This window comes from Parus major, chromosome 3 (assembly GCF_001522545.3).
Source record: "Parus major isolate Abel chromosome 3, Parus_major1.1, whole genome shotgun sequence".
Lineage (NCBI taxonomy): Eukaryota > Metazoa > Chordata > Aves > Passeriformes > Paridae > Parus > Parus major.
Window position 1 is genome coordinate 107,197,263 of NC_031770.1, and position 70,694 is coordinate 107,267,956.

The window sequence follows — 70,694 nt, forward strand, 5'->3', positions numbered from 1 at the left end:
CCAGGGAAAGGCCATCAAGACAGAGTTGGAGCTCACACAGCCCTGTGGGATCACACAGCCTGGGAGGGGAGGCTGAGCATGCAGAACTGGAGAAGAGAAGCTCTGGTGTACCTGCAAGGAGGACATGGAGATGATGAAGCCAAGCTGTACACAGAGGTGCACAAGGGAAACACAACAGGCACTCCACATAAGCTGAAGCCAGGGAGGCTCAGACTGGATATGAGAAAAAATGTTCCCACTATGAGGAGGGCAGTTCAGCACTGATACAGGATGTCCAGAAAGGCCGTGCTGCCTCTAGCCTTGGAGGTTTCCAAGATTCAACTCACTAGAGCCCTGAGCAACCTGGTCTGACCCCAGAGCTGTCAGGATGAAGAGGTTGGGCTGAGGACCTCCTGCAGTCCCTTCTCACATCAGCTATCCTGTCATCCTACAGTGCCCAAGGCCATCCCATGCCCAAGACACACAGTGCATCTGTGGCTCAGCAGTGCCAAAGGCTGGCTTTCCTCTCTAGGAACAGCACTGGTGACTGCATCTCCTCCCCTGCTGGGAGACCTCCACCAAACCCACAACTACCAGATGGCCAAAAGCTGCCTCCCTGAGCACTAGCAGGGAGAGGGGGAGCAGGAGCCTCCCAGCGCTCTCCCAGGCATCCTTAACCACAGCACATTGTTCTGGGCATCACACAATACCCCCAGACAGAGCAGGGCGTCGTGGGGGTGTGGGATCCACAGTCACGTCCGGGCTGCTGCGCGTCACCCCCAGGAACAAAGCCTCGCTGGAGGGCAGGGGGCTGAGTGCCTGGTGTGGGGTGCAGGAGAGAAGAGGAGGGCAGCTCTTCTTCCTCTGTCCCAATCAGAATTTGATTATCCAAACACAGCGATCGTAAAAGTCCCCCACTCATCTGGTAACAATAACGAGCCAGGGAACAGCTTGTCCTCGCCAGGCACCACATCACTCACCAGGCCATGCAGCCAGAGAACACCTCCCCATGCTCCTGATCCTCACCCAAGCTCTCTGCAGCTACCTGCAAGGGCTGCAGCAAGGTGGGGTCAGCCTCTTCTCCCAGGTAACTAACAAGAGGATTAGCCTCCAGCTGCACCAGGGGAGGACCAGGTTGGACATCAGGAGGAAATTCTTCATGAAAGGGTTGTTAAACATTGGAGTGGATTGCCCAGGGAGGTGGTGGAGTCACTGTCCCTGGAGGTGTTTAAGGAAAGATGGGACATGGCACTGAGTGCCATGGTCTGGTTGACAAGGTGCTGATTGGTCACGGGTTGGAGTCAATGGTCTCAGAGGCATTTTCCAACCCAACTGATTCTGTGAGTCTGAGTCACTCATCTTCCACTCCTGTGTGAGCACAAGGCGAGCCTGGTGATGGAAACCGAAGGTCTACAAATTCCTGGGTCAAACTCCTCTCACTCCATGACCTGGAGACCTGGGCTCAACACAACCAGTACCAGAAACTGTGCACAAAAAATGGCTGCCCTTGGGTTTTGACTCTTTTAGTGAGCCTTATTCTGAGAAAGAGCAAGATGGGATTCCTGCTAAGGGTGTCACTGATGGGTAGTGGCTAGTGGGGATGGATGGATGGATGGATGGATGGATGGATGGATGGATGGATGGATGGATGGATGGATGGAAGGAAGGAAGAATAGCTGATGCCTGGGAGAAAGGCACAGTCTGCATCTTGAGACCAGTGAACTGGCACAGTGGGAGGCTGCAGGATGGAGGCAGTAGCCAGTTTTCCTAGGGGCCATGGAAAAGCAAAGAGAAAGGGAAAGATGAACACGCTTCTGTGTACTTTGGATGGGGATGCTGTTTGTTGTTATATTATCTGCTTTCCTGTTTCCCTTGCCTCCCTTCCCTCCAGTGGAGCACTGTTTTGTTAAGTTTCTTTGTTTATGAGTGGGGAAGGGTAGCTGTGGAGGGAAGCAGGGGAAGGACAGCTGAGGCACGGTGTGAGGGAAGGAGGGCAGAAGCAGACATGGAAGGCTTCTTGGGCAGGGGTGTCCCTTGAGTATCCAGGCTGGTTTGACTAAATTTTCCCATGTTTCTGGCTAGAAATCAGTGATGTGTTTTTGAGAACCCTTAAAAATTAAGGGTTCCTTAATTGCTCTCTTGTGCTGCCAGAAAGGTTACATTTATTACAGAATTACCTCGTAATGGTAATTCTCGTGATGGTTGCAGCATCCAGAGCTTTTAGGGCTGTGTCCTGGCTCATTTTCAAGGGCAATTTGCTCCATAGACACTTCAGGACTTGAAGAGAAGGTTTCCAAAGATGAAATGGCAAAAACTGTGCTAAGAGCAGGAATGAGGTCCAGCCCTCTGCTACCTCTCACCTGGCTTATCCCAGAGCCGTGGCGTTGGGATCCCACCATCCCACTGCCACTCAGCCAGCAAGTTCCCTGCAGTGATGGGGCAGGGCTCAGGGTGAAATGAGCTGCAAGCAAGGCCTGCTGCAACCACAGTGCTCCCAAGGCACTTCCCAGCCACCACCATGTCATAGTAGTCATTCCCAAACTGCTGTTGGGGTTGTCCCAGGAGCTGCTCAGCTGCCTTGCCCAGTTCCCTCAGTCTCAGGCCTTCAAGCCCAGTTGTCATTGTAACCACAAATGACACCTCTGCTTTTCCTCTGACCTCATGTGACCTTGTGATCAGCTCTGCTGCTGCTTTTGTATCCATATTGAGTATCTTTCACGCACAGGCTGCCTGGAACCATCCCTCACCCCCACCCTATCCCTCTCCCTTGCATCAACTTTGGTGTTGCGCAGCCTCCACACACCTAAACTACTAATCTGGCACAAAAATAACAGAGTGAAAAAAGGGAATAGGTTTCTCCTAAGTCAGGGTTGAGTTACCCAGCACAAGAACTAAGATAAAGGGCAGGATGGGCAGGTAGTCTGGAGCTGAAGGAGACAGGACAGGAATGAGCCTTCCGTGTTGGCAAGCTCTTAGGCTGGTTCAAGCTGATGTGTTTAAATCATGGCTGAAAGTGATTTGAGCTCAGGGTGTGGGACTCATCCTTCCTTCTCTCTCACATCCAGCTGGAGTATAACTGGTGGCAAACAGAGCAGAAACAATCACAGAGAGGGTCTGAAAAGCTGCCAAGGGAACAGAAAAACTGCCCAGTTTATAGCAAGGACCTGGAGGCTGGTGAGATGGGAGCGATGTGTCCCTCCCAGGAGCTGGCATGTGACCTCTTCATTGCTTTACACAACCAGCCCTGTTATTCTTTCCAGCAAGAGGCCCCACTAAGGATCCTCTCTTCCGAAGACATTTAGCACCGGGGCTAATTCTCAGTTTCCTGGAGGAGGATTTGCAGGCAGTTAAAATGTGTGAAGGCAGGAGAGTGCCAGACTGCAGGGAGCTTCCTACAGACTCCTCTTGCCTCCTAAACTGGTGTGTAATGCAAGGCTGGAGCTCTCCTGCTGGAAGTCTTGCTTCCTGGGTCTTCATCTCCACCGAAAGCTTCTTATGGCATAACCAGCTCCTTATGCAACCCACTGGGGTTACTCTAACCAGTGTAAAGTCTATAAATTAGTCCTTAAGCTCGTGATAATAAATAAGTCCTTGAGATTATGTGATGATTAAATGGCCTGAAGTGATTTAAATCAGCCAAGCTTGGGCGAGGCTTTTAAAGCGCTGGGGTGCAGGAGCCCAGGGGAGGTGAGAACACCTCGCTACCTCCAAGTCACTTTGCCCTGCTCCCCGCGGAGCTGAGGACACCCAGGCACTGCTTCCTACAGCCACACCAGGCTGCTCCGTGCCCATTTTCCAGCGCTGGCCGCCCCGCAGGAAAGGGATGCCCGGGCACCCTCGGCCGACGGGAACAGCCTGCGCTGCGGTTCCACAAATCCCGGTGACTCACAGCCCCGGCATGTCCCAGGCTCCGGCACCTACCTACGCTGAGGCTCATGCCTTACCAATTTCCCCGATGGTTTTCTCTGCCATCTGGGACTTCAGCCTCATGTTTCTCCCCGCTACTTGCCTCCTGAGCTATCCCTATCCTATCCCCATCCAGGGTCTCATCCATCCCCCTCATCATCGTCACCGACGCAGGGCAGGCTTTGCCTTCCTCGCCCACCGCTGTGCTGTAACCTGATACCCGTGGGAGCCTACGAAAGGCTCTTGGTCTTGGTTTTGGAAGGCACTAACCCACACGGAGGCAGCCCTTGTCCCTTCTCAAGGACGCTTGAGTTTTATGTGTGCTTTTATCGCCCGGTCAGGCACTATTTTAAGCTCTTTGCATCTCTTTGCTGTCACCCTTAACTGCCCTGAATAACTCTGTATCCCATATACATCAAATACGCTATGTAAGGACAATAGAACCCCATGTGAGCTACTTGTCACCCAGACCATGTTCCCCCCATGAACACCACTAGCTGCTGGCTGTGACCCCTTTGGCACAGCCCTGTGTGCCCTCAGCCCCGGGGCAACGGAGCTGTGGCATCCCCCTTACATCAGGGGAGTAGGAAAAGTCCTTAAACTGTGACTAAGATTATCTGTGACCACCCAGCAATGAGATCCGCCCTGCTGGCTGCAGCTGGGGTGCTGAGCATGGTCACTCGGGAAGTGACATTCTCCTGGGGCTCCAAGTGAGAGCCCAAGGCTGCATAGCTGGCCTTGCAAAGAAAGCAGTGTGCTGTGCTGAGTGGAATGAAGCCTGTTGGGTTAGAGGTGGTGAGAGTTATTTGCTGGTTCCCCTCCGTACCAGGAGGATATAGGCTGGATTAGGAGCGGCTGCCCGTGCCGCTCCAGTGGTCCTGCAGGTGACACGAGGCACAAAGCTGGCAGGGTCACATGTGCTGGGCAATCTGACACAGAAGGGATCTTGCATCCACAGCCGACATGAGTAACAGATTTGCAGTGGGGGTTGTTTGGTATCTGTATTTGATGCTGAACCTGCAAGAGTGCACAGTCCCTCCTGGAGAGCAGCTGGCTTTGGGAAACTCATACTGAGCTTTGCAGTGTTCTCCAAAAGCTCTGCAAACCATCCCGTCACCTTGTCACCTCCCTGTCCCACTCAGGACATGCTGGCCAGAGGAGCAAGACAACACATGATTGATTATCTGCTTAGCATGAAGCTCTGAGCTTTGCTGCCAATGCTCTATCCATGGCTAGACCACTCTTAATCTGCTGCTTCACTTCTTCCAGTGTAAACCCAGGGTTTAAACATGGCAAGTAAACACTGCAAGGCTTTCAGGTTCATCCATAAAAATGTTCTTCATTGTTTTTAATTTCCAGCTTCATCATTTTTCATTTCAGCTTCATGACCATCAAGATACCCCAGCTGAGAGCTTGGCTCAGCTTTGTTAGGCACTGTTCAAGCCTCAGTCCCAGAGCACTTGCACCAAGGAGAAGGAAAGGGATGAGGAAGGGAGGAAGGAGGTGAATGAGGGCACTGGATGAGGTGCACAGAGTCCCAGTGCTTTTATTGAAGTTAAGCATTCAGACTTCTGTATCCAGACCTCACTCTTCAGCTGAGCCTTAGGACCTCCTGCAAAACAAGAATCCAAAGGGATAAAACACTCAAACAAGAAGCTTTAAATGCCTCCATCATTTTAACTTGGAGAGGTGCAGATGTGACTGCTGGGCTTGTTCCACATGCACCAAACCAGGCGTCCAGGCAAGCTGTGGCTTTCAGTCAGATAAAAGTTGTCCTGCTTGACAGCACTTGCATGACACGAGGGACAGGAAGGAAACTTCTTCACAGCGAGTCACTGACCTGGGAAGGATGTGAGATGCCAGCCTCATGAGCCTCACTCCCTGATCTCACCAGGGGAGAAGATGCAGGGCCACCTGTGCTCCACCTGCAGCCTCACCTCCCCATCTCATCTGCTGGCTATCTCACAGCCCTGGGCACAGGGCTAAGGCAGTGTTCATGCACTTAGCCTGGCCATCAGATGCTCCTTCTCCTTTCTCAAAGTCCTCTGGGAAAATAGGCTCTCCAGTTGTGCACCCACCATTTCCAGAGGAGAGATCAGCTCAGGTGTGATGGCAATCAAACCTCCATCCAACAGTGCCACATTTAACTTCCCATCTGCCATCCCTGTCTCAGCCCTGAAATCCCATGGGGTTCTTGAGGTGGGAAATCCATCAGTGCTAGCACACCTGGCTTAAATGACTGTGTTTGTGTATATATATATGTGTGCATGTATCTATATATTCCTGCTGGGAACATCTGCTCTTGGTAGACATTTCCCTTCCCAGTTTCCTGGAGATCACAGGGAGGGTCAGAAGGGTGAGAACGCCCACCCAAACTCTCCTTTCCCTCACCCAAGGAAGTCTAGGGGCTTTGTTGATTTAACTTCCCAATTCATGTTAATGCAAATTATGACTGTGGTTTCTATATGAACTGGACTCACAAATTTTCCCATGCAGCAGCTACTTTCCCATAACAACACCAACACAGAAATGTTCTGTTTGTATGGGAGATGTAGAAGCAATGGTCCATGTACAGAGAATGAGAGAGTCTGAAAGGAAATGATGTCTGCCCCATTAGCCTGGTGTCTTTTAGTGCAAGTCAGGGATGAGAAATCACTTCCTGGAATGTTTCTGGTTTCTACAGGGTGAATCAAGTGATGGTGCTCCATCCCCAGAAGTGTTCCAGATGTGGTTGGATAGGCTCCTGAGAAATCTGGTCTAGTGGAAGCTGTTCCTGCCCATGGCAGGGGATTGGAACAAGATGATTTTTAAGGTCCCTTCCAACCCAAACCATTCTGTGATTCCATGGTTCTGGGGCATATTCTTCAAAATTTCCCAAATAGCTTCTTTTGGCAAAACAATTCCTCCCATTTCATGAATAGACTTGAATAAGGCTCAGGTGACTAAGCAGGAGCACTGGCTTTCCTCACAAGACAAGAGATCTTGCGGTTGGGAGAGATGATAAATTCTGGTGGCAAACGAGGTCAGTGGATGCCTACTTGGACTCCTACCACCAGCTTAGTGAAGACCCAGCAGTCTTTGATCAACATGAGCAGTGAGTTTCACCTACTCTGATTAAAAAAGCCCTTCTTGTTTTTCAGTTACCAGTTCACTGACCGGGGTGTACTTGCATGACTCATGGGGTTGTACAAGGGGGAAAAAGGAACTGAAGGCAGGGAGGCAAGGAGGAACTTCTTGAACTGCTGCTGCTTCCAACAAAAACACTTAACACATAACTCCAACCTCAGTCACCTGTTCCCTATTTTCCTTTTGAAGAGTGACAAAAGTGGAGAAGCAGCAAGTTGGTCACTAATAAGCAATTTATGTCTCAGCCAGTATGAACTAGTCCAGGCAGCGTGACTGGGGTTTGTCATTGCATGTGCTGTGAGGGGGGAGGCACGGGGGATTTACAGATCAGCCCGTGCATTTTTGGATAATCTGTGGACTGCCTTTAGGTTCTGTATAAATAATAATAATTAAAAGTGGATGTAACTAAGTGGAATCCATTCCAAAGCAGTAACATGATCCATCTCATTGCCAATCCCCTGAGTCACTACGTTCTCCAGATGATTATTTTTCTGCTTTTCCCTAATACAATCTGAACGCTGCCCTTCACACTGCTGATGGACCCAGCATGGCTTGGTACTGTTGGGGCATTTCAAACCCTCTTCTAGCCCAGACACAACCCGGCCACTCAGTTCTGCGGCAAGATCTGCCCTGTATTTCATCAGAGAGCTACACATTTTTAAACCTAAAATTCACTCCACCATCCACAAGCCTGGTGTTAACCCAGTTGTGTTATTGCCTATTATTTGCCCAATTTATTTTGAATTAAAAGCAGCGATGGGCATCCCATTTCTTTTGAACAACCTTACTGTGTCTTGGTTTGCATTTTGATCTCTCCTTGGGACAAAACTCCCCTTTGTTGACCTCCTGGGAAAAGCTTGTTGTTCCTGGGTTCGGGAGCCCCAAGGGAAGGCAAAGCCCAAAACCAGGGCTCTGCAGCACTTGCACAGCAGCACAGCCAGCTGTGGAGGAACATCTTCTCCCTGCACATGTGACAGACTCGGTCTTATTCCCCCCTTGGGAACAGCAGTCCTGCCACTGCCACCCCAGGTCTGGGAGGGAAGCTCTCCAGACTCATTCCCAGGCTCCCAAGGGTCATTACTCCTCTCCAGATCCCTTCCAGCATTAGAGATGGAGAAAGTCTCCCACTTTGTCTGGGAGAGGAGCTTTCTAGCTAGACTCAAAACTCCCTGGAATCAGCGTGAAGCTTCTTGTGTGCTTCAGAAGGGCTTGGACAAAATGCACATCTCTTTAGAGCAAGAGCACCGCATTTCCCCCACCCCTCCCCTTCTTCAGATGGGATTTTATAAGTTCAGTGCTCTTTCCTTTGGCATGGCACTGAAACCCTCTCTTGGTTCATCTGACTTCAGGGCATCTCCAGAAGGTGACTGCTGGATTTCTGCATGCTCTGGAATTCAGGTGTTTGAGGTTTTTTCTCAATAAACTACCAGCAATGTAGAGAGTCATAAATAGCCTTGATTTGCTGCACTCACAAACCTTGAAGGTCCTGATCAGCCGTATCTGGGGGTGCTCTGGTCTCCTGGTCAGAATTTGGAACAATGATGAAGTCTCACCACAGCTCCCGTTTCCTGTAAGAACCTTGGACACGTCTTGCATCCTTTCCAGTCCTGACTCTGACCCCATCTCCTGTTTCCCCTGACTCTCTGGACAAACCTGGATCTGTTTCCATCACTTGCCACAGCTATCGATGGACACTGTGACCGTCACCCTGCTCTGCCCACCCTGCTCAGGTGCTGCAAGATGGGCAGTGAGGGCACTGTCTAGGCTGTGGCCACCCTCAGCATCCAGCTAATCCTCTTCATTGGAGGGATGTGTCTGCTTCCTAGTGAATTCCTCCACCACAGGGAATGTGCTACATGTTCATAGAGTCATCAAATGGTTTGGGTTAGAATGGACATTTAAAGGCTGTCTGTTCCAACTCCTGTTCCAAAGGCAGGGATGCCACCCACTAGACCATGCTGCTCCGAGGATGCCACCCACTAGACCTGGTCTTGGGATGTGGCAGGGATGGGGCTGCCACAGCTTTTCTGGACAACCTGTGCCAGCGCCTCACCACCCCTTTTGCGAAAAAATTCTTCCCTGTATGTTTGACATTGGAGAACACCAAAAACAAAACCAACAAAAATCTCCTCCCCGAAGATTTCACGGTGCCGAACACCCACCCCCGCTGCGATTTCTCCGCGGCCGCCACCCTGGGACGCCGGAGTCCCAACCCAACCCGAACCACGAGGGGGACCGGAGCCACCGCTGCCCCACGGACGGGGGAGACGCGTCCCCGCCGTGTCTCCTCCTTCTATCCTCCGTGTTCCCGCCGTGTCCCCTCCTTGTATCCTCCGTGTCCCCGCCGTGTCCCCGCCGTGTCCCCGCGCGGGGCCGGTGTCGCGTGGGGGCGCCCTGGCGCGCGGGCGGGTGACGCCACCGCCGGGCCCCGCCCCGGCCCCGCGCGCCGCCCCCGCTCGCGCCCCGCCCCCGCGGCAGAGCGCGCGGCGGCCCCTCAGCAGGGCAGGGCAGGGCAGGTGGGAGCGCGGCAGGGCCCCCGCCCCGCCCGGCCCGGCCCCCGCCATGGGCGCCCGGCCGCCGCCGGCCCCGCGCCCCGCCGCCTGAGGCAGCGCGGCCGCACGGGCAGCGCCTCGCCCGCAGCCCCGGCCCCGCCACCATGGGGGCCGCCGCGGCCAGCCGGAGCTCCGCCGGGTTCGCCGGCATCCTTGCGGTGAGTGCGCGCGTGTGCGCGGAGCGACGGGATCGGTCCGTGCCCGCGCAGCATCCGCGTGTCCGCGGCGTGGGTGGGGATGTGCTGCAGTGCGGGGCTGCCCGCCCGCGCGTCCTGCCCCGCCTGGGGCAGCCTGGCAGCGGGGAGGGTGTTTGGGCATCCTGCTGACCCCGCTCCGCGTGTCGGCTGTGCGGAGCTCCCCTGCGCCCTCGCCGAGTGCTGCTGTCCGCCCCAGCCCCGGGTCCCGGTAGGGGACGCCGGCTGGGTGCGATATTCCTTCCCTGCGATATCCATCCTCCCCGTGCCTGTGTTAGCGCAGGCGGCGGCATCCCCCGGCGAGGGCTGTGCCGCACCGCCAGAGTGAGCGGATCCTTGCTCTGCTCTCTACACTGCTTCGGGAGCTCGGCACTGGACAGGGATCCATCCATCCATCCATCCATCCATCCATCCATCCATCCATCCATCCATCCATCCATCGCCCCCGCGGCTGCTTTTTTTGCCACCCTTTGGGCAGGCAGTAAAACTCTCCGCTACGAGTGGCAGGCAGCTGCCCTGACTTATCGCCGAAATGTTTTCCGGCAGCTTTATCTCCCCATTTACCTTCCCAGGTAGGGCACTTCCCGATCAGCGCTTTAGGGCTACATCCCGTCTGTTTGGGGAGAGACAGTAATTCGGTGTGTCAGGCAGACGCCGCAGCTGCTGCGGCTGGGTTGTGTAACAGAGGAGAGCACTTGCTCTTGAACTCAAGGTGGATCTGAGCAAGCTGGCGCTGGCTCGACAGGAATCCGAGTAAACAACAAACAGTCTAAGGCTGGAAGGGCATTAGCGGGGAAACAGCCTCGTTGCACTGCAGGCGAAGGGGAGCTTGGCGCAGCGGTGGAGCAGACGGTGCTCGGTGCTGGCTGGGCGCTCCCGAGTGCCGGCTTCCCTCTGGGAGAAGAGAGCCGAGGGAAGCCGGTGCTGCTGCACGTCTGGAAGATGAGATGCTGATGGGGAGTTTGAGATATGCAGCTCCAGCTGGGATCCTGGAGGTCAGTTGGGAATGGTGGGTGTAGAGGGGAGAGGTGGGAATAAAAGAGTGATTTAAAGGTGTGGGGCAATACTACAGCAGTTTTGGGGCATGAAGCAAGACTGAGCAAATACACACGTGTATGTTACTTGTGCATGTGTGTTCTCAGAACTCTGTGTGTGATCATACAAGAAAGCAAGGCAAAATTCCTGTTTGCTTGTGAGCTGGCAGGATCCTCCCTGAGTTTTCATCTGATACCTTCAACGTTTTGGATATCTCCCTTTGGTCATATAAGGACTTCATGTCTCCAACCCGAGGGAAGTAAGTTCAAATTGATAGCTGGTGGGTCTTTTACTAGTACAGCAAACCCAAATCTGCCTGGCTGCTGGGTTTTGGAGCAGTTTCTGGAGCAGTAGAAGCAGTTTTTGCAGGGGTGATGTTGGCAGTGATTTCATTTGCTTGGTGGATTTTTTGGGACCCCACGAACTGCTGCAAAGTAGTTTCCACCATCTCCCCCATTGCCCTTGCCTGGAACCAGCACAATATCACCTCACTTCAGCTTGGGGCTTTTTGAAAGCTGGGGGATTCCATCTGTTTGGAGCAAAACCATGGCTGGCAGGGATGTTTCCGAGCTCTGGTGCGCACTGGCTGCAGGGTTGGCTGCTGGGTTTCCCTTCATGGGGACCAGATGTTGTGGTGCTGCTGTTCTGGCTCGCTCCACTCCCTGTGTTTTGCTCTTGAGATGGAGTAAAGGAACTGCTGATCAGTGAGTCCCGGACTCTCATTTCACAAACCCCAAACCAGCTGAAATAACTGGTCATGTTGCAAGAAGCAGAAATTTGCCTTGCTCTTCAGTAGTCTCCTCTCAGGCAACTTTTTTCAGACTGAGTAATTTGATTCTTTTTAAAGTGATCAGGGCAGGACTTTTGCTTTTCCTGTCTGCCAAGTTACCGTAAAACTTCCAGACTAATTTATTTGTCTTTCTGGTGTTTTTCTGTGTTTATTTCTTTTACTTTATTGTTGCAAGCACTTTCCCAGTAGTGTCGGCGAAGGGTGCAGCTGACCTCTGGGAAGTGCAGCAGGCAGTGCTGCTCATCCCCAGTCTGTGCCAAGATATTGCCCAGAGCCAGCTGCCGTTTCTACCAAATTCTGCTGGTTCTGCTTGGAAACCATTCCCAGAGTATCAGTTTAGCACTATAGGTCCCTGCTCACTTGCAGATCTCTGTTCCTGCTCTTCTCTACCAGAATCAAGTGTCCTGTGTTTAGCTGCCATTTATGTTTTGGGGTTTTTTTATTTTAATTTATTTTAATTTTCACTTTAGTTTTAGGTTTATTTCTGTGTCCCCACAAGTCTGGCAGCAGGGCAGCACTGTACACAACCTGAGATTATGACAGTCTTGGTGTTGCAGTATTTTAGGACACAAATTTCAGGACAGAAAGTTTGATTCACCAACTTTCTGCTGGTGTTTTGACTCACTTTGCAGGTTTGGGTCCCTTAACGAGATGCTGTATTCATAGAATCATAGAATGGCTTTGGGTTGGAAGGGACCTTAAAGATCATGTAGTTCCAACACCCCTGCCATGGGCAGGTGTGCCAACCACTGGACCAGGTTTCTCAGGTGTTTGCAGCTGCATCCTCTGAGCACATGCCAGTGTGGCTCGTGATCCCCTAAGAGCTGTTCCTGTGCAGATTGTCCCTCAGGTCTCCCTGCAGCACACTTATGGAAAAAGGGTGATGGGAGCACGGCACAGAGGCAGCTCTGGGATGGAGTCATCAGGCTGGGTGGTGCTGAGGTGCCTGGTGCCCACACCAGCTGTGGGGTGCTGCTGCCTCAAGGGTTTGTTTGCAGCTGAATGTGAAGGTTCCCTTGTCTGCGTGTTTCCTGGTGTGGGGAGGTCGGAATGATGGTGTCCCCCAGCCTGATCTGATTTCCTCACACCATAAAGCTTTCATGTGCTGAAATAGGTGAAGGTGACTGGGAGGTGCCTTTGCCCGTGTGGCGCAGGGTATCGGTGCTGCGTTGGGGATGCTCTTTGAGCTTGTGGCCACCCTGTTCTGCTTTGGCCCCTTTTGGAAAGGGACCCCATCCCATTAAAAACCCTTCTTTGTTCCTGCATTGAGCACAGAGAGCATTGCTGAAACTGCTGAAACCAAGTTTGCTCTTTAGCGTTGTCTTGCACCCGTTCTGTTTTTTTCTGTTTTTTTTTTTACCCTGTACACTTCCTTTGGTACCAGTGTAATGAAATTAAATGCAGTGGCTCAGCAGAACTCACTTCATTACTTGGTTGATTTTTCCATGGGAACTGGAAGTGTCAGCCAAAAAAGTCCAGGTCTGTGTGCTGCTGGGCAGCCCTGAGGGTGAGAGACCAAACCAGCAGACACTCCTTTTTGCTGAAGATGTCCTCCTGCTCCTGGCCTTCACTTTCAGAGATCTGAGTGCTGCAAAACCTGAGCGGTTGGATTATTTCAGGGAGCAGAAGTGCCAGTCTGAATAAATAGCAGATGCTCAATGCTGCTTAGCCATCCCCCACTGGAACTTGCTGTTCTCCTTGGAAGTGCATGTGCAGCTGAAGATCTTGAGATGTTCAAAAATACCAGCACTGCTTTTCTGAGACAGGGTTTAAAAAAAACAGCTCAAAAAAGCCAACTCAAACCTAGTGCTATTACAGGCTTTGGTTACCCGGGAGAGGGATGGGAAGATGCTAGAATGGGAAGAACAGGAGGGAACCCAAGGCACATGTTTGTAGCGGGGCTGTCCATGGGTTTCCTAAGGTCTAGCGTGATGCAGAGCGAGAAATCGGGATCTGAGACAGCGGGACACAGCTCAGTCCTGATGAGGCAGGAGATCCACCGCCTGTCCTGCCTATCCTGTCACCCTGTCCTGCTGGCACTGGCACGGGAGCAGGGTGAGTAACACAGGTGACCCCTGCTGCCACCTTAAGAGACCAGTTCGCTAATTCAGGGATGCGTCACGGAGATTACAGGGGAGGGTGGCAGGTTTCCTTAGAGCCAGTTAAGCGCTTTGTTAAATCATGTCTTAGGGGAGGGGAAAAGTAAAATGCATCCTGTAAGCCTTTGCTGCCTGCCAGGGCAGCCCCACTTTTTAATTTGACGTGCCGTAATTAGTCTAGCCGCTGCAGGATCCTCGTCAGCTCCTGCGGGCTTGCCTGCTTCTGCCTGCTCTGTAATTGCTGCTTCAGGGGGAGAAAACTAAATAAACTAAAATAAAAAAAATAAAAATGTGAAGTGTTTTGTACAAATCCCAAGCTGTAAATTATTTAGCAGGTGAAACAGAAATGAGCTGTGTGTTTCCAGGAAGCAAGAGACTGCACCAAAAATGACGCGGCGCAGCTTGCGGCTCTGCTGCGATGTGCCTTCTGCAGAGTCATGTTGTTGGGAGCCTTTTTTTTTTTCCTCTTATTTTTTTTTCTTTTTTTTTTTATTCTGAATATATTCTTGTTGGCTGATAGCCCAGAATAGGTAGCAGAGCAAGAGGCGAGGGATTGTATAACACAGCCAAGTGATTTTATGTCCTTGGCTCTGCAGCTGAGCAGCATTAGGGTCTCTGGTCTTTCTACCTTCAGTGTAGAAAATGTTTGAAAATTCAGGGTAACACTGACTTGTTCCCTCTCTCCCTCTGAACTTAGCCTGTGGCTGTGTGGAAATGTGTTTCCTGTTGTTTTGCATGCTGTGTGAGGTTGTGTCCGCCTTTCTTTTGATATGCCTTTTGTTCCTGGGGACTTATCTCCGCTGCCATAACTGACATTAAATCCATGGACCAGAAGTCTTCTGGAGGAAGCAGAGGTACTTCTTGGTAGATGGAGCTTCTCCTGGAGATGGAGAAGCATCACTGCAAAGGAATTAAGGGAATAAAGCTTTGGGATTGGAAGTCTGTAGAGACAGACAGATTTATATAGCAAAGCCCAGTTGTTTCCAGTTCAGTGTCTAAAAACTGGTGTCCTTTTACCTATGTCTGATGCAATGAGGAGCTGAGTTACAGCAGAGTTCCTTGAAGAGCGTAAAAATAGCACCAGGTTTTTTCTCCTGTTGCTAATGCAGCTGGTTTAGAGTGGATTCAGATGTGGTTGGAGGCTCAAAGCAGAACATCCCTTGTGGTCTCGCCAAACCCAACACTTGCACCGGGTCATAAAAAATAGTGAAAAGGCAGAGGAGCTGAGAAATAGCCCAGAAACAGCTGCTAGCCTGGATTTCATCCTGGTTTGTGTTACTCAGAAAGGTAACTATTTGAACAAGTGCAGATTAACAAATAGAGAAGGAAAGTTTTACAGGTCAGAGCTGCCATCTGCATGTGTTTTTTGCCTTGTCAGTGAGTGCCTGCCTCGTGCTGGAGCCTCTCAGCCTTGAAATGCAAAGCTGGTCTGAATTCTCCTGGGGTGGCCAGGTAGCACGTACTGCTGAAACACAATTAGCAGTATTTACCACCCTGGCAGGGTTGCAGTGTAAATGATGCTTAGTTTCACTGAGAAGTGTGGTGTCAAATGTAAGCAATTATAATCGTAGCTGGGGATGTGTCTGCAGAATGTGCTGCCACCTGCACCGGTTCCATTCCGCTCCAGCCTCACTGAGGTCCCTCCCGTGGGCGTAGCAACTTGTCCGTGGTCCCACAGCTCTGGGACATCCCTTGTGATCCTACAGGGGGTCGTTGACAGAGAGGGCTCCGTTTGCACGCTGTTGTTGGCTGATACCTCCTGTTTGTTTTCCAGCTGCTCATGCTCCTTGGCACCGCTGATGGTCAGTCGAAGCTGACCTCTGAGCAGAATGCCATCAGCCTCTCCCCTGGCAAGTACCGCCACCTCGACCGTGCCACCAATGAAGAACTGACCTGTGACAAATGTCCTGCAGGAACCTACGTGTCTAAGCACTGTACGAAGAGTACCCTAAGGGAGTGCAGCCCTTGTCCAGACGGGACCTTTACCAAGCATGAGAATGGCATAGAGCGGTGCCACCCTTGTAGGAAACCCTGTGAACTGCCAATGATTGAGAAAACTCATTGTACTGCCTTGACTGACCGCGAGTGCACTTGCCTGTCTGGCACGTTTCAGACAAACGATACCTGCGTCCCTTACACGGTGTGCCCGGTCGGCTGGGGCGTCCGCAAGAAAGGAACCGAGACCGAAGACGTCAGGTGCAAGCCGTGCCCTCGTGGTACCTTTTCTGATGTGCCTTCTAGTGTGATGAAGTGCAAACCCTACACTGACTGCTTTGGGAAAAACATGGTGGTCATCAAGCCGGGGACGAAGGAGAGTGACAACGTCTGTGGTTCTCCGGCATCCCTTCCCAACACGGCTTTGACTTCATCAAGCACCGAAGCGGGTGAGCAGCCCTATGAAGTTCCACCAACCACTGATCTTCCCAAAGGTAATGCCCATCCCTGAAACACAGGTGTGGTTTTGACTGAGGGTTTGTGTTCCTTCCTTGGTCAGGGTTGGTGTTAGGCTGCTAAAAAGCAACTTGGTCTAAAGCCCGGGTGGTGCTTCTGCTTCGTGTCATCGGGTTCCCCTCACTTGTATTAAACCACATTCAGTAACTCTGTCACTGAGTCTGCAGTCCTGATCAGACTTCTGGCTGTCCTGTTGTTTGGGCTGGAAGGACATGACTTTCGCCAGCCTCTTTTCCTGTCTCTGTGATGTGCTGGCACAAGCCTTTGTGCCGTTGTGGTGAACCTGGTTTGGGATGCAGCAGGAAAACCCCTGCAGTGTCCCTGCAGCAGGGAAATTACTCCTCTGATGGTTTCACTTCTTTTGTGCCTGTGCTTTCCATGCTGCATTTCACTCTGTACTGTGTCACAGTATTGGCTGAATGAGAACCATTGCTGAAACTGCTCTGCAGGAGCCTGGGCTGTCCTGTGACTTTTTCCTACATTCTCTTAAGGTTACTATGTGGAATTCCTCTTTCTCTAGCTTAATTGGAAGTGGCTCATCCTCACAGCCCTTATGGTGATGCCTTAACTGTGGCTGGTTTCAGGGATGCTATAGGACTCCGCTTAAAGTGGTATTCTGCACTCCCTGGAAAGCAGCTTCCCTACAGTATCTCAGATGAGGCATTTTAATTAAAAAATGCAACTTTTGATGACCTCAACAGCTGAGTTAGTAAATACAATAGCAGGGAAGTGTTGACAGTGGTAGGCTTCCAGTGCTTCACCTTAGTTAGGTCTCAAAGCTTGCCCTGACGTTGGTGTATCACTGGGAGTGTACAGGAGAGTGTTTCCTGAACTTTGAAATCAACTGTCGACAAAAAGTTGAAGCGTTTTCCCTGTTTATGTCCTGATTAGTGTGTTTTGGGTAACCAAGCTGGGGGCAAAACCGGGTACAGACAAATACACCCACTGTCTGTCTCAGCTGGGATGAGACACAATCTGCAAAAAATGACTTTCCAAAATAATCTGTAGTTTTTGCCACAACAGCCCTTCTTCCTCTTCTCACCAGGCTTTGGCTCAGATTTCACATCGGGCTGGGACCCGAGAGGTGGTGGTTGATAAAGAAACTCAATAATGATGGAAGGTAGCTCTTACAGGGAAGTTTGGTTGCTTCAGAGACCTATTTTGTAGTTAATTCATCTGCAGCTGCTTACAGGGCTGATAAAAAAAGACTTTACTTCCTTAACAAACCCAGTGGAGAGACACTAAGCCTACAAATTTTCATGTATTTTTGTACCTTTAGTCCAAATATGAAATTTCAAAAATGAGGTAAAATTAATGTTCATAAACCTAAAAAGAAAAACCAACTCACTCAAAGTTGTTGGTTTTCTGAGAAATGCTGAATGTGGGACAAACACAGACTGAAAACATGCCTTTAGCAACTAATTTTTTTGTAATAAGCTGCCTCTAGCTTTAACCAACAAAGGTCAGTTTTACCTTGAAGCTCCCTCTGTAACTGTACCCATCTGTTCCCAGAGGCAAACCTCAACTTCACCTCTACTCTTTCTCGCTGCCTGGCGTTGGGTTTCTGTCTGCTGGCCAAGCCAATGCTCAGGCAGGTCTTAGCCCGTGATGTGATGCCATATCGCATCTCCAGGGCCGTGACACTCAACTCTCCTCTCCTCCCGCAGGTCTGAACTCTTCAGTTCCCGATTTTGTCCCCTCTCCAGCGCCGCGCGCGTCCAGCAGCATGATGGAGCGGGCACGGTACTACAACGAAACCTCAGCCAACGAGACGGGCGGCATTGGCGGGACCCTCGTGGGCTCTGGCACCACCAGCCGGGCCCAGAGCTACCGGCACAAGCAGACCAGCCAAGCGCTGGAGAAGCAGCCATCCCTGGAGATGATGGGGGGCGAGAAGCCCAGCGTCCCATACAGGCCCCCACGGCGAGGCTCGCAGAACGTCCACCAGCACTTCGACATCAACGAGCACTTGCCGTGGATGATCGTCCTGTTCCTGCTGCTGGTCCTGGTGGTGATCGTGGTCTGCAGCGTCAGAAAGAGCTCACGGACTCTGAAGAAAGGACCCCGGCAAGATCCCAGTGCCATTGTGGAAAAAGCTATTATGAAAAAGTCCACCACCCCCACACAGAACAGGGAGAAGTGGATCTATTACTGCAACGGGCATGGTGAGCAGCAGTGACCATGTGGTGTCCTCCCCACTCCAACCCAGGGCTGTGGAGGGGCTACCCCCACAGCCACTGACCTTTGGCTTTCCTCATTTGGTGGGTCTTGTAGGGAGAACACAGCCCATCGTGGTTTCTTCATCCTTGGCTTCTCCTCCTTCGAGTTTCCATGGTGTGTCCCTGCTTCTGAAGGAAGGGTTAATGGAGTGAGTGTCACCTGCTCACTCCAGCTTCTCTTCTTCTCACCCAGATTCTCCAAATTCTACTCTTCTTCCATTGGTAGAATGATTTTGAATGAAGGCACCTTTTTTTGACTCCCCTGTTTCCTTCCTTTCCCGCTTCTGTTTCACATGGTCCTTATTTTCTCGGTGACTCAGGCATGGATCTGGTTGTCTTTTGTTTCATCCTTTATCCCCTCATCCCCGTCTGTTTCTGGAAGGCTGAGTCATCCCCCCACCTCTTGGCACTGCCTCAATTTCAGTTCTTAGCCCTAAATCCCAAGTGCTGGCTCGTGTCCCAAGCCCTATGCCCACAGTGGAGCCAAAAAGGTTATCCTTAAAGGCTGAGTCGTGGATGTGTCGTCAGCTCTGCCTGGACTCTGTTTTTGATAGTGTTTTCTGTTCATTTAGTGCATGATTTTCTGTCAGCTTTCTGATGAGACTTTAAAGATGACATGTTAGGATCTTCAAGTTGAAATTTATAAAAATCAGTGATAAACTAATGGTGGTGTGACTGTGAGCACCAAGCAGCCATGATCTCCCTAGTGGGATGCACAGTTCTTCCTCTACAGAGCTCCTATGGCAATTTTGACCTTCCCTTATCCTGTGCAGACTGACGAGTCCTTACTTATTTTGGGTTGATGTTGCTCAACCTTAAACATCCGTTCACAGCTAACCTTTAGAAAAGCACATTTTAACAAGGGGGGGTGGGGGGGTGGCAAACAAAGAATGGATTGAACAAAGATTGGAAGGTTTAAGAGAGATCAGTCCTTGATAAAAGTCATCCTTGAGTGCTCAAGTACAAAGCAAAGAAGGTTTTGAATAGGGCGTCTTCTGTAGTGTACTCTCTTCACCTTCCTGCTGATTAATAGACCTACACTTTGTTTGCCTTCATTAATTCACTTATACAACCAGTAAGATCTTGTTGGAATTGGTTTTGTGCCTTCTCTTGTGTTTGTGTTGCTTATCAGTTTCCTTTTTAACTCTTTTGTGTTCTTGGGCTGCAGTTTCTTAAACTTTTTTCTGTTTTTGATAACCTTTTCCCATAACCCTTGCACTCTATTGTCCCTAAAATCTGTGGCACCCAAAGCATGGTCCATGAGACTGTGATGAGTGATCTGCAATGGAGTTGCAGAACCTTATTGGACATCCTTGTTTGTGGGCACTACAAGGAATACATCTGTTTGGCCATGATTCATAGGTCAAAACCAAAAAACAAATAGCGGTTGTTGCTAACTTGCAGTAACCCTTTTCCCCAAGACCTTAATTACCAGTTGGTTAAATTTCTGATGCTTTCCTGTTTCTTGAAGCACTTCAGAGCAGGGCAGTTTGTACTGGACAAGTAATGCTCAAGTGCAGGGACCAGACCATGCTGCTTTGAGTGGGTGCAGCTCTGGATTCTATCGTGGTGTTTCAGACCATGCTGAAGTGCCTGTGCTGCAGCTGATTCTTCTGGAAGCCACCTTAAAGCTGCCTTTGTTTGTAATGCTGTGTGTTGCATCACTAATCACGATTCAGGGTAAAGAAACCATGCAGGTAAGAGAAGGCTCACATGGAGAGTGACGACCTGTTTTAACCCATTTAGATAAAACCTCACCTCCCAGATTTTGTCCCCCTTTGACATCATTCACAGGTCATCCTGTGCTTCCCAGCAGGAGTTGTTCCAGCCTTCTCTGTCACATTAACAGCTGCATAAATTTCGCAAGATCCTTGCTAAGTTTTCCCTTTGTCTTGGGAAATAAGCTGGATGTAACAGCAAAACCACACTTAGGTGATAAACCAGCTTGGTGTGATCGAACCCTGCCAATCTGGAGGTGAATGGCTCCGCTACCCCCAGTCATTCCTGCAACAGTCACGCTTTTCCCTCTTGGCATGGGTGGCTTCCTGACTTCCCCCTGCCACCAAATGTCCTCAGATGAACTTTGTGCAATCAAGGCAGGCAAATGAGCACAAACCAATTAATGCTTTGTCTTGCTTTTAGTGCAAACCAAATCGTGTTTCATTAGCTGGAAGGGCCTTGCTCATTAGCTCTTATTTGGTGGTGCTTCTCTGTTATGTCAGATATGGAAATTATTCTCCTCTGCAGTGGTGCATAAATCCTTCTCTGCCTTTCCTGTTGAAATGTCTGGCTCTTCAGACTGTTTACTTGAAAGGAGAGGTGTAGTGCCATAAAGGAATCGACCTTTTATTTAATAACTGGCTGTACAACTGAAATGTTCTGCAGAGCTGCCACGTCATGGCTTAGCTTTCTGCTGCTCCAGCAGTGTTTGTTCCCAAATCATGCTTCATCCTGAAGCAGCATTTCAGAGAGGGCTGAGTTTATCCAGGAACAAACTTCAGGCTATTGCAGGGGGGAAATCTTTCCCCTTCTGTGCTGCTGTGTGGATCCCTCCATGGTAGGCAACCAGAGCAAAGCCTCCTGAGATGTGAGGACCACAGCTGCTCCCCAGGTTCAGGTGCCAGCCTGGTTTGTGGTTGCTCAAGTGGTGCAGAAAGCAATCAGTTAGAATGTGAACTATCTCTGTGGCTGGAGGTGAAGTCCCTGGGCTGGGTTCTGGCAGTGCACCCACATCTGTATGATCTCCATCCAGAGGTTAGCTGGCACACCAGCAGAGGGCTGGGGTGTGTTTATTGCCTGTTTATGTAGCTCTTGCAAACATTCTGCCCCCATTTGTTCCTAGTTTACCATCTCCTCCCTCCTAATCCTTTCAATAAACAGCTCTAACCTTTGAAAGGAAAGTCCAGGTCTGATGTAGGCACTGGAGCCTCTCCTCAGGGGAGCTGTCCTTGGGCTTCTGCCCTCACAGTCAACCCCCTGAGCATCCCATGGCACCAGGTGGGCATCCAAGGCTTTGCCTATTTGGAGGATTTTATTATTGATTTCTCCAAGGCTGTGGGTGCTGGGTGAAGAGTGGTCAGGGTGGCACTAGCTCTGCTCAGTGCTGAAGCAAAGACATGGCGCTGTGGTTGGGCTCTTTACCAAAAGAGGAGGGGTTTAGCATAGAACCAGGGGCTCAAACTCTTACCCAGTTCCTGAAGGAACTAAATTCCTGAATTGTTTAAATAACTGAGATAGGTGTATGATCCTGATCAGCAGTTGTTGTTAGGAGGAGGTTCACTTGTCCTCATCTCCCCATGAGCTGGCATCTGTGCCCTATCCTCTATCTGTTCATAATACATGCCTTAAATAACAGCCCAAACATAAAAATAGAAGTAGCTTGGGAGGCTGGTGTTAGAACTAGACCCGTGTCCTCAGCATGGGTATGTTCCAGCCAAGGCAGCAAATGCCAGTGCTTCTTACTGGATTAAATGGTTCAGAGGTCTGGGAAGAGCTTGCAATGATTAATGGCCTGAGTTAGCTGCCAGCCTACCTCCTCATCTGTTCTTGTGTCCATCCTCACAACAGGGGCTGTCCAGAGAGAGACTGAGAAGGTAGAACAGTGTAGCTGTGTTTGGAGAAGCTGCACCTCTTGCTGCCTCAGCTGGCTCTTACTTTGCAGCCCTGCACATACGAATCCAGCAGTTGACAGTTTGTCAAAGTTTTCCTGAGAAATTATCCATGTGGTGCCTGAGTGATGTGGGTGCAGGGCTGATAGGCTCTGTGGTTTAACTTCATATGACTTCTTGCTCAAGAACAGCCTACACACTGGGCTCATGCCTTTATTTTAGAAAATAACTATTTCCTTCTTCAGACATTTCCAGAGGTGAGAAAATGGGCTTGCAGAAACCTTTCAATAAAAACTGAGAATTGGAGCTTGTCTTTCAAATGCCTTGGAAATGCCAGATTTGCCATCATGCCAAACATGCCATTTGCCAAACATGAAGATGGGCTTGAATTCTTTTTGCAGAAATTGCTAATACTGTTGTCTTTGGCTTTCATCCACCTAGTAGCAGAGGATGAAAGACAAAGTCTGCAAAATCTAAGGGTGAAACCTGTGTGTAGGAGCAGCTGTCCGAAATTATATGCCAGGAGCAAAAAAAGAGTTTGGTGATTTTGTTTTTTGGAGTTTAAAGACTGAAGAACAGATCTTGGCAGTGCTGGCCTGGCATGAGATGGCACTTCCCTTTTATTTTTCTTCAAGTCTTGTAATTGCACATTATTGCAGTGGGTGGTGAGAGCAAAGCCAAGGAAGCCTCTGGTTAAATAATCAGAGAAATTAAGTGTTCTACAGAAGCTGTTTGCAGCTGGGGTGGAGCTGAGGCTTGACTGCATGTAAAAGAGCATGTGCTTAAAATGGCTCAAAATCAAAATGGGGAGTTGAGATGTGATGCTGGAGAGATGGGGAGTGTTGGGATTTCGGGGTCTTGGTTGGTCAGTTGTCAGCACATTGGGGGCCAGGATCTTCTTGGTTGGTGATGTGTAGGGGGTAGTCCTTGGCTTGTGTGCTGGTTGCTGAGGGAGTGGGGCTAGGCTTGAGCTTGGTCTGCTACTAAGGAAGTCACTGAGAGTATTGAAGGGGGACTACATCTTGTACCTTGGAGAGCCTGATGCTGTGCTGCTGCTCCAGAGCATTCCCACCCAAATATGCCAGTGGAGGTGTGGGGACGGCAGGGTCATTGCAGGCTGCTTCCCAAATGGAATCAGGTGCTCATTTATGGTTAGTTGGAAGATGCTTATCAAAGTAAAATGACGTGATTCTTTGCAAGAGACAGCACATTAAGGTTATGTGTGGGCTTTTAAAGTCAGTCTTTTCTAGAGATCCATCACCTAATGAAGGGAAGCAAGTGCATGGAAACAGTCCAGCTGAGGATGTTACTCCTCAGGCCTATTTAACTGCTACTCTGTGTAAGGAACCTGCTGCAGGCTTGGCACTTGCAGGTCGTCTACAGGGTGATGCTGAATGCCACTTCAGGACCCCTCCTTAGTGCTTTTGTGGGGAAACGAGATGAAAGCCACTTAGTGTAGTGGTTTTGTTTGGTAGTTGTCCCTTTTATCAGCTCCTGAACAAGTCCCAGCTGGTGGCAAAGAGGATCATGCTGGGAGGTGGGGTAAGGATGGAGGAGCTGCTGTGGAAACAGCTGGGCAAATAAACAATCCTTTCAAGCACTAAAGTTTCACCAGCCTCAAACTCTGGTGGCCTCCAGGTTTTGTGCCCAGGCCACAGGTGGGGCAGAGATGTCCAAAGCATCTCAGGAGGGCTGGTGTGCCCATTGCTACTGGCATAATTTGGTAATTGCAGCTACACCTGGAGAGGAGCAGCCCTGGGCTTGTGTGCAAACCTTGATATGGCTCTGGCAGGCAGAGCATGAGATGAAGGATTGATGTCTGTTCTCCTGCCAAAGAAGAGAGGCAGAAGGTGTTGTGTTTGTTTTTGTTTTCCAAAGCAGTTTATCTTCTGGCATCTGCAGCTTGATAATGTGCACATGACTGATGGTCCTCTGATGACAGCCTGTCTACCTCTGCAGGGTGAGACCCAGGCAGAAGGGGGGAGCTGGTTAAATTGGAAGAGGCAGGAATGTGCTGGGCACCACAAGGAGCATGGATGCTCCCTCACTGGAGATTGTTCTGCTGCATTTTGTGCTGTTTGCTCCTACACAGGTACATAACACAGTGCTCTGCTTTGGGTGGGACGGAGCAACTCTTCATCTGCAGCACACACCTCTGCCATGGGAGTGTTGGGCTGGCATCTGACTAGTTCACAACACCATCTTCCTCAAACCACTCAATGTAAAACATGGCTCAGGTTTTCCCAAAAATCATTTTGTCCTTTTGGGAAGCTATGTGATCTCCAGAGGGCATGTGCAAGAGCTGACCAGGGCTTCATGATGAAGGGAAGCCTTGAAAAGTGCAAACGTGGGAGGCTGCTGTTCTGCTTAGAGAGGAAGAAACCTAATCATGTGCAGTTTTATCATCTCCTGTTCCTCAGTCTTATTGCATTAGCACCAAATACTGGTGCTTGATCACTTTTAATATGTGTTGCTACACAAGCCATCTCTCTGCAGCTTGTACAAGGGCTGTGGGGAGCTCCCTTTGGCAGCTGGAACATTTGCTCCCAAATCTGCTTCAGAAAAGAAAACTCCGATTATCCTATGGTCAGAATTCCTGGGTGGCCCTTGTATTAATTTAATGAGGGATTGGGATTTGTGCCTGCCCATTAAGGTGTAGGGCCGAGTGTGGGAGGCAGGGCACCTCTGCAGGAGAGGAGGATTGTCCTTGTAGAAAACCACTTCGAGCTCAGGGTGTTTTTGCCAAAAACCCGACACCAGTCTCAGCGCCTGGAGGGCTGTGATTTCTCACATCAGTGAAGCTCTCACACATCACTCCTCAAATAACAAGGGTGTTTTTTTTTTTGTTTTGTTTTCTCCTTGCTCTCCAAGACTGGGAGGAAAAAAAAGGCAGGAGGCGAATTTAATCCTCAGGTTGGCATCTGTGAGTGTCTGGATATTTATATGGCTCTGGCTGTGGTGCTGTGTGTGTGCTCAGGGTTACCAGCTGTCCCAGAGGGTTATAATGAAGATTAACTCAGCAAAAGCCATTTAAAATTTAATAATTACATAAAATACTTATGCTGGCCATTCTCATGCAAAGTAAAGCAAGAGCAAGTTCATTCTGTGGGTTTGGTGTTGTGTCCTTTGGTGGTGGGCAGGAGTTCAGATGGGTCCTGGGAGGGCTGGACCAAGGGGTTGTTACAGAGGTGACTTCCAAGAGGTCTTATCTCACAATGATTCTCAAGTTCCTGGGTCAGAAACATGTTCATAACTGCATGTAGCTTATCCACTGTCTGGTTTGGTTATTTTCCACAAAACTTGTGGTAAGTGATTGTTAGAAGGTTCCTTTCTGCCTTGCAAGATTTTCAGTTTTGTCTTTAAAAAAAATACCAACAAATTCCAAACACATCATTTCATGGTTTGTTTCCCAAACAGCTCTTGCTAAGGATATGAATCACTGGGTCCTGGGAGGGTCTGATAGTAACACTGTCCTCCATGGCTGGGAAAACTATTCTGTCACTAACAAGTCTTTATGAGTGTGTCATTTCCATCTGACAAAAAAAACTAAAGAACATCTAGTTTTTAATCTTCTGCTCTGGGTGGGGGTGCCACCCACTAGATCAGGTTGCTCAGTCCCTGTCCAGCCTGGCTTTGAACACTTCCAGGGATGGGACAGCCACAGCCTCTCTGAGCTGCCTGGTCCAGTGCTTCACCACCCTCACGAGGAAGAATTTCTTCCTTATGTCCAATCTAACCCTGTCCTCTGTCAGTTTTAGGCCATTCTTTCTTTCCCTCTCATCCTGTCACAGCACACCCATGTTCAAGGTCCCTCTCCAGATCTCTTGTAGCCCTTTAGGTATCAGCATCTGCAGTAAGGTCACCCTGGAGCCTTTTCTTCTCTAGACTGAGCAAACTGTCTTTTTACGAGAGGTGCTTCAGGCCCTTGACCGTTTTTGTAGCCTTCTCTGGACCTTATTTAACAGGTCCACATCCTTTTAATGTGAGCTGGACACAGCACACCAGCACTTCCAAGTCCTTGGCAGAGCTGCTTTCAGCCCTCTCATCCTCCAGCGTGTGCCAATACTGGTGATTTTCCTGACCCAGGTGGACAACCTGGCGCATCTTCAAACTCCCTCATTTAGGACCTGAAGTATATTTTGAGTGGCAGGGGGAGGAATTGAGTTTCCAAGAACTTCCCCTTTGTGGCAGCGGTTGGTGGAATTTTTGCAGTTTTGGAAAGGTATTTGTGTTGCACACTTGGGATTTCTGAGTCCTGGTTTGGTTGAGCTGTGGTATCTTGTCAGCTGGTGTGTGGATGTGCCGCATCCTGGCTCTCTTGTACAGGCTCTAAGTGTGTGCTCAGACATAAAAATAGGCTGCTGTGGCTGTATTTCACATGAGTCAGGAGGATATTTGGAGGAGGGAGGTGGGCTGAGCCCAGGAGTAGAGCTGGCTTTGCAGTGATTTTGGAGCTTTTATCTGTGTGTAGGGGAGGGTTGGGCTGCATTGCTCTGGTTTTTCTGTCTGACTTGTGTGTGCCCTTGGGCTGTGCTCTGTCTGTGATGCTTCATCCAGCCTGCCTGTCACAGTCAGGATTTGTCACAGCATGTGGTGCACAGATTAATGTTGCCCATATCTGGAATACCTCTGTATGTAGGTGGTAGAAGCTCAGATTGGTACTGGGATGGTGGAGGTCAGTTCCCGTCAAGTGTCATGGGTGAACTGCTGGGATCTCCTCTGTGGTGATGAAGGGCTGGAGCTTGGAGTTTCCTGAAATCCAGCCTTTCATGAAGCTATCTCTGGAACCCTGGGCTGCTGAGCTTCTCACTCCACAGGACTGTGTATGCCCTAAGCCCTGGGAGATCTTCTAAACTTTCCTTCTCAGCTGTATTAGGCACCTTTAAAACTTGAACTGATGTTGTGTTAATCCTTTTCTATGTACTATGTACTGTGTCCCTTCATTACTAGTGGGGTGAAAGGACATGTGGCTTGGAGGGGCTCTGAGCCTGAGATTTCCCCTTAAAGGTGGCATTTTCTTGAGGAGCACTCTTGTGAAAAATGTTGCTTGATTCAAGCTCTGAGAATGAAAACAATGACATTGTGAGAGGGTGGGGAGAGGAAGGAGCCTCAGCACCTCTGTGGCTGTGGTTTGACTTCCCTGCATCTGCTGCTGGGTGCTGGGGTGTCACCTTGGTGGGGCAGCTCTTCCTCTGCTTTCAAGTTTGCTGAAGATGCAAAAAAAATAATGGCAGAGAAGAGGAATGGGGCCTTGCAGGTGCTGTATGTGAGCATGCCAGCACTGCTGGGCACAGCCCCACACCACACTGGCTCCTTGCCCTGCCTGAGGCCAAATGATGGAAAAACTGGGTCTGTGTCCAACCTGCAAATAGCACGGCTTGGGAGAGCAGTGAGGCATGTCCAGAACAAGGCATTAAAGCTCAGCCAAGTCCCAAGTGCGTGTTTAATGACCACCTTGGTGACGTGGTAGGGCTGATGGCTCTGTCTACATCAAACTGTACCGCAGTGAGGTGGAGCACATCTGAAGGAGCAGGAAGTGGATGAGAAAAGTCTTGAATCAGATTCAAAACAAGCAAGTGGAAGTCACTGAATAAACTGAAATCGTATTTATGGGGAAGATGAGGCAGAGGTGAGCAGTGTCCAGAGAAGGGCAGTGGAGCAGGTGAAGGGGCTGGGGCACAAGTCTGAGGAGGAATGGCTGAGGGAGATGGGGGTGTTTAGCCTGGAGAAAAGGAAGCTCAAGGGGGGATCTTTTCACTCTCTACAACTCCGACAGGAGGCTATAGAGAAGTGGAGGCCCTGCTTCTCCAGGAAGGTCCTCCCTCCAGCTCAGCATCTTTGTAGATGAGCTGAAGGGAGGACCTTTCTGGAGAGGCAGGACTCGTTGCCAATCTGGAGGCATTTGTCCATTTCCAGATTTGTCTCCATTTGTCCCAGTTTGTCCTGGCTGTAGATGTGCCTGGTTGTGCCTGTGTTCCCATGTGTGTACATGCTCCCTTGGGCTTCTCACTGGCCTGTTCAGAACATCTTGGCCTTGTCCTGGCTTGAAGGTGTGGTTATCACCACCTTAAGATATTAGGGGGATACATGGTGTAGCCTAGCACAGCTTTTAGAGACTTGCAGTGTTAAGATAATGGCAACTGAAATGCCACCTGCCCAGGTACCTAAGACACATATGGATGTCCTGGATCCTTCAGATCTGTCCTTGCCTGTTCTGGGCTGACCAGGGAAACACAACTCAGCCAGATGCAGCCGTGGGTGTTCCTCATTAATTCCATTGTCTGAGGCATGAGCAAAGCTGGGTGATCAGTGGTGATGGTTCCTGACATGATGATGGAGAGGGGTGGAGCTGTCTCCCACTTTAGCAGCAGGATGGTGGTGACAGCTCTCCCAGGCTGTTCCTGTGGCCTATGGTAGAAAAGGAGGACAACTCAGGCTGTGGCAAGCTTGGAGCAGCTTTAGCATAGCACTGACATGGCTGTGACCAGCCTCACATGGAAAGCAAGAAATATGTGGATTAAAGCACCATCTCTGTTGACCTTGGCCATTTTACTTGGGATTGTGCAATCTGGAGGTCTTTGAGCACCATCTCCAGCCCAGGTGTGCAGATGGGCATGGTGGGAGAAGGCCCACGTGGTTCAGGGAGAAGGAGAAAGTCCAGGACCTCTGGTGGAGCTGGGATTTTTGCTGCACGCAGTGTGGTAGTCACCTTCCCATCCCAGCAGGATGTTCCAGCACTCTTAGTGCTCTGCAGAGTAACTTGTAGGATTTCTGGAAATATGGAAGTAGTAGAATGATAAGCTTATTATAAGCATTACCATTTTATTTTAGTGTGAGCAGTAATACTTGGCGGCATGCAGCCACTGCTTGTCATGTAATGGTTTTAATCTTATTTTTTAAGAACAGAGGGAGCAATGTTTTTCTTACTGACTGGAGCCAAATCTGCACTCTTGTCTGCATCTCTTCATATCTCTCTGGGTTTTGTTTGCACAATATTGTAGTGGATGTAGCAAACATATGGGCCTTAAATTTATTTAATAGTTGCAAGAAAATGAGTTTAAGGTTCTTATAGTATTAAGGTAGACATTTCCAAATTCATTTTTAATGGAACATTTGTTCTCCAAAGATTATTACGTGCCATTAAGTCCTCTGCTGCCTGGTGTGTTCTCGTGCCCAGGGATGTTATTGCCAAGGGATATAAACGTGTTTATGGGCCCAATTTATTGAACGGAAAGATTAAATATACTAAACTTGAAAATGTCAGTAGAAGCATGAGTGCTTTGTCATAAATCCTGAGCGAGAACATTTGGACATAAATGTCGTGCTGCCGCATAAAACCGGTGCAAATCAAGCTGCAAGCAGCTGAAAACTTCTCTCACCAGTACAGCAGTTGTAAACACTGGGATTTGTCAGCATTAAATAGGTACATAGGAACAGGTAGTATATGGGTTTTTCCTTTTCTGGGCTGACTAGATGTGCCACATGGGGGTCATAAGCCGGCAAATTATGTTTTAATGCTTGTGTGTGTTTGATGTGCAGGGGAGTGGGTGTGGGCAAAGCTCCCACCCAGCCATAACTCATTGTCTCACTGCAGGGCAGGGAGACCTGATGCTGCTGACTTGAAGTGTGTGTGCGCATTAAAAAATGGGCAGCATTATCTCTCTCCCCCTCTCTCTCTCTGTGTGTGTGTATATATATCAACCTAGCAAAAAATAATTGCTGAATATGAGAGTAAAGAAGCTCTGCAAGATTTATACAGTGAGATAGCGACTTAAATAGTCTCTCTGTATATACCTATATATATCTATATCTATATCCCAGTGCATAAGTTGTTATCTATATATATCTATATATGTATATATAATTGGCAGTACCACACACCCTCATCCATCTTTGCATTGCTGTCATTACCTTGGTGCACAAGCCTTGCAGAGCTTTCTCTACCCTTGTATTCATGGATTTTTACTTGAGTGATAAAATCAAACAGCGCTGCATAAATCAGACATTTTGCTGCTTTTATGCAAGAAGCAGTTGGGTTTGCTGCTTTAAAGGACCTGACTCTAAACCTGAGTTGTCTTTTGGGCTTCTTACCCACCCAGGTATGTGATACCAGAAGACACAAGGGTTTAGCTTCCAGTGTGTTCTGGGCTGCCTGTGCTTCTGCACAGCCAGCCTGGATGCAAGAGGCATGGAGGGAGAGGAATTTGGGATTTGCCTGGAAGCACACAAGCTCAGTCCCTTGAACTGAGGGCCACTGGGTCTTCATCTGAATAATGGGAAGCATTAACGAAACCAATTCCTGCTGCTCTGTTGTGATGCAATGTGCACCAGTATCTAATGATCTGAGTCACATCAGTAACCCCAGAATAAATCCCAATAGCAGGTTCACAGCCTTTTCTCCATAGTTAGAACCAAGCCCTGTGGTTGGCTTGGGCTTTTTTGGGTGGGCTGCATCCCCCATGTTGGGCTGGTGGGCCAAGCTTTTCTGGTAGGAGAAGCCCCAGCTCTCACAACTCCATGTGAGATGGTACAAGCATGTGTCTGTAAACAGCTGGGCAGGAAGGTGTGGTGGTTGTGGTGGGAGGAGGGTGGGGAAGTACCAACTGTGGTTTGCACTTTTGTGTTCCTGATTTAGAGCAGGTTTAGCACCATCTGTGGATGCTCCAAGAACTGTGGGCTCATGGCTGTGTTATCTAGTTTGGAAGTGAAAACTAAAGTCTATATATAGCAGGTTTGATAAGCTTTCCTAAAGTGAGAAGAGGTTTGGACAAAAATACCTTTCAGAAGCTTTACAGTTTTTTATATACCTCTTTTTATATAAGCATATGTACATATATATGTAAAATACCTATGTTGTATATAGAGATATACAGAAGTATGTGTAATATATACACAGCTACAAATACTACAAAATATAAAATATAAAATAGATCAGGCTGAATAGATACTTTAGAGATGTGTGTATATATTGTATTGGGCTTGTATGGTCAGGTTTTGGTAGCAGGGGGCTAAAGGGGTGGGTCCTGCCAGAAGCTTCACCCATGTCCAAGGGAGCCAAGACCAGCCAGCTCTAGGATGGACCCACCACTGTCCAAGGCTGAGCACATCAGGGATAGTGGGAGTGCCTCTGGGACAACAGATTTAAAAAGCAGGGTGAAAAAAAGTTGGTAACTTCAGCCAGTAGAGAGAGATTGAGAGCATGTGAGAGCAACAGCTCTGCAGACACCAGGATCAGTGAAAAAGGAGGGGGAGGGAGGAGGCCACACTGGAGCAGGTTTGCTGGCAGGACCTGTGGAAGGGATCCATGCTGGAACAAGGGAGGAGTGTGAGGGTCCATCCCCCTGAGGAGAAAGGAGCAGCAGAGACAATGTGTGATGGACTGACCACAGGTCCTACTCTCTGTCCCCCTGCACTGCTGAGGGGAGGAAGAAGAGAATTCAGGAGCAATGTTAAACCTGGGAAAATGGGAGAGGTGGGTGTGAAGTGATTTAGTTTTTATATCCCATTACCCTATTCTGCTTTGATTAGCAAAAAGTCAGCCTGATTTCCCCAAGCTGAGTGTGGTTTATCAGTGACAGTCACTGGTGAGGGATCACTCCCTGTATCTCAACCCAGGAGCCTTTTGTTACATCTTGTTACATTTTCTGTCCCCTGCCCAGCTGAGTAGGGCAGGTGTAGAACAGCTTTGGTGGGCACCTGGTGTCCAGGCCTCATACATATATGTACACACATCTTTATAAAATCTATCTGTGTATCTGTGTATTTATCTGTGTAATACAAAGATACAAAAATGTGTGTACCATAAATCCGTGTGTGTATATACACATGCACTTGTATAAAAAGGGATACCTATATAAGTATGTATAGTTTCTATAAATTTTTGGTTTGGCTATATCAGAGCTGTGAACTGAGTTGGGAGGTTTGATCTAAACTGCATTAGAAAGTGTTAAACTTTAGGCCAGCTGGAAAAACCCCAGCTATATTCTTCTTATATTCCCCAGATACTCTTCTGCAAGCAGCTATTTTTGCTGTTGTGCCTGCAGAGGGAGAGAAGTGCTCCCTATAGCCATGGGGGCACACTGGCTTGGGAGGAAACCCAAGGTGTGGTTCTCTCTCGGAAAAAAGTGAGTTTCTCTTTGCAGCTCACAGATGCTGACCCTTCATGTTGCTGTTTGATACAAGGTGTTGCTCAGTTGATAAAACAGGGTTAATTAGTTATTTTGGAGGAGATATGGCTTTATCTGAATCTTTAACTCTTGACCCGAAGTAGACTCAAGGATAAATGTGCTGTTTGCATTGCTCCCTGACCTACACGGAGAAAACCCTCACTGTCTTGAGACAGAATGTCTCAAGTGCTTTTCAGGGGAAAAGTGTGTTTTTGCTCTCTGGTTTCCGACCAGATCTTCCATTCACTCAGTGCTCAGCTGGCACAATGTCTCCCACCCCATCACTGAGTCATCCCACCTGTCTGCACTGGAAATGGCTCTGAAAGCAATCCTAGCTGCTGTATCTGCTTGTTATGGAAGTACTCATCTTTATAAAGGTGCTTTGGTGACTCACCTCTTAATCCAGCTCTGTCTCAAGGCAGTGGCTGCAGTGCAGGCATGTGGGGGAGCACGGGTCTTCTGCCCTGTTCCTGCAGCTGTGTGGTAGCTGAGTACCCAAGGTCTTCCTGTGCTGAAGAGTGCAGGAGATTTTACAGTTAAGTTACTGATTTTAGAGTGTGCTAAGTTAACTGATGGGTCTATCACCCTTTACTCGCATAGCAGCTGTTGAGCATGTTATGGGTGCTGCTTCCCTGCAGCCTGAACTCATAAAAGATGTTAAAACAACAATAATAATAATTACAACAAAATCTCAAAGACCTACCCAAGAAAAGCAAAGTGTGGTCATTTGGGGATGAGAGAATCTTTGCTAGATGTGATGTCTGCAGACCCCCCTGCCTCACCTGTATCTTCTGTGCCCCGCAGGCATCGACATCCTCAAGCTGGTGGCGGCTCAGGTGGGGAGCCAGTGGAAGGACATCTACCAGTTCCTGTGTAACGCCAGCGAGCGGGAGGTGGCGGCTTTCTCCAACGGCTACGCGGCCGACCACGAGCGCGCCTACGCCGCCCTGCAGCACTGGACCATCCGCGGGCCCGAGGCCAGCCTGGCCCAGCTCATCAGCGCGCTCCGCCAGCACCGCCGCAACGACGTGGTGGAGAAGATCCGCGGCCTCATGGAGGACACCACGCCGGTAACGCCGGGCTGGGCTTTGGTGCAGCTCACACCTTGTGAGATGTGGTGGCATGGGACACGGCTGTGGCCCTGAGCTTAGCGTGTGGCCAAGTAGCTCCCTCTCTTCATGGAGCTCCTTGGGGGCTCATGTTGAAGCTGAGCATTGCTTTTGAGCAAGGCTTTGCCAATGTTTGCTCAAATCCCAGTCAAAGTTTTGGTGGGCTCTGGAGTCCCATGTGCTTTGCATATATCTTTGAAGATCACCGGGAGGATCTGGTACCTGAGCCCTCGTGCCAGGGACATGGAGGAAAAATCATCCCCCTTTAAACTTGCTCTCCAATGCTGTGGATTTGTGAGAAGGGCCAGGTAACCTTGAGCACTAAGTGTTGCTTCCTCCAAGATGGTGATTGGTGGCATGGGGGAGGCCATGTGTGCAATCCTCCAGAGTTGTTGCTCTTCTTTGGCAGTGCTGGCCTTAAACTGTCCCATATTTTGGGAGAATAAATTGCTGCAGAAAATCCTGCAATAGGTTCTCAGCTGGGTGTAAGTCATCAGGAGGTGCTTCAGTGACCTTGGCAGATTTGTTTTGGCCACTGCTGCCTTACTTGTTTCAGTTTTTTGGCTCTGATAACTCGGTGGTCTGCCAGAAGTGTTTGTAAAGGTGATGAGTGGGGCTTTTTCTGAACATAGAAGCAAATGGGACAACATGTAGATGGAGATGGGGGTGGTTGAGGCATGGCTCTTCCCCCTAAACTGGCTGATGAAACATTTCCCGTTGCCTTGGCAGACCAGACCCAAAGTGGAGCAAGTGAGTGCTTGTAGACTTCTCTGGGCTCTTGGCAAGGTGGACCTTTCACTCACAATAGAACTTCTGAAGCAGAGTATTTGTCAGGACAGGGATTCCCAAATTCTGCTTTGAGCATCACAAACTTCCCCTTATATGAGGGACTGGGATCCCTTCACTGTGTCACATAAATTATTTTGTTTAGTGCATGAAACACCTCGTTCCCTTGTGACCATTGTATGAAATCAGAAGTTGGGATGTGTTGGCAGAAGCTTGGGCTTGTGTTTTGGAGAGACCCTGAGTCAGGTATGTGCAGAACATCCTGCCCAGATCTTCGATAGGCTGGCTTTGCCAGCTGCCTCTGCTCAGTTGCTGGTTTTTTCCTTTCAGCTCCTGGTAACAAAGCAGCATGTGGCCTTCTCTTTGGTGGAAAAAATAAAATTAAAAAACGCAAGACAAAGCTATGTTTAGGAAGAGAGTCAGAGAAAATTGCCATTTTGCACATATGAATTAAAGTTTGCAGCATGTGTAGTGTCCAGAAAGATATGCTGTTCTCTTGCTTTCCTGGAGCAGGTAGTAGTAACCTGTGTCCTTGTACTTACTGTTTTGACTTTGAATACTGTGACAAAGCTCTGGGCAAGGACATTAGATAAAGCACGAGGCTTGTTCTTTAGCACGACATGGAATTAACAGACTTGGCTTGTGCAGTGCTGAATGCCCCTGGCTCTTCTGGCCAAGACCATCAGGTTGTGCTTATCAAACAGTACAGAATGCAGGTGCTGGCTCCAGGAGCAGGGTTTATGGGGTGACCTGTCGGAGTGGAGGACTCCCAATGATGGAGTAACCACAAGCTGTGCCCATAACTCTGAAAATACAGCAAGCAGGTATTCCAGAGAATGAGCAAAGCCAGATCTCAAGGATAACTGTATGCAAGTCTCCTGGACTTCCCAAACAGCTCTTGGTTTTTTAAAACAGTTTGTTGTCTTTTCAAGTGTTCAGCACACCTGGACCCTGGGGTGGTTTCCCATCAGTTTCACTTGTTTTTCTAGAAATGGGTAAAATTGGGTTGTTGATCTTTTGAGCAGGTGCTGGTGAGAGTCCACATGAGAAGTCTGGCTTATTTGAGCAAAGGAGTTGGTTTTGAACAAATTAACCCAAGCTGTCACATTCTCTTTCCCTGTTCATCTGATTGGGCTTTTTCAGATGAGCATGATCAACCTTAGGAGTTGGCCACTGTCCTGGCCTGGAGATCCTGGAGCTGTGTGTGGGATGTTACAGCCTGGCAGCACCCTGGGGAACAGATCTAGCACAGCAGCACATTTTGTTTCTGTGAGGTGCTACAGGCTGGAACCTGTCTGCCTCCTCTCCCTGAGCTGGCTCCTGTGCTGTCGATGTGGGTGGTGAAACAATGGCCCTGCTGGGAATGTGGAAGGCAGTTTGTGCACGGGAGACCAAATCCCTGGAGAATTGTGCTGGTGGCTCATCATCATCACAGCAGTCCAGGAAGCCAAGAGCTCAGTGCCAGGAGCAAGCATGGAGGTCAATCTTTGGGTTTTTTTAATCTGCTGGTTGGAAAGCCTTTAATTAGAGCTAATTGAGGTTTGACTCTGGGTGATTTGTCTATCCAAACACAGATAAATCAAGGCAGTTTCTCTCTGCACCAGAGTGGTTTGATCCAGAGGAATGGGTCACCCTGTTGGTGGCAAGAGTGGTGGCTGTGCTCTCCAGCCCTGCAGAAGGTGTCCTGCAAAAAAACCCCCAAAACAGCAAAAAAGAATAAAAAGAGTTATTGGTGCTGCAGGGGGACTGAGGACTCTCATAAGCAATGCAAATGCATGCATCCTCCCTGTGGCTAAGTTGCCCAGAGAGGTTGTAGATGTCCCATTCCAGTGAAGTGTTCAAGGCCAGGTTGGACAGGGCTTGGAGCAGCCTGGTCTAGAGGAAGGTGTCCCTGCCTCTCGCAGGGTGTTGGAATAAGGTGAGCTTTAAGGTCCCTTCCAACCCAAACCATTTTGTGAGTCCAAGTGACAGCACGATGCCATTAGGGTGCCCTGAGCCAGCAGCAAGTCCCCAGTGCGTGCTGGTGTGTCCTACATGAGAGCAGGAGGGATGGATGCATGGATGGCTGTGTTGTCTGGATGCCTTTGGCTCTGCCCAGCATTCCTGGGTGCCAAATGGAGTTTCCCCATCTCTCTGCATGATCCCTGTGTCATAAGAAAGCACTGACACCCCCAAGTCATGGGTAAAAATTGTTATTGAATGCTGTAGTTCTGAGATGGCAAATCCGTACCCTAAAAAGATTTCATCTCACCCACTATTGCATCCTTCTCTTAAATCCTTTATCTGGTGTCTGCCTTCAACTTGTAAAACCTATGGAGGCAAAGCTGCTCTCTCCTCTAGCGCCCTGTTCCCTCAGCAGCCTTTTGTGCTCTGAAATCCAAATATTTACAACCCCTGATAGGAATAGGGGAATTAAGGGGAGTCTCTGGAGTGTTACGGCATGAGGCAGGAATATTTTCCTTCAGGTGAGGAACAGCCCTGCTGTAGACTTGCCTGCTTTTTTAGCTGTGAGGGATTATGCTGGTTTTGCATGGCACTGGATGAATTTAGGTTAAACCGAGATTAGCCCTCTGAATCATTTTGCTCAGGGTTTTTTGCAGCTGAGCCAGAAAATACAGTGAGGGCAGAAGCTGTGGGAAGGTTTTTAGGGGTGCATTTAACTCATAGAGCTCCTGTTAAAGCCTGGCCCTGGCCATGAATGTTTGTTGGGCTCAAGGTTTGAAAAATCTGTCCCCTTGCAGGCAGGTTTGCCAGACAGTGGCAAGCCTAGGCACTGCTTAGCAAGCACAGACACATCCCAAATTAGTGGTGCTGACAACAAAAATAGGGGAAAGAGCAGGGAGGGGAGAAGGAAGAGGTTTTTCCCTGCCATCCCAGCAAACTACAGTTCTCCAGTTTTGGGGCTAAAATCAGAAAAACTGATTTTTACCAATACCCACTGGGTAATGAGATTTTTTTTGTGGTGCATAAACAGCATTTTGCAGCTACCAAGGGGCTCTGCGCTCACCTGGGCTGGCCTGGGGTGGAGCTGGCACAGCCGGGCCTTATTGGCTCCCCAGAGTATCCTGCTTTGAGCAGTGCTTTAAGCTCTTATCGTTTTATTTATGGCTCTGCTGGCCTCGGCTGAAGTATTTCAGGGGCTGGATGGAAGGGAAACAAACAGCCTTGCTCAGGGCGTTCAGCAGCGCAGCCTCAGCAAAGCTGAAAAACAAACCTAAACCACGAATAAGGGAGATGTGGAAGGTGGAGAGGGGGAAGGCTACAGCCCCAAGCCCAGCAAGGTTTAGTTTTGTGGCTAATTTCATGCTGCATTTAATCCCCTGAGTCAGCAGATGTGTCAAGGCTGGGGCTGGTGCGAGGTTAAGCTGTGGGGTTTTGGGGTATTTCAGAGGAGAAGAGGATGTGAAAGCAATCCCATGTCCAGGCACGTGGCTGTGGCAGTGCCTTGTGGCTCTGTTTCTTGCCCTTTCACAGGTCAAAACCCTGAAGGGCCTGGAGCAGCATTCCTCAAACTCAGCCCCTGACAGCTCCCACCCATCCCTTTCACTTCCTCTTCTGGCAATGGACTGGGCTGGGCCCAGTAATTAGGAATTTAGTTTGTGCTGCGTTCAAGTGCCAGCAGTTGGAGTGAGGGTAAAGCTGGTGGATGGATTTCCCAGCCAGAGGGGCCTGTGGTCTGGGAACTACCCAGGCAGCCAGAAAAAGAACAAAATTGCCTTTTGGACTTGCATCAGGTTTTATTTGAGGCACAAAGCTGTAAGGTGAAGTGGCCAGAGCCCTGGGGAAGGTGTAGGGTTGGCTGGGTTTTACTGGAGTGGGCATCACTCCAGGTTTGCTCTAAGCTATGACTTGACTTTCAGCAAACTGAATAATAAACAGCAATAAACAAAATGTAATAATTCATAAAGTAATGCAAAGAGAAACAGCATAAACATAAAAATATAAACTTTATATATGCAGTGACATTGAGGTATCCCTGCTGTGGTGGCTACATCTCCCAGGGCCTCTGTGTTTGAAGTGTAATGGGTTTAGGAGCATAAGAGGAAACTAGAAGATGGTTTCTTCTACTAGCCAAACTCAGTATCGACTAACTCAGCCTGTAATTGGGTATGAATCTCTTCATCAGGGCTTTTATCACCTCTTCATTATGGTTTGAGTTGAAAAAGTGAGTGGGCAAATCCATCAGAAAGGAGAAGCCACCGGAAGCTCTCCTGGAGACATCATCTGCTTGAGAAGCACTTGGCCCACAGCCAGCCAGGGCAGGGCTGATGGGGAAGAGCTGTTTCCTCCGTGGGTGGCTGCAGTTTTGGTTGTGGCATTTAAACCTTCCCCAGACCTAGCATTGCCCATCCCAAGTCGTGTGAGGCTTGGTTTGAGCAGCTCTTCCCCGGGGCTGCCTTGCATTGAGGGAAGACACTCCACCAGAGATGGGTTGAGCATTCTCCTGAAACCACACAGGTGAAGAGAAGGGCACAGAGATGACATTTGGGCTTTCCACCCCAGCAACCTCATGCTCTTCCCACCCTGCAGAGGACATGCCTCCTGCTCTGCAGTACCACACACCATCACTGCCCTTCTCAGACACCTCTGAGACCTCATGGCCCTGCCAGTAGTGGTTAACCTGTCAGGGTCTGCCTGCCCCCAGGGTGGATCCCCAAACACCCTGTGCACTATGAAGCTGCTGATTCGGGGGATGCTCCCTATCCTGTGTGTCCACAGCAAGAGCATCCCACAGCAGCACCAGTCTGTGCCTGCAGCATCACCCTGCTCCACGTGCCGGGGTTTTTCCTGCCGCATTCCCTACGGAGGCATAACAGACCTGGGAATAAGGGCTGGTGTCAGTCGGGTGTCATCTTCTGGCAGGGAATCTGGGAAGTGGCTGCCTCGGTGCTAAATTTATTTCCCCCACATCCCGGAGGGTGCACAGCCATCCTCAGCAGCAGCCAGCCTGCCACCCGCTTTTGTTCCCGCCTGGTTGCGGCAGGAGGAATTGCTGGGAAGCATCGCCTGAGGGAAGGGTGTTTTTTAGTGCCTGCTGCTGCTCCTTCCTAATATTAGCACAGCAGCTGCAGTTTCTGTTTGTCTGAGCTAAGCTTTTATTGCAGTACTGTGAAACAGAGGCAGCAAATGGGACCAACCCGTTCAAACAGAGCTGGTGAGAGCAGCTGTGAAAGAAGACAAAGCCAAGCTTATGTCTTCTCCTGCCCCTATCCCCTTCTGTCCCCTTTTCTTCCTTTTAGGAAGGGCCTTCAAACACCCTGAGCTGCTTAGAGCACCCTCCCTGATGCATTGGGATCCAAGAGGACCTGGTGCTCGAACTGCAGTCCAAAGGGCTGCAAGTACACAGGAGCTTTTAGGATTTTTTAAAATTAATATTTTTTGGCGTTGAAAAGCTCTTGGTGCAGTGCTCAAAAAAAGAAAAAACCTAAAAAAAAATACCTGGCAGAGCACCTCTGATGGGTTGTAGGAGGCTGCTGATGTAAGAAAGCCACTGCAGTGCCTTTGGTTGCCATGCTGGACTGTGCATCTAAATGTCCCACGTGTCTTCCTTTGCAGGTGCAGATGCAGTCCCAGTGGCAAGCGCAGGAGCCCAGCACCGAGGACGTAAAGGTGAGAAATCCCATGGCTCTGGAAAGGGAAAAGGGTTGCAAGAGGGTTTTTTGTGGGATTTTTTCCCCAGCCAGAGCTTGGTTTCACTCAATCACTGCTGTTCACAAAAATAGGAATGGCCAAGATGGTTTCAATGCAGTGAGTCACAGGCTATGAATAGTGTGATTTTACACCTATTCCACAGGCTTCACCCTGCCAGCAACCTTTTGCATTCCCTAATCTTTCAAAGCCTTCATTCCCAGTTGCTTTCTTCCAGTGGTTTAAACATTAACACACATCCAAGCATCCTGTTTGCTTTGCCTCAAGCTTGCAACTGTTCAGCTATTTGGAAAGCTTTGGGCTCCCGGGACGGCTACAGTCAAATAACCTCGGGTGATGTTGTCTTTCCTAGCGTGTTCTAGCAGCTGTTTAATTAAACTCCAAATGAGTTGGTTCTGGGAAGACAGCACTGGGGCAGCTGTCTGCTCCCTGCCCTCCCATGGCCAATTGTTGCTTGGTCATCAGTCTCCTTTTTGGGAATTGGTAGGTGGGTTTGTGGTAGGATATTAGGTAGATGAGCTGCACAAAGAAAAACTAACCCCTAAAGCCTCTGTTATTTTTACAGGGGATATCATAGTATATTACAATTTGGAAAGCAGCCAACTGCTGTCCTGGTCCTTCCCTTGATATTCCCCCTTAATGGCCATTGCTGATTCTCCATGATGAGCTGTACTGGAAAGGGAGTTTCAGAGGAGAAGGCAGATTCTTTTAATTAAAAATTAAAGCTGACTTTTATTTTTAACATGGCTATTGCGTAATGCGCTGAGCTAGAACAAATCCTCCCCTGTTTATTTTCAATGAGGGGAGAAAAAAACCCCTTTTATTCTACCAGGAACAGGCTTCAATGTTAATTTAATGTGAACTAATGGGCGTCCCAGCAGACATGTGATTTGTGGGTGGCAAATTCCTCGACACGGATGAGGAATGTTCAGGCACATCCATGCTGGCGCGGAGGTGGCTCAGCAGCACCCTTTCCCACAGCCTTTAATCCCAATTTTGCATTTTACCCCTGGGTTGTAGGCAAAAGCCTGTTATCAGGAATAGCCTGATCTTCTCTCTGTAGGAGAAAACAGGGTTGTGAAATGCTGTTGGGAGAGGGAATTGCATGGGGACAGGGTTTGCAATTCTTTTCCCTGTCAGGTCAAGCAGGGACGCAAGGTTGGGGAAAAACGTTAAACATTGGATGGCCCTTAAAATAACCAGTTTAGAGGGTTAGACCTGCAGAAGTGCCCAAGCTGACAGCCAAGGACGTGAAGATGCTGGCCTGGGATCTCATCCCTGCAGGGACTGGGAACTAGAAATGCTCTGCTTCAGATTTGCACCCTGAAGGGGTGTTGAGAGGCAGAGGAGGGGAGATAATGTTGGCTGCTGTCTTGGAGGTAGGAAGGAGTTTTTAGAAGAAACATGCAGAGTACAGTCAAATTAGGAAGCAGGTTCACACCAGCACCCAAATTCATAGAATCATAGAATTGTTAATGTTGGAAATAACATTTGAGATCATCGAGTGCAATCCTTAACCCAACACTGCCAAGTCCACCACAAAACCGTGTCTCCAACTGCCACTTCCACACTTTTTTTAATGCCTCCAGAGACAGTGATTTCACCACTTTCCTGGACAGCCTATTACAATTCCTGACCATTCTTTTGGTGAATAAATTTTTCCTAATACCCAACCTAAACCTCCATTGGCACAGCTTGAAGCCATTTCATCTTGTCCTGTCACTTGTCACCTGTCACTTGTCAAATGGTGCTGCTTTCTAGTGCAGTGCTTCCCAGCAGTGCTTGCTGCTCCTGATGTCTTTGGAGCTGTGGAGCTGAACGTTTGCCCTTTGCTCAAATCAGGACAGGAGAAAGCAAAGGCAGTTGGGTGACACTGTGGTCAGTGCCAGCTCCCACCTGTCCTTCCTTGCTCTGAACTTGGAGTCTTGTGGGATGGACTTTTCCATCAGGCTTTAATGGGATGCTCACGGGATCAAGGCTGAGATGGGGCAAACAAATCATTAATTTGATGTGGACCTTCAGTGCCATGTGCTGCACTGAAGATCCCTGAAGGGTCTCAGCCCTTGCCCTGCTGCCTTGGCACTGATTGGAGCTATGGAGTCAGGCTGTGCTTTGCTTCTGGCAAGCAACAGGTGTGGAGCAGGTTTTGGGCTTCATCATCTCTTGCCCCCAAGAGCTGTTCTTTAGGTTTTAATAAACTGAGTCTGAGAAGGGAAGCCCGACTAAAATGCTGTGCTGAGGTTGCACGTGCCATCCAGGTTGCTCCTACCAGGTGTCCCAAGGGTGTGGGTCGTGTTACCACTCCTGCCTGATGTGCCAAATGCCAGTGCTGGTGTCCACTCTGGATCATCTCCTGTGCCTGTTGTGGGCTAGCAGAACAGGTCACCCCTTGCTGAGGGTGGGCTGGAATGTTTTGAAAGCCAGGGTGCAGGTGGGTTTGGGTGTTCCACGTGGCGTAGCGTGCCCCCAGTTAATTTTCCCTCTCTGTCCTCCCCACAAAGCTGGAAGGTGACAAGCTGGCGCTGCCGGTGAGCCCCAGCCCGGTGAGCCCCGCACCCACGCCCAGCCCCAAGCCTCCCGAGGCAGCCGTGCTCACCGTGGAGCCCTCTCCTTCAGAGAAGAAATGCTTCTTTGTCGACGAAGCCGAGCCTCTCCTGCGCTGCGACTCCACCTCCAGCGGCTCCTCTGCGCTCAGCCGGACAGGCTCTTTTATTACCAAAGGTACCGACCTGGGCAGAGGGGGAAGACAGAAGGGACACCATGGCATGTTCCATGTGGTCAGCAGACGTGATAGAGCTGCCCAACTCACAATATCATTAAAGTAAATAACTGGGGAAACTGGCTCTCCAGGATATGCTTATCACATCCTCATTCCTGATCAGAATATCCTGTTAGCAAAAATCATACAGATTTGAGACAGAAAAACATCTTTAAAGGCTTTTAACTCTTCGAAGTTCTGCCAGGGAAGTTGTAGCATCCCTGGGTGTTTGGGGGGTGTTTCTGTTGACTTTTGGCTCTTATGTTGGCCTGTGCATTTCTGCATGAGATGAAACCAGAGAATGTAATTTCCAGACATAAAGTACCATTAGGCATCTGCCTTTATTTTAGGGGCTTTAATTTACTGCATTTAACTTGGTGCATTTAATCATCTTTTAACTTCTGGTGAAGGTGAAACACTGAGCTCAGTCAATCTACCAAATTTATACTTGGGTGTGAAAATAAAGCTTACCCAATGGAAACAACTTGAAAGAGCAGAATTCAGCTTTTTTGGCTCCTCTCCTGCCCTCACTTTTCTGAATTGGCCATTCAGCATTTGGAAATGCTGTGTTTGCTCTTGCAGGATCCTGGCTGAGGTGCCTCAGCAGCACTTCGCCATCTCCTCCCCATCACTTGTCACCCTCCATCTTTTCCCTCAGTTCTCCTTGTGGTGTGTCCCTCTCCAGAGATGGCCTCTCCAGGGGGTGGACTGAGGAGAATGAGCCCTGGTTAGCAGAGGTTTCTGGAGGAATTTCTTGACCAATCCCCTTTCCTCCTACAGAAAAGAAGGACACCGTCCTGCGCCAGGTGCGCTTGGACCCGTGCGACCTGCAGCCCATCTTTGACGACATGCTGCACATCCTCAACCCCGAGGAGCTCCATGTGATCGAGGAGATCCCGCAGGCTGAAGACAAGCTGGACAGGCTATTTGAGATCGCTGGAGTCAAGAGCCAGGAAGCCAGCCAGACCCTCCTGGACTCTGTCTATAGCCACCTTCCCGATTTACTGTAGGCACTGGGTCACCGCACGCTCTCCGAATATCTGCTAGACCTAGCTTGGCACTCGTTAAGATGACCAACAATACACAGGCGGGATTTGTTGTAGAATATACGGCCAGTATTTTCATTGAGGTGTCCTTGGTTTTTGGAGGGGGTGCAGTTTGCCAGCATTGCACCCCTCCACCGTAACTATCGCTCAGTCCAAGTCTTTGCACCCTCTGCCCCCTCCCCGAGCCTCTCTCCTCCTTGTTCTCATTCCAATCAGATCAGTCGATGCACTTTAAAAAAAAAAAGAAAACAAACAAAAAAAATCCAAAACTGCAGTTAATGAAGTGAAAGACCACGAATGTGGTGTAATCTAACACATCAAATTGGGGATTGCTCTGTAACCCCCTTCCTCTGTCAAAGCTGTCGCTCGGAGTGACCATCTCCCACCACATCCCTTCGCCTCGGGGCAGTAAATGGCAAAAACACGCAAAAATCCCACCCCAGTTGTTGCTGGTTACTGTCTCTTAACGCAGCTAAGCTTCCCACTCGAGCTGACTTTTTTTTTTTAATGTACTCCTGTTTTGGCTCATATCATTGCTGAGATTTTACTAGCACGGTTATTTATTGTATGGTTTTCACCTGGACAACGCATCGCGCTCCTAATATGCTACAGCAGAAGCGTTTAAACCACAAGGAAAAGGGTCAAGCTCCACCAACCTCTGAGGCAGTGGAAAGGTCCTTTGCCTCCAGTCGAATGTAAGGAGTTATCCTGCCTTGCCACATGTGGGAATGGTGGGGCTCTGAAGGGAGCCGGTGCTGGACGTGGGGAGGCGAAGGCCGCCGGTGGTCCCGCTCTCCTCGTGCTGTAAGACTTAAACCAAGCTATGCTTTTACACTCGTGTCTCTTGTTTTTTATACAGACGTGGCCGATAAGTTCTCCAAAGACCTTATGTGGTCTCAGTAGTCTCTTCAAATCACACTTCACTTTTTATTAAAAGAGGTCGGGGGTGGGGGTTGTGGGGGACAAAAAGCTGCATCGTAAGAAGTCTGTCTGATTATATTTGCAATTATTATGCTCCCGTAACGAACAGTCTGTACTACGCTCAATTTGAAGAAATAATGGTATGAGGGCGGCATGAGCTGCCCCGTGGGAAGGGGTGGGAGAGGGGGAAGAGGGGAATTAATTGAAAAATTGCCTTCTGGTGTACTAATTTATTAATAAATACTAGGTGTTTGTTACTTGAACAGTTCTGTGTTAACCTCCTTAACAGCTGCCTCTGCTCAGGGACACCTGGGTTGGGGTGGGGGCTTGCTTGGGGTGCCCATGGTGATGAGGGGGATTTTGGAGTTTGGGGGTCATAAGGAGGTAGCTTTGAGGCCAAAACTTGACTTCTTTTTGTTGTCAGCACTGCCCTGATTCCCTGTGGTTGCTGCTGGAACTCCCTGCAGGTCCCAGCCCTGTTCTGGGCTGGGGGACCTGTGCTAATCCCCATAGCAGTGACAGATCAGATGGCTGATGGGGCTTCCAGGGCTGGGGTTTGCAAGCTCTCAAAGGCTTTGTGGGCATTTTGGGGAGGCTGAAGTATTAATTTTCCAGGAAGCAGCTGCTGTGCTGAGTCACTCCTGAGCAAAGGTCTTGCAGTCACAGCGTTTCTGTCGCTGTTACATTACCCATGTCCTTAAAGTCTACACTTCCAAATAACTCATCCCTTGTTATTCTGTCTACAAACTGAATCCTTAATGGGACAAATGCTTCTGGTTTATAAGACTGTCATTTTGTTTACTTGGCTCCAGAGTGATTTCTCTTACTGAGGGTGCTGTGTTTTCCTTCTGGCTGGCACTGGAAATTGCAGGACTATAGATAGGTACACACAATTAAAACTTTTCAACACAGGCACAGATGAAATACAGTGTCAAATAGCAAGAGCCTTTATTGGGAGCTCTGGGATGAAGTTTTCCCTCGGTGGCAATGAAACATTTAGCTCTTGGTGCCTGCAGTTCTGAGGTGTAACCCAGTATCAGCCTATTGGCAAGAGGTGTTGGGATCCATGGTGGTTGATCCTCCTGGCCAAGAGTTGGTAAGGGGAGGCAAAGTATGCAACTCTGGCCTCAATCAATAGTTGGTTTTAAATTATCTTTAGCAGGTTCTTGGAGCAAGTCCAGCTAGGAAGTTAAAAATTGTCCTTTTCTGGTGGTCCAGGTTCTCCCAGGGAAATGCATGGGTTGTAAGCACTACAGCCATCATGCCACCCTCCCAGGGAACCACCAACCCCACCCTGCAGCTGCACTTCCTGTCCTGGCAGCCAATTTTCTGATGGGCTTTGAAGGTAAAGCAAAAAGAAAAACAGTCCTGGGAAGAGGATTTAGCCAGATGAAGAGACACCACAAAGCAGGAATGTTGTGGAGGTGCCTTGGCCTGGAGCTGCTGAGGAGGCACAAGGAAGCTGGTCCCTGAATTATTTTTTTTCATTTAATTCATCTTAATGCCAGGTCGTGGAACAGGCCAAGGCTTGGGCAATCCTTGGCTCTGTCTGTGCACACTTCCAGCACGGTTCCTTTCTTTGACTACACCTGGATATTGACCTTTTCCCTGGCTCTGTCATTTCAGATTTCCAACTTTTAGTTGTAGGTATGTGTGTATAATATTTTTATTTATTTATTATATATTTATCTATACATTATATATTTAGATATACTACATAAATATTTTAATATATTGTGCTATTTCTATATTTACATATTTTCCTATATTATTACTATGTATTTTTATAGGTATATAGTATATAAATATATTCTGTCTCCGGGGGTGTGTAGGGGAAAATATCTGAGAGCAGCTGAGCCCCACGTACAGGCAGGATATTTCCTGGCAGAGTGGGTGGTGTGAGGAGCCACAAGCCCTGTGCCCCCACCCTTCCTCTGAGCCAGCTCTCTTAAGCCTTAAGAAAATAAACCAGGCAGGTGGGATCAATGGGTTCATGACCTGGAGGCATAACTCCCCGGGAGCAGAAATTGTCCTTGTTCTCATCTTTGTTTTGCTGGAGCCGTGGTGGGAAATGCACAAAGTGTGATGTGCAGCTCAAATGGGTGAGGTCTTTGGCTAAAAAGGTAATGGTGTGAATATAAAGGTGTTTATAAATATATGTAATATGCATAAAAGTGCACTTTATACAAAATCTGCATTGAAAATGTACTTGAGGGTGCGCTGTAGGTGAGAGGTGGGGTTTGCCCCTTGCCTGGCCTTGCTCAATCACGGTGTCTGAGGGGTGGGATTTGGGTGCTGGGGTGGCAGTCCTGGGTGATAGAGCCTGTGAAATCGGCACAAGGAAGCATGATGAGGGCACAGCCTCCTCTGCCTGCTGTCTTGCTTCAGAGCAGGGACCGAAATTTCTGGTGTGGGTTGCACAAAGCATTTGCTGCCCCAGCCCTGCTTGCTGAGGCTGGGATATGAGGTGTGGACATCGCATTTTCCCTTAGTGTGACAGTGTTTGCTGGGACAAAGCTCTCCAGAGATGCCTCCAGCATGGCCTGGCATCCTCAGGATGGGCTGCCTCTGCTGGTCCAGGGTCTTCTGATTCCTTCAGTGCAAATGAGCATTGGGATTGTATTTCTTAATTCTCTTTTCTTTCTTTTTTTTTTTTTTTTTTTTTTTCCCCCGTGTATTGCAAGTGCTCTGCAGAAGAACAAGACATCTTGTGCACTTTTCTCCTACCTTAGCCAAATTGGAGTTTATCCTAATGGGGAATTAATTGCAACCCTCTGGGTGTGGCTGCTTACACATCCCTGTTGGAAAAGCACCCCGGGGCCTTCTGAGAGGTCGTTCACCCTTTGGTTCTGTGTGCATCAGTCAATTCTCTGAGGATTGCAGCAGTGTCTGTGTAGGAGGGATGGTCTGTGCAGCCTTTGTGTGAACAGCTTGTGGGGAGATGGGAGATGCTGAGGGTGTCCTGCGGGCTCAGTGTGGGCTGTGGGGGATATCTGGGGGGTCTGTGCCATCACTGGGGCCACAGGGCTGGGAGGGAGGCAGGTTGGTACAGGCACAGCTCACCCCAAAATCCTCCCTTGGCATCGCTTGGCCACAAGCTTTAGACCACAAAGGGTTTGCAGCTGTTTTTTCTCCTCTTGGACTTTGCTCCTGTGAGTGCCTCGAGGGGGAAGTTTCCAGGGCAACTGGTAGGAAATGGGAAGATGGAGGAGAAATAAGAACTGTAATTTGTGTACTCATTAAGTACCTACCTGATGGCAACCCCTGAGGTGTTTATCACGCCTTTAGGATGTGCCTGCTACTTCTCTGTGAGAGCATCCATGAGCTTTATAGTTTCTTTTGGGATATTCTAATTTAATTTTCCTTACTTTCTGGGGTGGAGGGAACTGGGTGGATAATGGAGGACCTGCCTGTTGTGGAAACTGTGGGTGTTTCTGGCAGCTCACAGTTGCTGCACCGTGCTCCAAGCCCTTGTAGCCAATGCACATTTGTGTCTGCTCCTGCTCCCCAGTTTCTGCTCCAGTCCCCTCAGGGGAACCCCTTGGCTGCTGCACCAGTTTCACCTGTCTGCTCTCTGCCCTCTGTGGATGAAATTAACTTCACTTGGATTGAATTTAAAGGGAATAATCTATAAGCATCCTGGTCTCAAAGTACATTTCTAGACACAGGAGCTTTTGCCAGGGCCTGTCAGGCTCAGTGGGAAACTGGGACTCAGGCAGGATGTTAATCTGCCTGACTTTTTTCTGGCAGCTCTGATCTTTCCAGGCTAATACTTGGCAAGAATGATATTAACTAAACCATTGATCTTCCAAGGTCCTTCCATAGCTGATGAATGCTTTTTGTGGCTTCTTCTCTTACTGATAATTTATTTTAAGAATAACAAGCTGTCTTACCGCTCTCCCCGGTGAGCAGAGCTCCAGGTGCCTTTCTACTGAGGCTGGCAGTGCTACTGTCATTATGCAAGTGGGGAAATTTGAAGGACAGAGATCAAGCTACCCATAAGCAAATTGATCAGAAAAAATCAGGGTGAAATTCAGAGAAAAGTCTTTCCCCAACAGCTCCCATACCAGCCTGAGTCGAGGAGCGTATGGGTGAGATTTGGAGTGTAATGAGCTCTAGCAAAAGGGGAAGGGTGGAGCCAATGTTCCCAAACCATGCTTTCCATTAATTAATTTGCCCTTCAAATGAGATTTTTGTGCTGGGAATAAATCTATGTCCATGCTGGCCCCCTGGCTAGATCTTCTGCCTTCCTCTTGCCCTGTCTCAGCAAGTGCAGCTGGGAGGAAGGTCCAGCTCCAGAGCTGAGACAACAAGCCTGTCCTCTATCTTTAGTCCCTGTCCCTCCCAGAGAAAACCACTCACTCCTGCCTTTTCCCCCAGCCTGTCCTGTCTCCTCAGAGCAGGGGTGCTCCTTCTCTCTGGCCTGTAGAAGGGACATGGCAGTGATGCCCATAACACTGGTGGAAGAAAGACAAAATTTGGGCATGGAGCACTTTGGCTTTGTAAAGCAAAACAACTCCACGGGGCCAGGGAACTCACACCTGAAAATTACAGCTGTCCACAAATGGTGAAAACCCAATTTTTTCCTACTTTTGTAGTTTTTCTCCTTTTCTTCCTTTCCTAAGGAACTTCATCTGGCCATCATTTCTATGGCAGGAACAGGGATTGGCAATGATGGGAAGAGGATGGACTGATGCTCAGCCAACTTCTAGGACAAGTGACACCTCCAAATTGCTCTGTGGGAAGGGAGCACCCACCTGCCCTCTGCTCCCTGGATGAGCCCTGAAAGCAGGCTGGCAGCCTGTGAGTTGTCCTGAGCTGAAATCAGGCTTGGGAACCACACAAAAATTCAACAGTCTGGACAGTAAAGGTGAATGAACCCACCCACATTAGTCATACCCTCTAAGGAGGTGCAAGAATGGGACATCAACCCTTTCTCCTACCCCTGCTGTTGCCATCTTATAAAATTTCCTTTTTAAAAATGCCTTTTAACCTTGAAAATTGCGTTCCTTTTTTATTTCTTTTTTTTTTTTTATCTCACCTCTGCTTTCTTCTGCTTGAATACTTGGGAACTTTTTTTTTTTTTTTAATTAAATTTATCTGTGGACAGATAATCCTGTTTTGCTCAAGTGTCAATATGGTCTTTTAGCTAAACTAAATATTTTCCCTGCCTGATATTTATCCTCCCCTGGCTGTCCCTTGGCTCCTTCCTGGAAGTATTTGAAGACTGTGATCCCTAGCTTTTGTTTTCAGTTTTTATGGGCTCAGGTCAGGTTTTCTCAGGGTTTTCTATCATGTCTGGGCATTTAAGGTGTTCCCATCTTGCTGCTGCTGCTGCTGCTGCTGTGGACCTCAGTCCTCCTTGGTTTACCCAAGCCACACCATGTAGCTGCATGGAGAGAGCTACATGCCATCAGCACACATCACTGATAAAAGCTGAAATAACATCCACCTCTGCCTTAACCTTGGATCTTGCAGAATCAGAAAAACAGAATGGTTTGGGCTGGAAAGGACATTAAAGCTCATCTTGTCCCAGCCCCCTGCCGTGGGCAGGGACACCTTCCACTATCCCAGGTTGCTCCAAGCCCCATCCAGCCTGGCCTTGAACACTTCCAGGGATGGGGCAACCACAGCTTCTCTGGGAAACCTGTGCCAGGGCCCCACCACCCTCACAGTGAAGAACTTCTTAACAACTAATGTGAATTTCTTCTCTTTTAGTTTAAAACCATCCCCCTTTGTCCTATCACTATCTGCCCCTGTAAAAAGTCACTCTCTCTCTTTATTATAAACCTCCTTTAAACCCAAAAGGTCACAGTGAGGTTTCCCTGGAGCCTTCTCTTCTCCAGGCTGAGAAGGCCCTGATTGTCCTCACACTGATGGCATTTGCAGCCAGGCTCTGGTGATGCTGAGTTTGTGAGCTTTGCCCTTTTGAAATGAGGAGCCTTCCTCACTCTGGGTTTGCTTTCACTGCGTCTCCACCAACTGCCTTGTCTGGACTAATCCAGCCTTCCCCTCCTCTAACTTTCTGTGATTGTGATAAATAATTTATGTAACAGGCTGAATCAGGATTTGTTGCCTGGTATAAAGTGCATAGGCTTCTGCAAAATAGCCCTTGTTCTTGCTGTTAGCCTAGAAATAGGGACATTAATATAATAACCACATAATAGCCCTGGCTCTTCTTCCTCCTGCAGTGACACAGATTGGGGGTGACACTTGCTCAGCAAATGCAGCTACTCAGTCATGCCAGGAGCGTGAGGGATGAAGAGCCAAAGAGTTAAATCAATGAGATTTTCTGGATCTGGCAGGGAAATAAAAGCTGGTCTGGCAAGAACCAAATTCTGCAGGTCCCTGGCAGATGCAACCTTTGAACTCACGAGCTTGGGCACGTGCTGTGGAAGAAGCTTTGTGTGTCCCTAGGACACCTGAGCAATTCCATGCTGGGTTTAAAAAAAAGCTGCTTTGATGGCAAAATTAAAAGTAACCTGGGTTTTGTGCACCTCGTACTGAAAGACCTCAAGTCATTATTTTTGTTTCCCACTCCCTTTGTCTTGCTCTGCTTTCCCCTGCTCTGTGTCCTACAGCTGCATCCCTGAGGACCTCAGAGTGGAAGGAAAGAGGGGTGGGAAGGGCAGGAGGGAGCTGTTTTCCTGCATCCACCCCCAAGGTGATGCACTCCTGTACATGATCCCCATGGGTGGATGATGCCAGCAGTACTTTCTTGCCATGGATGGCCCTGTGGGTCTCGGACTGAGCTTGACACCCCAGCCCACAGGTGTTCTGTCCCATTCCAGACCCTTCTGAAGGAACCAAACTGGGATGGAATGCCAAATTTTAAATGAATAGATATGTATCTGTGGAAGAGGCAGTGATATAGCACCTGCTGTGCATCCTAAAAGAGCTCTCCACTTCTTTTGGCACACTTGCCCCAGTGTACAAAAAGCATGGGGGATTTGACCCTCCATTTTGGGGTTTGGGTGTTTGAACATGTAAAAACACTTTCCCTAAGGCAGCAAACCCTCCCTCTAACACTGCCCTGCAGCTTCCCAGGGAGCTCATGGCATCTCCCTCTCTGGAGCCATTCCAAACCCACCTGGATGCATTCCTGTGTCACCTGCTCCAGGTGACCCTGCCCTGGCAGGGGGCTTGGACTGGGTGATCCCCAGGGGTCCCTCCCAACTCTGACAATTCTGTGATTCTGTACTCAGTGCTGCCCTGGGATTGTGTCCCCAGACCAGCTCCCATCTCCCTTCTCAAGTGTCATCCTCTGGGGTCTCCATACAAAACCACAGGATCGTGTTTCAAACTCCAGGAGCGTTTCCCAATCAGACTAATTGGCTGGTTGCCATAAAAAATCCACTACTGCTGTTGCATGGCAGACCTGCACTCAGAGAGGATGGACAGACCCAGGGACACTCCATGACAGGCAAGTCACCTGAAATAACCCCTCATTTGTCTGGAGTCCCAGCAGCTCCTGGAAAATGAGCTGCATGATCATCACTGCGACGTCAGCACCTGCTGATGCAGCCCTGTTAATTATAGAGCTGGGGCTCAAGCAAGCACAGCACAATTCACATCCCTTACGTGAGGCATGAGGCCTGCTGGGCTCTCCCAGACCTCCTCCAGGCTGGAGGTGACAGCAGGATGCCACCAAGAGCTGCCCCACCACAGTGGTGGTCCCATGGTCAGTGCAGGGATTTACACCCTGATGCTCCAAGGGTGATGTTTGGGATCACAGTCCAGCCTTTAATGCTGGAGCAATAAACTGCAGGCGGTTTTTGGAGGAAGGCCAGATGCTCTCCACTGGCAGCTCCAGCAGGAGGGAGGGAAGGGGTGACAGTGTGACATTAAGGTTTGCAGCACCCATCCTCTGCGTCATTAATTCACTTTTTTTCCTGATGCCCAGTTAAACAGTAGAAGGTGTTATTTTCAGCACTGAAATGCTGGCATCATACACCTCCCATCTCCAAATGTGCAGCCATTTTCTTCCAGAGGAGACTTTTTATGAAAATAGAAAGAAATGTGTATTTTGACCAGAGCAAGCAGATATTTTCCTGCACTTCATGGTTTTTGGACCATCTGGCAAGCAGATATTACCACAATAAATTTGCTCTACAGACTCCCCATCCTCAGGCTCTAGAAAACCTACTGTCCCATGGCCAGGGACACTAAAGCACCTGAAATTCCTCATTTAGGGCCAGAGACAGTCCCTGTGTCCCAGCACATGCCCAGCACTGCCATGTGCCCATCAGACTCCCAACACTACCAGCCTGGGCACCAGTTCCAGGCTGGAGTCTCTGGGGGTTAAGGGGTCCTTTTCAGAAGGTCCTGTTGTTGTAGAACAAAGTGTAGTGTTTTAAAACTGAAAGAGGATAGATTTAGACCACCCTCCTTTTAAGATGAAGGTGGTTAAACACTGGAATAACCAGAGAGGTGGTGAATGCCCCATCCTTGGAAAACATTCAAGGCCACGTTGAGTGGGACTTGGAGCAACCTGGTCTTTTTGAAGATCCTGCTCAGGGGGTTGGACTAGATGACCTTTAAAGGTCCCTTCCAACCCAAACCATTCTATGATTCTGTGATCTCTGAAAGGGCTGAGTGGGGCTTGCAGGATCTCCTTGTGGGATGTAGGTGCTCAAGTTCCACACCAAGGACCCGCACCTGCTGTCAGCTGGGGTGATGGTGCACAGGGAGTCCCATCAAGCCCCACATGGGACACGTGGGGTTTGGGGGACATCCATCCCCACTGCTGCAGTGAGCAGGCTCTCCAGCATTCTCCAGCTTGAGACCTGGGTCCCCAAGGGGTTTTGCTGGGCATTTCAAAGGATAATGCCCAGCACATTACCTCATCCCTTCCCACTGCTTCCCACTGAGTGGCTCTCAGCAGTGATGGAGCTGGTTAATGGGTTCTACTGGAGAGTTTGATATTTAACTCACTTCTGCAGTTGGGCAGAGGCTGGGGAGGTGACTCAACAAGGTCTTGCCCTGGTTCAGCCAGGAAAATCACATCCTGTTCTTTTAGCTGGAAAAACACTTAGCCACAAATACATCACATCATGTTGTACATGGAGGCATCTGCTCCTCATCCAGGCTGGTGTCACCTCCCCTGACCCCCACAATGAAGGGCCAAAACCTGTCACCAACACATGGGCTCTGTTATTGATGCACACAACTGCCTGGGCTGCTGCAGTTTCAAAGGGTGGCCCTCATGGTGCTCAGAACTTCAAAACAACTCACCCTGGGCCTGGGATTGGGCTCACTCCATCTCACCCCAGTGACAGGTCTGGGTTTGTGCCTGTCCACGTGTGCAATTGCACATCCCCACCTCAGCTGGTTTAATGAAGCTGAGGAAACAAACACAAAACCATGGAGCCGTACTGATTTTATGTCACTGCCAGGTTTTGCACTCAACTTGGGAGCCAGGGAGATAAAGTATAGCTCATTTTGTTGATGCCAGTGAGGTTTAAAACTCAAGACAAATTAATTGCAGCTGTATTTTTTGATCGTTGAAGGCAATTTCGTGAAGCATTCGTTAAAGATGCCACTTAAGGAGGAATTTCCTGACTGCACAAGTTAATAACTTTAAAACTGCTACTCAGGCTCTCTGCAAATGGGGCTTTGTGCTGCAAATCTCTTTGAGGCTCATAATTCAATCCTATTTAAAAACAAATTTTCTTAGCTTTAGAGCAATGAATATTTAAATACTACCAGTTGAACAATTTTCAATTTTGAGATCATTTCAAAGCCAGGAGAGTTTATAGCATTCGGCTACTCCACCACGCTTCAGCATCTGAATTGATCTGAACCGTAGCTGAGTCTTAAGCAGCTTAAACAGCTATAAAAGGTTAGAGTAGTTTAAAGGGTTAGAGTAGTTTAGGGAGAATATCGTGTTTTCAGGGCTTTGGTTAAAGGAATGAGAGTTCACAGGCTGTCAAGCCAAGCAGCTCCAGAAGAAGGACATGACAAGCTTCGCTAGAAAAGCTCTCTGAAGCACTCAGCATGCTCTCTGCCTTCAAACCTTGTCTGGTTTATTTTTTGCTGAGAGAAAATAAAGAAGAAAAAAGGAAATGAAAGGAGTATGTTGAACATTGACACAAAATGCAGAACATAGGCAAAATGTTTGGGAAATGCTGTGAAGGTGGGTTTGCACTGACAACAGCCTTGTTTCTCTCCCTGTATTTGACACTTCTTCAGTACAAACCACTTCAAAACACAGTAATGCTCTGAAAAGTGGCAATGAAAAAAACACATGAGCTTTGCTGTGCTCATGTTTAGCCCCCTGATGTCAGATACATGCAAATTAAAAACTGAAAGATGAAGCTTTTAAAAACTCTGTTGGCAAGCCCAAGCCAGATCTGCACAAGCTTTTGGCCAGGGTGATTATTTCAGATGGGAAAGCAGACAAGGGGAGAAGGATGGTTTTGGACTTTTTTTGATTTTCATTAGATTTTTTTGTTGGGTTTTTTTTTGTTGTTGTTGTTGTTGTTTTGGGTTTTTTTTTTTTTTTTATTTTTTGTAAGAGATATTTATGCCACTCCTAGTCATAGGAATGGCCTCTGTGCCCATTATAATTTATTCCTTTTGACTAAAAGCCATGCATATGCCAGTATAGTCACTCCATCTGTGCTGTTAATGCTGGACTGTGCAAAAAAAGATTCAGGTTTTGTTGGACAAAAGAGACAGCTGAGACAGAGGGAAGACCCCTTAGCTTGGCACAGCACAGATGGATGAACATGGGGAATTTGTTTCCAGGTGTTTCTCTAACTGCACTGGCATTAGGACAGCATCTGTGCTGGCACAAGCCTCCCACACCTGTGCCACAAAAGCAACATGAGAAACAGTGCAGCTGAGGTGAGCTGCAAAGGCTCTGCCAGGGCTGTCTCTGCTGCAGCTGCTTTACATCAGCCTGAGGGTTAAGGGAATGGGACAGGGCTGATGTACCAGGCTGCACCATGTCCCACCCCACCCTGGTTCTGTCCCTGGCTCCAGAGGAGATTTCTTGGAAATGCATAATCACAGGGGATGTAATTTCCTCTGCAAACCCTCCTGTCTCTGACTGTTTGTGGTTTGGGGAGAGCCTGCAGCTCCTGGGCTCTCTGGGTGCTGGCTGACCCTCTGTGGGTTCCTCTCCTGTGACCACTCAGGGGTCTCTGGAGAAAGCAGGACAAGCCTTTGCCATCCAAAGCTTCTGTGTCAGACCTTGTACCAAACACTGGCTGATTTGTCTGTTCTGAGCCTGGCAACCCCAGCTGAGGCCCTTATCAATCTATTTATTTGTTTTTATTTGTCATTGGCTGAAGCACTGAACAGCCTGTCCTCTCCCAGTTCCGTAAGCCTCACCATGCTTCCACCCACCTCTTTCCACGGACAAGAACTCCTGACCTACTCATGTTTGATCTTCCCTGCATCCCTTCAAACTTCTGCCCTCCTGCCCATGGTGAGCTGTAATGATGGATGAGGCAGGGCCACTTCCACATCGGGATTATATCCTGACAGCATTATTGCTGCAGAAGAAAATGCCAGCCCTGACCAAATATCCCCTCTGAGGGTATTGCCAGGGTTTTCAACAGGGATGGGATATTTAGCATCACCATGATAGGATCCAGGCAGTCACTCAACTGGAAAAATAACTCAGGTGCTGTGTAATGAGATGTGACAGAAATGTAGCAGTAAATGATTTAATTACTCAGCCTGTTTCAGTGATGGTGCCAGGATGGATGCAGCGGTGCTGAGACCCTGCTGCTGACAGCAACATCCTCCCGTAGCCCAGCAGCATGCCTGGGGCAAGCCTGTGGCTTCTGACTTCCCAGCTCACCAGAAATATACTCCAGAATTGAATTAAACTATTTAGAGCAGGTTTATTAGTGGTATGGCTGATGTGTGTGTGTACATATACACTGAATTAATCCTTACACTGAGGGCTCCAGCAATCCCATTGCTTCAGTCTTCTTCCTCCACATCATTTCACTTCTACTCACTCCCAAACTGCTCCTGTCTCATTCCATCTTATCTCCATGGTCTCTTAGAACACTTTTTTTTAACAATAACATCACTGTCCAAGACTATGATATTCCCACCAGTTCCTACTTTTTCCAGTTTCTCTGCAGACACACAGAAAACATCTGGGTTGTTTTTGTTTTTTTTTTCAGAGCAAGCACTCAGCACTTCCAGGAACTGGGTGTCTTCAACAAGCAGCAATGTGTGTGTTGTTTTAAAAGCATCCCGCCCTTGCTTTAACTGACTTTTAATATATCCCAGAACTGGGTGTTCTGGGACGTATTTCTCCATGGCTTTGGGCTCTGGGTTAGGGTCAGAGCACCAGGACGTGCTGATCTGGCAGGATTTTTAACCCCTCCAAAGCTGGCAGGTGAAGATCCCCTTCTCCCCACAGTATTTTGCAAGGATATTTTGAAGTAAATAACTTCTGCATCACCTGCATTAGGACTTTTCCTGCACTGCCTGGGGTTTCTGGCATGTGAAGCATCTTTTGGGACAAGCCACCAAAAACTTCCCAGATGACAGAAAGCACCAGCCAGTTTCATCATCCCTAAAGCTTTCCAGGAAACCCCGACTCAGAAATTCATGTTCCCCTTCCCTCATCCCGTCCACCACCCTGGCCCAGCAGTGGTCAGGCTTGGGAGCTGAAGACATCGTCACAGAAATGAGTCAGAAAATGCACGATTTTGAGGGGGAGATTCTTTATGACAGGTCTTTCTGCTGCGGTTTTGCAAGCAGATCACCTCCAGCTTGGCTGGAGTGATTCTCAGTGTCTCGTCGAAGGGTTTTCGCCCTCTGGAGGCTGACATTAACAAATCAAATGCAAAAGAGAAAAAAAGGCTCAAACGTTACATTTGCAGAAATGCAACCCCCATGAGAATAAATATGCAAAGAGCTGATGAGCTCCAAAGTGCTTGTACTGAAAAGCTGGGCACAGACTTATGGCAATAAGAGAATCACAGAATGCTTTGGTTGGAAGGGACCTGAAAGATCAGCTCATTCCAACCTCCCTGCCATGGACAGGGGCACCTTCCACTGTCCCAGGTTGCTCCAAGCCCCATCCAACCTGGCTTTGGGCACTTCAAGGGATGGGGCAGCCACAGCTTCTCTGGGCAGCCTGTGCCAGGGCCTCACCACCCTGACAGGGAAGAATCTCTAATAATCAATATAAATTTCTCCTCTTTTATTTTAAAACCATCTCTTCTCGCCTTATCACTATCTGCCCCTGTAAAAAGTCACTCCTTCTTTTCCATAAGCCCTCTTCAGGCACTGGAAGGAGCAAAAATGTGATACTGAAAATATAAGCTCAGGCTTGTTTTGTACTAGGCTTGATTTAGCTGTACTTACTCACCTGTCTTACTTTATTTCCCTATGTATTTCTGCCATGACTTCATTCCAGTGCCCTGAAGACTGTGATAGCCTCCTCCTGTTCCTGTGGAGTTTTCTTGTCAGCCTCTTTATGTCCTCTGTCAAGCTGCACCCAGCTCAGCCTCAGGAGTCCCAGGGGAGCAGAGAGAGGGCTGAGCATGGAGGCACAATGCCAGGAACATGCCCGGCAGAGGCTGCTGTCCAGGCACCGGGGATGTGAATCAGTGAGCTGGAGGCAGAGACACAGAGCATCCCCTCCCAGCCCTGCTCCCAGGCAGGACACCCTGTCTTTTGTGTTTGCTTTCTTCCAGCCAGCCCAGGTCCCTGCACATCTGCCAAAAAAACAGCTGGAAGCCAGATGTGTGAACGACAGCTAGCACCTAGCTCCTACCAGAGATGGGAATTCCCATGGGTGCTGGCACATGTTAGGAGCCTATATGGGAATGATGCTGCTAAACATATTTTTGGACAGGATCTTTTTGTATAGAGCATTATTGGAGGACAAATTTTTTAGCTGTGTGTGTTGGAATAGTACACAGTGTGATGGTTTTAAACTGAAGGAGGATTGATTTAAATTAGATAGAAGTGCTTTACAATTATTTTGGTGGAACACTTGCACAGATTGCCAAAGAAGTTGTGGATGCTGCATCCCTGGAGGTGTTCAAGGCCAGGTTGGACAGGGCTCTGAGAAAACCAATTTAGTTGAAGATGTCATTGCAGGGATCTTGGACAAAATGACCTTTAAATGTCCCTTCCAACTTAAACCATTCTATAATTCTATAACACAAAGCACATAGCAGATATGAGGGGTACCAAGGATTATCAGACTTCCACAGCCTCAGAAGCCTTTGCCCTTTTCTCCTGACACCTTCTGTCCATTCAGCTGTAAGAAGAAAATGTCCAGCTGTGATCTGTACACACAAAGAGCTCAAAAAGTTCCCATATTCCACCAATATGTCACAGTTCTACCCTCCCACCCCTGACTGGGAGAGGTGTGCAACACCAGGAACCCTCTTACCCTGCTCATCTTAATTCCTAATCTCCACAAGGTGCCCACCTCCACCTCAGCAACATTCAACACTTCTGCATGGGGTCAGCTCCATCCCACAGGGTTGCTGAAGGGAAAGGCACATGTCTTTTCCAGAGGGCAAACCAAAGCTTGCAGGAAAACAAGGTCCAAACAGGAGGGGGATCATAAGGAAAACCTAGATGGGATTTTCCACATTCTTGGTCCTTGATCCAGAGAAGTCACAAAGGTTTATCCAGTGCCAACTGTCCAGTCCTACAGACTAGGCTTGGGTTGGCAATTAACTTCTCCATGGGACTAATTTGACTTCCCATTTCTGAGCTGGCTGATGTTCTGCACTGCTGCCAGTACAAGGTTCACAGGTCACTCAGTCACCCACAGGCTGAGCTCTGGACCAAGAGCTCATCCCTGTCCAGGACCACACCAGCCACCATGGCTCCCTGGGGCCAACACCAGCAAGCCTGTGCAGGGCTTGGCTCAACAGGCTTTGATTTTTCTTGGTCCCTCAACACCTGAACCCACTTCTTGAGGAGGTATTCTTTAATACTTGAAGAGCATTAAAGACTTGAGGAGGTATTCTGTAATGTCCAAGAGAGAGTCTTCCCCTGCTTGGATAGGCCTGAACTAGGCATAAAGCATTCTACAAGTCTAACCAAAAGAAAAAATCCATGTGCAACTTCCTCTGTCTCAATAAAAAAGCAAGACCATATCCAGCTGTGCATTATTGGGGTTGTTCTGTCCTGATTCCCATCTTAGGAGGTTTGAGGGCAATTTTGGCAGGTTGGCTCCCTGGGTGTGGCACTGGTTGTGGGAGTGAGCTGAGAGAAGATTCCCCCCTATTTTCAAGGCTATTATCTTGTGTCCATGAAACAAGTTAGATTTCAGCAAAAGAGAAGGAAATGTCACCTCACAGAGGGACAAAGCTGGGACAGGAGACACACAAAACCCCCAGCAGCTCTGGGTACCACAGACAACATCAAGAGCAGGACATCAGTTTGTTGCACTACCTGTGCAGCCCTCCTCATGCCAGAAACACCATTCCCATCTCCTGGATGCAGGAAATTGCTCAATAATTTAAAACTGTGCTCTGGAACAGAGGTAAACACTCTTTGGTGGAGGAGTGGAGGTACATTCCAGTGCTGGGGTACATCTGGTGTGTGCTGTCACATTGAAGCAGAAGCCATCAGGGCACTGTCCCAGCATGTGGTGAGAGGGGACAGTCACAGGGGTGTGATCACTGCTGCAGATTTGGGGTCAGCTTTGCCAGTGCTTTGCAGGGAGCCCAGGAAGGCGCCAGCGATGTTTTGTATTCTGTCTGCAGGGCTGGGATTTGTACAGCTGAGCAAGTTTTAATGTGATGTTTTCTGAGGCAAGAGATGTGGAAGCCTAAACTGACGCTATTACAAAACTCCAGTCCAAGCAGTGGCACATTTTAAATAAGCAATAAAGATGCAAGAGCAAGTCAGTACCAAATAGCAATCCCACTGTAAGATCACAGAGCCATGACCAGGCACAACCTCATTTTTTATGCATGTTAAAGTAATTGGAAATTTGCCTTGTGCTTGTTCTTCATCTTATTAAAGGACTTGCTGCAGTGAGGACATATGGGGTCATTTCCAACGTTTTTAGTGCTCTGCACAATTTCTTGGCTGGGGTTCACATTGTTCCAGTAAACAGTTACCTGGTTGTTTACTGGAAAAGCCGGGATTCCAGGCCTTCTTTGGAAGATGATTTAATAATCTTACACATCATTTTGCATTTGGATAAGCAGGTCAGCAGTCAAGGCTCGAGCCAACAACAGGGTCTGTTGTGGACTTACCTCCTGCCCTGAGCAGCACCGGTGTGCAGGAGCAAGGAACCCAAGGAGGGCACACACATGGCTCAGTCTCCGCAGCTCTAGCATGTTTCCTCATGCCTGATGTGCACATGCCGTATTAGCAAAATGTGAGCATTTGACTCAGCCTGGCCTGCACTGAACATGAGTTGGAGACCCAGCAAGTAAACAAACCCATAAGTCATCCTCCAGCCAGACTGCCAAGAGGCTCTTCAATACCCAGGCAGAATTCAATGGGTGCCACTCTGCCAGACTGTGTCTGCAGCCTGCTGCTAATGGGGAAAAATCATCACTGTCGAGCTCCCCTTTGGTTCATCTCAGCACACACAGACAGCTGATCCTGCAGGCTAATTCCCAGCTGGCCCAGTCACAGGAGAAGGAAAGGGAAGCTCACTTCAGACACAGCAGCACAACCCTGCCTTGCTCAGGCCATGGTGACTCACGAGGCGGAATTGCACCATCTCAGCGTGACATCTGCGGGTCACACCAGACACAGACACGCCATGTGATGTCCAGCACATTTCAGGAAGCATCTGGTGCCTCCACTTTGCTCCAGAAACTGACTTTTGGCACGGTCATGTTGAACACTGTGTAGTGCCTGGTCATCACCCACTGGGTAGTCATGTGTGATCTGTGAATGGTAACTGTAATCAAACAGGTGGAAAGTTCTCAGCTGTAAAGTTCTTTGCCTGTGGAGGAAGAAGAGGAATCAGACCTATGTGAGAAATTAAATCCAAAACCAGGAGGACAAAAAAAATATTTTTCCCCATTTCTAAGCTGTCTCTGACCTATCACCCTTTTACAATCCCTACATGTCCACTGTGAAAGCTGAGTGAAGACTGCTGCCTTCCTGGGATCATGGAATTACAGAATGGTTGGAGTTGGAAGGGACCTTAAAGATCATCTAGTTCCAATTCCCCCGCCAAGGGCAGGGAACAGCTACCCCAGCTGCCATCACCACTTGCCTGAGAGCTGCAAAAGTCAATAAAATTGGGAAAATGCAATTTTTTGTGAATGTTTTACCTGTAACTGCCATCCTACAGAGTCTTTGTACATCACACATGTGCTGTCTGCCTGTCCCATGAGTGAGGCATACATGGCACATCCCACTGTTTGAGAAAGAGCAGGGACAGGAGGAAAATGGCATGCCAAGGATAGAAAAGGTGATGGTGAAGAAAAAAAAATAAGAAAGAAGCTATGAAAGACGGAAGCAATAAAAGATAATCCCTGTAGAAAGCTACAGCAGAGCTCAACAAGATGATGACACATGTCCCTCTGGGTTCATTAACCACTAATAGGATTTATGAGAAGGATTTGTCATAGTCTCAGGAGTATTTAGGAAAATAAAAAAAATCTGGAAAAAATCTTACACCCTATAAGCATCTATCCTTTCTAATGAACACTTAATGCTTGTTAAGAGTGATGGAAATAAAAGGAGTCAAGTGGGAGGCAAGTGGGCTCCAGTTTGAGATGAAGCCCCTGAGGTGTGTGAGGACCTGGAGTCCTTGGCTCACACAGGTATTTAGGGCTCTGCAAGATACCCTGAGCATCTGTCCTGGCCCCTGACCACCACTTGGTGGCTATTGATGCCCCACAAGTGGAACCTGGGGCTCATATCTCTGTCTCTGATGCCCATGAGCACCTCAATAATCCTTGAGAGCTTCAGTAAAACAAAGCAACAGAGCTTCCATGGGCTTTTTTGTATAGGTGCTGCAAATCATGGGCCAGGCTCAAGGGAAGAAAGATCACATCCACTTGCAGGGAATGCCACAAGAAGAATGGACCCAAATCCTGCACTGTAGCAGGGACAGTCTAAAACAGTTGCTGGGGATCCAGGAGTGCTCACCCTTTCCTGGGCAGTGAAACACCAGGCAAGAACCTCCCTGGAATATCTGCCTATCTGTGCCACCAAAGCCAGCACTGGGGACACTGGGGTGGTTGCTGTTGCACCCTGGCTCCCCCACAGAGCAAAGCTTCTCAAGGTTTTCTTCCTCTCTTCTGGGCTTTAGGAGTCCTAAATACAAATCAGTTAAGTAATGCCTGAGGAATTTGCAATGCCCTGTGCAAAACCACTCTGAAAATCCCCAGCTTTGAACACGAGGTGGCAGGCTGGCCCCAAGATGGGGAGCAGCCAAGGCAGCTGAAATGGCCAGAAATGGTCCTTTGTCACCGCAGAAAGGTGGTGACACGGAAGCTCAGCTCCTTCTTGTCACCTCTCAGACAAGAGAGAAAGGGCACAAGGTTTCAGTGGGTCTTGAAGTGACTTGGGGGGAGGAGTATGAGGTGAATGACCACATAATGTGAAGAGATGTGAAAAGACCTCAAGTTATGCCAAGAGAGATTTAGATTGGATATCAGGAAAACATTTCTGCAGGGAAAGGGTGGTCAAGCATTGGAACAGGTTGCAGAGGGAACTCGTGGAATCAGCATCCCTGGAAATGTTCTAAAGGCATGAGGATGTGGTGCTTAGGGACATGGTTTAGCAGTGGTCTTGGCAGTGCTGGGTTAATGGCTGGACTTAGTGATCTTAGCAGCCTTTTTCAACCCTCATGATTCCATGGATTTGTCTGGTGACCACTGGGCTGTTTCTGATTATCTTGACCTGATTACCTCTGCCCCTGCCCTGCAAACTCTTTTCAGCTTGGCCTCAGACCTGCCCCATCACCTCAGCTTGCCTGAGGACTTGGACTGTTGACTGAGCCAGCCACTGTCCTCAAAGCGCACCAAAGGAGCACCAGGCATTTTGGCAGGGGAGAAACGAGGGCCAGGGTGCTCCTGACCAGGCACTGGTGCAGGAGTGCAGCAGCCACAGGGAACACAGAGCTCCCAGAGGAGCAGAAGCTTCCCACGGCTCGTAGGGCTGCTTGTCCTGCAGTTTATCCACAGTTCACAATTTAGATGATGCTGCAAGGAGTGCAAGCACGGTGGGACTGTGGAAAGAGCAGTCTAATCCTCCAAGTCTGACATCCACCGCAGCTGCTGGCAGTGGAGAGCAGAGTTTGGCTGGTGTTGGCACCTGAACACACCGCACTGATGGCTTCATGCTCCTCCCTCTTGCCAGCTGACAGCATCCCCAGTTCATTAAGGCGATTTGCATACAGCCCTGTGTGAGGTCGTCAGGAGGTGCCAGACACACGAGCGAAACATCGTGAAAGCTTCACCGGAGGGAACAATCCAAGGAAATCCCAGTGCTCGAGCTCCGGTTTGCCTCAGCGGAGGGGAATTCAATTAAGGGCTGATTTGATTCGTGTAGCTCAGAGTAAAGCCAGCTGACTGGGTGTTGGACATATTTTTGGCTCTGCGTCAGCCATAAATACCAGGAATTGCTTTAAGGAGGCTGGAACAAACCTCCAGGACCAAGCCCATCCCTGAGTGCCAGCTGCAGAGTCAGGGTGGGCAGCAGAGGCAGAACTGCCCCTCGCTGACGGAGAATTTCTGTGTGACTGCTTGCAGGGGTTGCCTCCCCTCTGTGGGAGGAGACTGCAGATTTTGGCTGTGCTGGCGTGTCCTGCCCTCCAGCCCCTGAGCACCGTGCGAGTCCTCAGAGCTGTGCAGCTCATGGCACCAAAAACACACCTTCCCACTGCCAGAGCTCTGATCCCCGCCTCCCTGGGGACACTGAGATAAGGACAGTCACCAGTTAAGATCAGGCATTGCAGAAGTGATTAGGTATCCTGTGTAACTCATTATCTTCCTGTTAACATTTTCCTTTTCTTCCTTTGAAAACCCAGTGTTTGTTAAACCAACTGATTCATCCTTTGCCAGCGCACCAGTGCCCAGCTTGGTTTCCTTCTCCCAGGTTTCTGGCTGGAATGACTCAAGATGTGTGGTTTCCTAGTGATCCACCCCATCTGAGCCCACCTCTGGTGGGTACCCATTAAATCCTATTAACCCCTGGCTGCCCTAAAGCTTGGGGAACTTGCCCTCCCTGTGAGTGCATAGGGAATTTTAGCTTTTGCGTGCCAAGAGCTGCTGTGCTCATAAAGTTAATGAGAACTTTTCTCTCTGACAACAAGAGCCCCCACACAGCTGTGCTGCTGCATAAACACAAATCAGCTCACGAGACTCCCACGGGCACCTTGTCTGTCCCCAGGGTCCCTCTGTGCCCAAAAGTGCTCGTGGACTGGCAGTGCTGGGAAAACTGCAGTTCCTGCTCACACTGGGAATAGAAGAGCTGCATGGAGCTTCCCAGGAGCAGGATGAGACCTGAAGGCACATCCAGAGCTGCTGCTGGCTCGCTGCAGATAGCACAGGGCACACGTAGCAGCCCTGGGAAGCAGGGAGCAAGCATCACTCAGAGACCAGCACAAATGAGATGTTCATTAATTCCTTCAAAACTTCCCATATGCTCGGGGAGTTGGAGGGTTCTTCTTGATGGAAAACTCATTTGCAGTACAAAGCAGTCCCCTGGGTTGACAGCATGGAGAGCTTTCTCATCTGCCCAGGGAGCAAAATGGAACTGCACAGCTCCCAAAGGGAGGAATGAACTGATTTAAAAGGATTTGCCCTTCACATCTAAAGAAAGTCATTGAAGCTGTGCTTGAGGTCCCATGAGAAGTATCTATGCAAACATCTTGCTTGTCTGAATAGAACAAGGTCTTCTTGGTAGCACTGGGGAAAATTCCTCTTTAAATATAATATTTAAATGTGAGGATACAAATTTTCTGCTGAAACCACTCAAACAGGAAAATTCATGTGGGTGAGTTCACTAAGCCTTATTTCCTCTCCTCTGTGTGACACATGGGGGATGAATGGAACTGATCATCTCCTCACACTCTTAACCATGTCCCTTTCTTGTCCCTGACCAGTGGCGTCTCAACCAGTTCCTCCATCTGACACTCCTGCTACTGTGGCTACAAAAAACCAGCCCAGAAAACATCCACAAGGTTGCCTGCCAGCTCCATGGGCTGAATCCACTGTTTCAGCAGGGCATCCTCCGGGTTCCAGGGACGGGAGGCCAAAGGGAGCAAGAGCAGCCAGGCTCTCTTACAGCAATGATGACCTGCTAGGGCAGCTGGAGCATGCCATGCCGTCCTGATGGGGCTTATCCCAGCTAAAAGCTCAGCTAAAAACTGGGACAGGGATCCAGGACGGACTGAGCAATGAGTGTGCTGTTTAGAAGAGCTGTGTCTCCCAAGGACTTTGAACACTGTTGGTAACTTACTGCTCACAATGTCTTAGTTCTGCCAATAGAAAGGATGGATGGAGTTGTCTGGCAAATTTTGAGGCTGGTACAAAAATCTCAGGATTTCTGCAGCAATTCTAACATAAAAGTAGTCAGGCAGGGTCTAGCTAGACAACTACAGCTAAACCTATAATTTTCAATGCTTGGCAAAGACTGCACTTTAGTATTAAATAAATATTCCGTTCTTGGAAACATTTCCCTTTTAAACAAGCAGGCTGGATGAAAGGCTTCCCTGACTCTCCCTACAACAAAAAAAACTCGCCAAGATTTATTTTCTTGCTCAGCCAGCAGTGCTGCTGGACACCCATACCTCAGGTTTTCCTTCCTGCTGCTATCCTGTCTGCTTATCAGAGAGTATCACCTGTTTACTCAAGACAAGACAAACAGACTTTGCTCATCTGAAACCTCTCAGAGACATCCTACAAGCATCCTTTGTAGCTGAAACTGGACAACCTGCAATCAACAGAAGCACACAGCTCAGGCTGGTCAGATTTGTCATGTTTTGAGCTGCATTAATGTGGATTTCTAAGGAGAACTGAAGTGAAAGCCGGGTTACACTCCACCTGGAGCAGCTGACCAGCTGTAAAGCTTCAGAGCAGAAGGAGGAAGCAAAAGCTGCTCTTCCCATCAAGGTCAGGGGGAACTGGTGCCTGTCCCACCTGACCTTGATTTTTGGCCATGGGAGCAGGCATTGTGGCCATGTGTGCACAGATTGGTGCTGCCCAGATGAATAATCATTGACTGGTGGTGCTGTGTGGACCTTGGCAGGACTAAAGCCCAGCAGCAGCGAGGGGCTCTGCTCTGAGCCTGAGTGTGCTGAGCTAGATGCTGTGGAAAGGATCTGGGGAAGGGAGGGAGAGCAGGGAATGTTCCATATCCACCCAACCATGTCCCCCTAATCCACATCCCCTTCACCTGTGGCCACTGGCACAGCCTCACCCCTGTGAGACCCTTCTGAGGGGTGTCAGGGACAGAAAGTGTGCATTCCTCACTGGGGTTAGGACAGGGACAGGGCTTTCAAGTGCAGACCAGTCCCCATAAATTTATCTTGCCAGCTTCCCTTTCGTAACAGGAAGGATAGCGGGTAAACAATAAATGCAGGAAATGTGCAACTGACCCAGACAAAGGTAGAAGGTTTGCTCTGGATCAGTCTTGTGGGCAGATGGGAACAAGGAGAAAAGACAGTGCTGGGAGCTTGTCAGTCTTCTTCATGGACGTTTTTTAACTGAGAAATATTAGTTTGTCACAAATGAAGTGTTGTGGAAATGTGCCTAACTCCACAAATCTGTGGCTGGAGCACTGACAGCATTACACATGCTAGAAACCAACTGGAAATGATGAGGTAAATCATCCACACCCATGGATAAGGCTCTGCTTCAATCCAAGTATCATTTATCAGATAATTAAAGGGGGGTTTTATTTCAAAATATTTTCCTTATATTTCCTTCTCTTAGAGACCCTATTAAAGATTCTCATTTAAGGTCCCAGAGCAGGATATATGTTTTGCAGTATTTGATGGAATTTCCGCTGGAGGCAAAATCTAGCTTTCAGCCACCTGTAATCTCAACTATTTCAGTCTCCATTAGCCAGTCCTTTGGACAGATTTGACACTCCAAAAATTGGGCTGAGAGAGAGCCTGTGAGGTATCAGCCCTTCTGTAAGGATCAGCGTGTTCAGGGATGTGGGACTAAGGAGGAAGAGTCCCAGAGGAGGATCTCCACCTGCCAGTCCACAGGTGTAATAGTCCTCTCCATCCACCCAATAAAAAAATTCAAGCTAAATATTTCTATCCTTTCTGTTCAACTGGGACCAGTAAGAAGGTCAAACCCATGCCCAAAGTCAGCTGAGTTTGCTGAAAGCCCTCTGTAAGCTAAGATTGGGGTTTATTTTCATATACACAGTCCACTGTTGATATTTGTAATCCATTTGTGTGCTAACCATTCAGAAAGAACAACCTTTGTGTTGCACTAAGAGAAGGGTGCAACAAGGGTGTGTTGGTTAATAAACACAGAGGCCTTTTAAATCCATAAACAACATTTTTGGGGTGTGTTAAACCTCATTGCTTGGTATTGCCCTGTCCTGTGCTCCTCTTTCTCTCTTGGAGGGGTTTTTGGGATGTGCAGTGGGAGTTTTCTGTCCAGATCTGTTCTGTACTGAGCCACAATCCCACAGGCCTTCCAGACATTTGTAGACATTAGTTCTGAAAGGCTGTTGGGGGAAAACAAGTCTGGAAGATGCAGCCCAAGGTATTTGTCTTGGCCAGGGTCAGTCTGTAATTCACATAAATGCCTCCATGCATGGATGACAACTGGAGCTGGTGGAGCTCCTCAGGAAAGGACTCTAAAAACCTGTAAAGCTGAACATGGATTTATCCAAGTAAGTACTGAGGTGTCTGTAGGCTTGGGCAATGGGTGGTAAGAACTTTCAGAGTAATCAAGAGTGGTATCATTGATAAGGGACACAGAACTTGGCACCTGAAGTGACAGTTCAGTACTGACATCCCTACGGGTACTCAGTTTTGGCCAGAGAATTTGTTTCTTTTGAAGAGTACAACATTCCAGCCAAAGCTGTTGTTGGACACAGCACCTCACCCTCATACCTGTTTTACCACAAAAATACCAACACAGTGCAGTGCCAGCAGATCCAAGAGATGGGAGTGAGTCTGTACCACCATCCTTATCTGGCCCAAACCCTTTCAGGTTCCATTTCAGCAACCCCTGCATCAGCTCTGCATGGGTGGCAGAGATGCCAAGCTTAGCTTAAGGGACCAGACTGGTGTGACTCCATACCACAGAGGTGTTTTTGGTGCTGGCAAATGAGAGAAGGACCAAACAAAAGCAAACCTTTGTCTCAAATCTGGGAAACTGAGTTGCAGTTGGGGTTGCATGTGGTATTTGACTCCTTTGGCATTTACTCCTTTGTTCTCTCACACTGGGATGTGTGTTTTCTTTGCTAATAAACTAAATTTTTCCACTGTTCTGATCTGTCTTTCCCTATTGGTCACTTCTTTTCCCCTTCCTTTTTCATCCTGAAAGCATGGCAGACTAAACCATTAGTGCAATAGAGGCCCCCACCAGGGGAAAAGGCTCTAAGTGGTGCTGCTGAGAGAAGGATCCTGTATCTAGCAAGGTGTGATTTGGTAACTTAAATATCTGGTCTACAGCACTCTGGTGTTCCTTCAGCTGGATCTGAGCCCCAAGGTAACCTGTCCCTCTTGTCTGTAATGGCAAGACCGGACACAGAACTGAGAGCAAAATGTTACGGTAGGAGCAGATGCTCAGAAATGAGGTGCTGCCTCTTGAGATGTTTGGTTTAGGTAACTTTGAGTTTTGCCATATAACTGTATCTCTACACACTGAAATACCCCCAGTAGTCAGTTCCTATAGATTCAGATGTTGAAGGACAACTGCCTGGCTCTGAGAACACTAATTTTGGAAGCTCTTTGTTCCTCTGAGGCTTCTCTCTGCCCAAGGTCAGCTCTGCAAGGGTACAGCTGTGTAACCAGGGATCACACTGCTGGGAAGACAGCCAAGGTGTGAGGGTGAGCTGGGAGACACCTCTCTGGGAACCCTGCCTTGGGTTGGAGCCACATTTATGTTTTTCCCTGGTTCTTGGCCAAGCCACACTGTATGTTTGCATGTGCCCAATCTTATACCCTGCTTATCCTAACAAGGACTTCCTGGAGTGAGCTCCTGGGTTTACCTTGGACCTGCAGCTTTGCTATGGGCTCATGTGGTGGGACTGAGGCCTAACCTGGTCAGCAGAGCTGCTCTGCTTTCCTTGTCCATGTGCCACAGGGCTGTGCCCATCCATGAGGGTGCTGCTCCTGCCATGCGGAGCAGCCGGCTTCTTCTGCTCCCTAGCACTGAGTCTTCCTTCTCCTGTGGGTTAGGCATCAGCACAGGCTGCTGTAATCCAAATTCTAGTTCTCTCAGAAGATGCCTTTTCATTGGTTTATCTGGGATTTTGTCAGCTGAAACTTCCTTGGGAACAAGCTGTTGCAAGTCAACCAGGAGATGTGCTGGAGGTTCCCTGCCAATGGAAAGCACTTGAGGTAACTTGTTGTCTAGCATTTGGGATATATCTTGGTGGTTCTGATCTTCAGCAAAATTCAGTTTCTTATGGCTCATCTATCTTCAGTAAAAATCAGCAGACGGATTCCTGAAAATCACAGGTCAGGTGCAAAGCAAAGCCTCTTGGTGGAAGTTTATCCAGCACAAACATGCCAGTGCAAAAATTCTACCAGGTGGTCCCCTCTTGGGAGGAGTAGGAGTGGCTTTTGTCAGAATTCTCTTGATAAGCAGCTAAATTCCAGATTCCTTCCACTCTATGAAGAAAATAAACTTTACCCTTCCTTATTGCTCTTACAGGGCACAGTTTCCTCATTTCATAGAGCTATAAGTAAACAAGGAAGTCTGTAAGAAGATGGGAATTCAGGTAAACTGCCTCTTCACCTCCAGTATGTGGTTAAAAATCTGATTAAATGCTCCTCCAGTGGAGCCAGGGTGCCTTTATCTGCTGCTCTGGGTCCAAGCTCATTGCTGTGTCCCATATTCTGGTTACCAGCCTGGGCGTCTCTCTCCAGAGTCCTTAGGGTGCAGGAGCATTTGGGATTCTTCAGCAATCTCCCACCTGCTTAGGATAAAACTGTAGAAATAAAAAAAATTGTTTTATGAACCATAGATGTAAGGAATTTCTCCCAAGCTTTCTATCCAACACCTTCTACTATAAGATCCTGGAGTCCCAGGAAATTCCCTATAGTACTCACCATAGCAGGAGTCAAGCCCCCTCACCATCCCTAGACTCTGCTCTAGTCCTTCTGTGTCCTCTCTAAGGCTCTGTTCCCAATTCCCTCCTGCATTCCAACAGACCTATCCCTTACCTCCCAGTGG

General features: G+C 48.7%; 1 protein-coding gene across 3 annotated transcripts; it reads left to right on the forward strand.

Moving 5' to 3' along the window:
- The first annotated feature begins 9,611 nt into the window (after positions 1–9,611).
- On the forward strand, positions 9,612–44,657 carry TNFRSF21 (TNF receptor superfamily member 21). 3 transcript variants are annotated; one of them, XM_015622830.2, is made up of 7 exons: positions 9,612–9,721; positions 15,456–16,110; positions 17,800–18,297; positions 32,930–33,195; positions 39,577–39,630; positions 42,171–42,390; positions 43,208–44,657. In XM_015622830.2, exons 1-7 carry the CDS (start codon positions 9,668–9,670, stop codon positions 43,435–43,437), a joined length of 1,977 nt encoding a protein of 658 aa, XP_015478316.1. In that variant the 5' UTR covers positions 9,612–9,667; the 3' UTR covers positions 43,438–44,657. The 3 variants fall into 3 exon arrangements, with proteins under 3 accessions (XP_015478316.1, XP_015478317.1, XP_015478318.1); XM_015622831.3 differs by lacking the exon at positions 9,612–9,721 and adding an exon at positions 10,442–10,752; XM_015622832.3 differs by lacking the exon at positions 9,612–9,721 and adding an exon at positions 13,553–13,637.
- Positions 44,658–70,694: the final 26,037 nt, after the last annotated feature.

Excerpts from the sequence above, each read along its gene's own strand:
- TNFRSF21 (XM_015622830.2), top strand. The coding sequence starts at position 9,668 with ATGGGGGCCGCCGCGGCCAGCCGGAGCTCCGCCGGGTTCGCCGGCATC. Across the intron at positions 39,631-42,170 it reads CCAGCACCGAGGACGTAAAG|CTGGAAGGTGACAAGCTGGC; the intron begins GTGAGAAATCCC and ends CTCCCCACAAAG. Across the intron at positions 42,391-43,207 it reads AGGCTCTTTTATTACCAAAG|AAAAGAAGGACACCGTCCTG; the intron begins GTACCGACCTGG and ends TTCCTCCTACAG.